This window comes from Nelumbo nucifera, chromosome 2 (genome assembly GCF_055504915.1).
Source record: "Nelumbo nucifera cultivar China Antique chromosome 2, China Antique-T2T, whole genome shotgun sequence".
Lineage (NCBI taxonomy): Eukaryota > Viridiplantae > Streptophyta > Magnoliopsida > Proteales > Nelumbonaceae > Nelumbo > Nelumbo nucifera.
The window spans coordinates 30650221-30722309 of record NC_142650.1 but is presented as its reverse complement, the minus strand read 5'-3'; the positions used below and the strand labels follow the sequence as shown (position 1 = coordinate 30722309).

General features: G+C 37.8%; 2 protein-coding genes, 1 long non-coding RNA gene and 1 other non-coding gene across 6 annotated transcripts in view; 2 read left to right on the top strand and 2 right to left on the bottom strand.

Annotated features, from left to right (window-relative positions):
* Positions 1 to 22106: 22106 nt before the first annotated feature.
* Positions 22107 to 45635, bottom strand: LOC104603361 (uncharacterized). 3 transcript variants are annotated; one of them, XM_088898622.1, is made up of 11 exons: positions 45294 to 45630; positions 32376 to 32460; positions 27181 to 27255; positions 27055 to 27091; positions 26454 to 26537; positions 26316 to 26376; positions 26103 to 26209; positions 25823 to 25888; positions 23708 to 23861; positions 23353 to 23569; positions 22107 to 22578 (listed from the first exon to the last, which is right to left on the bottom strand). In XM_088898622.1, the coding sequence occupies exons 1-9, from the start codon at positions 45376 to 45378 to the stop codon at positions 23766 to 23768; spliced, it is 696 nt and encodes a 231-aa protein (XP_088754748.1). In that variant the 5' UTR covers positions 45379 to 45630; the 3' UTR covers positions 22107 to 22578; positions 23353 to 23569; positions 23708 to 23765. The 3 variants fall into 3 exon arrangements, with proteins under 3 accessions (XP_088754748.1, XP_088754747.1, XP_010265676.1); XM_088898621.1 differs by having other exon boundaries at positions 22107 to 22483; XM_010267374.2 differs by lacking the exon at positions 22107 to 22578 and having other exon boundaries at positions 23295 to 23569; positions 45294 to 45635.
* A 2445-nt stretch (positions 45636 to 48080) lies between these two features.
* LOC148802069 (uncharacterized) lies at positions 48081 to 56919 on the top strand. The gene is made up of 3 exons (XR_016082180.1): positions 48081 to 48324; positions 48456 to 48582; positions 56777 to 56919. It is a non-coding gene; the product is annotated as an uncharacterized LOC148802069 (long non-coding RNA).
* A 252-nt stretch (positions 56920 to 57171) lies between these two features.
* Positions 57172 to 57243, bottom strand: TRNAG-UCC (transfer RNA glycine (anticodon UCC)). The gene has a single exon. It is a non-coding gene; the product is annotated as a tRNA-Gly (tRNA).
* Positions 57244 to 62780: 5537 nt separating this feature from the next.
* LOC104603362 (gamma carbonic anhydrase 1, mitochondrial) overlaps positions 62781 to 72089 on the top strand; it is an 11461-nt gene continuing 2152 nt past the window's right edge. The window contains exons 1-4 of the mRNA XM_010267376.2: positions 62781 to 63042; positions 69055 to 69198; positions 69906 to 70031; positions 70150 to 70301. Of these exons, the coding sequence (XP_010265678.1) occupies positions 62928 to 63042; positions 69055 to 69198; positions 69906 to 70031; positions 70150 to 70301 (537 nt within the window). The 5' untranslated portion in view covers positions 62781 to 62927. The remainder of the gene's footprint in view (positions 63043 to 69054; positions 69199 to 69905; positions 70032 to 70149; positions 70302 to 72089) is intronic.

Below are 72089 nucleotides of genomic sequence, written 5' to 3'. Positions count from 1 at the left end.
AACAAATTATAATCAATAGAGGGATTAACAAGTTAATTGGATTCAGATGGTAAATCTCCAATAAAATGCAAATGTACCCCCATATGGCCTTGTCTAAGGGCCTCATGGTTGAATCTGAAACCTCCTTAGACAGCCCATATGGCAAAGGAGTATATATAACCGACCTTTAGCTTTAAATTGACTACTTCTGCATTGGCTACATTCTACACATGTGGACACCATTGGATCCCCTACGTACAGTGCAATCTCAGCCTCACATCTCTCTGACATGTAGCAAAAAGAGAGACAGTCCATTGCACCTTTCCCTTTCAATACATAATCTCTTTTTGCTAGATTTGGCTTCATTGCAGAAGGCCTTCTAGTTCTGAGATGTATATAGTGGTTGTATATATATATATATATATATAAATATATAAGCATTTTGTACATAAAGACATCTGATAAAGGCCATTACCCAATTTTGGTCCCATCTATCTCAGGTCTTGGGAGGGATAGACTAGGTAGAGTTCTAAACTTTGGTGTTTTTTTTTTTTTCAAAATGCTTGTTATCTCGAGATTCTACCCTTACACCAAGAAATGGCCCTTAATATGTGTTCTATCCTAATCTTCACCAATAATTTGAATCTTCAAGTGGTAACAATTAAAACCATAAAAAATGGGGATCCAGATAGCTGTCAGAGTCACTGGTTCAGCCGTTCAAATGTTTTAGTCAATGACAGTTTAAAAACATTGCTTCTAAATATTAAAATAAAAAAGAAAAATATATACCCAGCCCTTAGATACTTAGTTTTATCAATGTATGTATGATAATAAGACTATAAGAAGAAGAGATAGAGAAGGGATTAGATTGTTCCTTCTATCTCTTAGTTGACTAAGTGGCGTGGCCTTATATAAGGAAGTACAAAAATGCCCTTACAGGGGTGATCATACATATTGATAAATACAAATAAAAGTATTGCATTTATACTGTACATATTTGTATTTACACTCTTCTCATCAAACTGAACATTGCACAAATTTTCACCTTTTTTTCTTTTAGTCTAAGGACAAGATCCTTTTGTTACATTGACAAGTTAGGACAAAGGCTATCATCCCTAGCCTATTTGTAGGGTGAAGTCTCTAACAGTTGCATAAACACAATGTTTACCAGAATTCCAAGGCCTTTTTTGTCTGAAGTGCAAATTGCATTTGTATCGGTATAATAAATGTATCATGTATGGGACTGGAAATTCTGGTTTTATTTCATTTCACTTTGACTTTGCTTTGCTTGTTTTGGAGGAGTGAAAGTGGGAGCAAAAATTATGTGGTCTTGATTTCATATGAGAATACAAAAAGGAGGATAATTGTTTGGGAGTAAAATGATAAGTTACCAACTTCATATGTGTGAATGATGTAGGAAGAAACAGGTGCAAATTATGTATAAGTTTTTGTGATGAAAAGTTTGCACTTCCAATGAGTGCAAGTGAGACAAGGTGTGAAAATTGTGCATCAGATGGAGGTGCAAATCATAATTACAAACACACATAAATCTGGATGGGGTGCAATATATATTGCATCTGGTTTGGATATGCCTCACAAATAAACTGAGTGAGAGACAGAGGGCTTGAACTATTAGAATATTTTCATGCATTTCTATTAGTAAGTACTGAGTAGTGAGGTTGGCTAACCATGAAATTGGAATCAGGAATACGATTCCGAGTTAAACGAGGCATCAAGGAAATTAGGAATATGATTTATTTTCCTATTGATTATCAATTTTCAAGCAACCAAACACAACTTATAGACATGTGAAACAAATACAAGAGGGAGGGTTTGTGAAGCACACAATTTGCTGAGTTGGAAGAGTTTTCAACATCAAAGTAGCTTCAACAGTGTCATGTTTTGGATTTTATGGAACATCAGGTTGATTGGGCCCCCACAATGTGTACATGCCCAATAAATGGTGCAGGAAACTGTGGAAGTAGAAATTGAGAAGAGGAACCCAAATTTTTCATAGAAGGTGTAAATGGGGGAAAGTATGAGAAGATACAAATGAGAAAACCCAAAAAAGAAAAAGAAGAATTTGCTCAGAGAAACAGTTGGAAAATGACATGAACTGTATTAAGATGCAAACTCCATCAAAACAGCTATGTTTTGTAGGTAAATACTAAGCACATTGAAGGGCTTCTTTATGTGATTCCCTAATACTTTCCATATATTTTCTCAATGTTTCTTTGAATGTTTCCCATTTTATGGCAAATCATGTCATTTTCATTAAGAAAGGCATTTTCAAGGGAAATTTGAAGGGTTCTTCATGTGGAGAATTCTTTTAATCACGTGAACAAGTTACTTTATCCATGACACATAACTAAGGTTGTAATTGGGTCGGATTTAGATCAGATCTAGTCACATCTGAATCAAATCCGATCCGATTTAAGGGTCTCGGATAGAAGTACGGATGTCAAAGGATCAGTTTTGGTTTGGATCCAATCTAATCAAAACCTTATTAAATTGGATTTGGACGGTCCATTATAATTATTGGATTGGTCTAATCCAAAATAAATTGGTCCATATTCTTATTGGTTTGAATTGGACTTAAACCAAATTTCCAATAATTCGGTCATGAGGCCAGACCCTTGTCCAAGTTGAAATCAATCAAAACTGAAGCCAACATAACATCACTTTTATGAAAGTACTTTTACGAAATCACTTTTACGAAAACACTTTTACAAAAGCACTTTTATAAAAGTAATTTTATAAAAAGTATTTTTACGAAAGCACTTTTATAAAAATACTTTTACGAAAGCATTGTTACCAAAGTACTTTTATGAAAGCACTTTTACAGAAGCAATTTTATAAAAGCATTTTTACAAAAGTACATTTACATGAAAACACTTGTATAAAATCACTTTTACAGAAAACTTTTACGGTACTTTTATAAGAGTACATTTACTAAAGCATTTTTATGGAAGTAATTTTATAAAAACACTTTTATGAAAGCACTTTTACAAAAGTACTATATGACAGCAGTTTTATAAAAACATTTCTACAAATGTACTTTTATAAAAGTATTTTTATGAAAGTATTTTTACAAAAACACTTTTATGAAAGCACTTTTATGGAAATACTTTTATAAAAGCACTTCTACAAAAATACTTTTATAAAAGTCTATGAAAGTGCTTTTGTAAAAGCATTTTTACAAAAAAAGTACTTTAATGCCAAAAGTACTTTTATATAATTTTTGATATTTCATTCAGTTTGGATTGAATTCAATCCAATCCATTTACATTTTAATGGATTGGATTGGATTGGATTTGGTCTGAATTAAATCCAGTCCATTTGTAAGTGGACTCATTGGATTGGATCGGATTGAACCAAATCCAGTCCAATTGACACCTCTAGATAGAAGGGCTGATCCACTTTAAAAAACCATGTAACGTCTTTTAATCCCAAATTAGCTAAATAGTCACCACATTTTTTTCGTTCACAGAGAGAATGAACAACCCCAATCTACATATTACTAATACTATAAGTATATATTATTATATGTGATTATATAATATAATTAACACACACATATATATATATATGTTAATTATATTATATATAATATAATATAACACTACTACACATTCTATATTATAAAACTACCAATGAATAATACGAAAAAAAGTATTTATTTAAAAAAAATCGAATTGAACCCAAAGTAGATGACTTTTATTAAGCTTAATGTCACACAAACTTTCATAAGGATAAGATTTCATCAATCCATCAACATCTTAGCAAAAAGGGGGAAAAAAGAAAAGAGGTACCCATGCCCACATGATACAAAGAGAAGATCACAAGGCCTCTATTCAAGGTTTAAAATCACATGCAATTGATGAAGAAAATGATAGCTAGGAAGCTAGAAGGCAACATCTGGATGATGCCTAGCATTTCATCTCACTTCAATTTTAACCATTGATTGTGGGACCCTTTGTCTCAATTTCAATAAAAACATTGGGAAACAACTCAATTGATGGAGCCAAATGAACTGAACTGTGTTATCAAATGTAAGCATTTGGAGATTACTGAATAACAAACCAACACCAGTAACTTAGCTGCTATCAGACACTCAAGAACACACACACCCCACCATCTGTTGTCCCCCTGAAAGACTTTTAAAAATACAAATTTTTATGAGACACTTTGTCCCATTAATTTTGAAGCTGAACCACATGTACATGAATCTTAACATGACTATTTTTATAAGATTTGGTTGGCAGAAAGGGCTAGAAGGGTCAAGGCCAAATCAAAAAAATGGCATGGGTTGAAGTGGTAAGAAATGATTTAAGTGATTATAGTTAAATAATGGATACAGTGATTTTACATATAACAGAATAACGAAATAGGATTTGTGTAACCAATAAGTCCATATAAATGGGATAAGGCTTAGATGACAATGACGGACGATTATAGTGATTGGCAGTAGTGCTTGCAATTGGGCGGGTTGAGTTTGGGTTGGATTGAGCTTCAAATTAATTCATCTAATCCGCTAACTCATTAGTGACCTAGTTATATAAAATTAAATTGATTGGATTCAACTCAAATCCGTCTTGACCTAATCCAATCTGCCTAGACCCATTAATCTTATATTTATGTAAAATTAAATAAGTTGGTCATAGCTTGGTGGTAATAGTAATTGTTATTTACACAAGCGATAAAAGTTCAAATCACATTACATGCATGTAATTTTTACACAAGTGGTGAAGCCATTTGACTATGGGTTTTGAGTTTTATCAAACTACTTAGGTTCAAAACGGTCATACCAACTTAAATTATCTAATTGGATAGTCTTCGAACTAATCACATCAAGAGTGGTTGAATCGTTTGGATTCGGATCAATTTGGTCAGATCAAACCGGGCCGATCAGTCAATGACAAATTGACTTTGATTGACCCGTATCAAGTTGTGCACGGGTTTGGGACCAAACCAATTGGCCCCAAGTGGGTCAATGGAAGCAAATTGGGATGGTCCAAATTCGGGTCAAATCACGTCGGACCTGGGTCGAACCAATATGTCCAGAATCATTTTGGATTTGGGTTGACCCAGATTGACCTGATCTGAATTGGGTTCAGACTGGGCTAATCGGCCCAAACTAACTGAATCAAGGTGATTGCGTCTGTTCATATTTAAATTGAGTTTAACTAGCTCGGACTTGGGTCGAGCTGATTTGGATTTATGTTGATTTGGGTGAAGTGTGTTGATTCAGGGTAAAACTAATTTTAATCGATAATTAATAGAAAATTTATACATTAATTATAAATTATTTCACTCAAACGAAGAAAATAAAAAAAAAATACTAAGGAATTAATACTTATATCTTTAGTGGTTAATATAATAGTTATCCATAACTCAACCCGACACAGCCCATTTAAATTGACCCAATGGTGATCAACCCATTTTCAACCTGCTATGGATGGATTAGATACTGTGTGGGTTCAACGGAATGGGTGATAAATTGCCACCCCTATCATATCGTACTTTTGGATATATATATATATATAAAACTGAAATTTGAAAAAAAAAAGACGCATGATTTAAAGTACTGATACACCCTTCCAATACGCAAAGATGTATCAATAACATGAAATTGGTGGATTATGGGTATGCTTTGATCAAATACACGGTTTTCCGGTCATAACTAGCATTTATACAGTTTCTTTTATATTGACCAAAATAAGTTCGAAGTTCCAAACTCTCTATCAATCTTAATCTCATACTCCATGTTGCTCAATCAATATGAAGACACATATTAATCAAAATTCTCATTAGAATTTGTGCCTAAATCAACCGTACGGTTTTTTAAATTTCGACAGAATTTGGATTGAAATTCATGTAAGAGTTTCATCTGCTCTTCTTTTTCTCAAGTTTTCTGCAAGTCAGAATTGTAGAATGTCTGGTCATAATTGTGAGAGACCTCAACAAGGGCTATTATAATTTTGGTTGCTTTCGATTTTCCTTTTTTCATTTTGGATGCCACATAGAATTTTGATTGGATTCACTGTGATTTTTCACTGCATTTAGAAACAAATTCATGAATTCATGAAAAATTAGCATGAAATGGTTTATCTAAATTTGTGAATAATAAAGAGAAATAATTTAGCAAATAAGTAACCATGTCTGTTCCAAAGAACACCAGTATAAAGCTGTGAAACAGGATTAATCTCCTTAAACTCAATTCAATTCAGAATTAAGCACCTACATATTATCTTATTTCGACTATTTGAGATCAGCTAACAGCAAATCTACTATTCCACCCTATCTGTGTCCAAATTTCAGATTAACGTGGGTGCCCTCATGCCGTGTCATTTAATCTGGTTGATTTGATCTTTTTCCTGAAGTATTGTTTGTTTATTTCTTGATTTTTGGCAGTCGACCTCCTCAAGTCTTTCAGGGAAGGTGCAAGCAGAAAGGCAGAGTAATATAAGAAGTCATCAGGTCAAAGTAAACTCACAATGAAAGAAACCAACAGACTCGGAGGCTGACTTAGAAACCTGACCGAGTCAAACTCGGTTTATACGCAGTGGAGACATGTCTACATCCATCATCAATTTGAGGAAGGCTAAATTCAGGAATCAAATTGAGTGGGTTCAACCGTTCAAAGCAGTTGGTTGGTCTTTTCAATCAATTTGTGAAACAAATAGCAATATGACCCTCCAGTTCTTTGATCAGAAGCCCTCCAGTTTGGTTTCTTTCTAGACCATCTCCTTAATGGGAAGAGACCTAAACGCAGTACAAATAAAACTGGTCTGATCTAAACTCATTTGCTTATGAAATCTGGAGCTCATGGGAAGCCAGGGTTTACCTTGTCTCCCTATTGAATGGGCGGGCCCCACTTAATAAATAGTACCATGATCCACGTGGAAAGGCTTGGGTGCCAGATATCTGATTTTCTTCCCTCCATTTCTAGTGGGCTGTGGCATTGACTGCATCATAGTGATTCCTCACTGTAGTCTACAGCTATATAGGAGTTTAGCTTCGATCAGTGCAAGCCTGTAGCTCATACCGTTTCAATATCTTTTTGCAACTTTGTATTGGAAATATTTGCTTATGTTGCATTTGGAAACGATGTAAATGGAGTGTAAATTTCGGTTCAGGATAAATTTGCACTCTGGTTCATTTTTGCTTATATTTGGTAATATTACATGTATGCATGGACAAATGACAGACTAATATATATTTACATTTACAATAAGATGTAAAAGTACATCAATAGAAAAAGCATATGTTTTATTGAAATTCATGTTTGCATCCATTACAGATAAAAGTCTGTTTGATAAGAAGGTAAATTTGTCAGTGCAAAATTAACCCAACTTTATAATTTATATGAACTGTTTTACACTCTATATATTTGCACTCACACTTATTTGCATCGTTTTGCAGCCTGATGAAATAAAACACACAAGTACGGAGATATTCTTAATGCAAGACTGTAAGAGCTGTTTGCACGTGTGATGCACTGACCCAAGCTAATCTCTCCAAATAGTGGGGTCAATGGACTCCGACTGATTACTCAGATCATGGTTTTCAAAACCGGATCGGACCGGATGGTCGGACCAGAAAAACTGGGAATCGGTCTCTTATCGGTTCCGTTTTACCCCAGAATCATTTTTTTGACAAAAAACTATTGATTTAATCAACAAACTGCTAACTCAAGCGGTCAAACCATTTGAACCATCCAACAGTTTTTATCCATTTTTAATTTGGTTCGAACGATCAGATCATTTGACCCAAGAACCAAACCCTGAACAATTCATTGTCTAATTCGGATTTAAAAACCTTGACTCAGATGTTAAAATCTGCATCCATTTAATGATATAATTGGGTGTGGGTTTGATCTAATAATGATATGATTAGATGTGGGCTTGATATACTGGTCGGATAAAAATGTGATATGACATATCTGTATAGTAAATAAAAAGTTTGGATTCGGTTTTCATAGAACTGTCTTCACAGCCTTTTACAGTCATGTATTGGAAACATCTCCATAATTATAAGTTTATTTCATAATTAGGGGGTGGATCTAGAAATTTTTATGAGGGGTCAGAACGTAATCTGGATTGAGGAGAGGTGAGGGAGGGAATAAATATAGATGGGCTGTGGAGGGGAGATAGGCTTAGTCAGTGCAAGGCCCATTTGAACATTGTTCGAACATCTGTTACAGCATTGGGAATATCTCCGTACTTCTATACTTTATTTCATGGGGAGATACTCCCAATGCAAGGCTATGATGGTTGATTTCTGGGGGGGGGGGGGGGGGGGGGGTGGCTCCACCTTTGTCCTCAATGCATGGTTGCAAAGGACTATGTATTCACTGTGAGCAAGATTCAAAGTATCGACACGTATCGGCTGATACGTATCATTCTGGGACCCCTTATAGTGGGTGTATCGGGGGTCTGATCGGTTCAGAGTGTAAAGGAGACCTAAACCGACCCCCTAGACCTGTTTCAAACAAAAAAAAAAATAGCGTATCAGGCATATCAATATTTTGAACCTTGACTGTGAACTTATCATGACCAAATTACATTTCCTGTAGAAAAGAGACACTTGACTTGGGTTTTGTCCTTGTCATAAAAATTAAATCTAAACAACATATATCATGTAGTTAGTACCAATTGCATATCTGCATAACACATGATTTATATTGATATATATATATATATATATTGTAAATACTTGTGTTGGGTTCTGATGAGGGCGGATTTGGCCCTTCAGTAAAATTGTGATATCTGGCACCTCATGCAAACCAAGTGCAGCCTCTTGACAACTGAGCAGCTCAGGCAGCTCGGCATAGCTCGGGGAGCTCGGTATAGCTAGGGGCAGCTCGGCATAGGCAGCTCGCCACTCCGCAGGCAGCCTGGCGTCTTACGAAGAGCTCGCCACTTAGGGGCAGCTCAGCACTTACAGGTAGCTCGGCATAGGTAGTTCGGAACTTAGGGGTAGCTCGGCATATCGCAGGAAGATCTCCTACCTAACAACCGTACCTGACAGATCCGGAGGCCTGCGCCCACGTCTCTCGCTAGGCGGCGCCGTGCCTGCCAGTCCTGAGAGCTGTCCCTAGACTGGCAGAGCCGTACTCTGCAGCAGTCACCTGCACCCGCCACCTCAGCTCTGGCAGTAACGGCTGCGGCAGAGAGACAGAGGCAGTTACACCTGACTTGACAGAGGCTGTTACGCCTGATTTGACAGGACACCACTATATAAGGACTTCGACCCCCAAAGACAAGGGGGGAGAATGAAAAAATGGAGGTAATCCTTGCTCTCTAGCTCTCACATTTCTCTCCAAGCTCCCTACAATCAGAATGCTAACTTAGGCATCGAAGAGTCCCCGCCGGGAAAATACCCCCGGGTCCTCTGATTCAGTTCTCGCAGGTTCCTTAGTTCCCACCGCCTACAAAGAGGAGGAAAAGATGGAGTTCTCACAGGTCCCTCAGCTCTCGCCGCCTACAAAGGAGAAGAGATCACCTCATGCAAATGGCAGCTGGGTTGCGCTACACCAGGGAGTTCCACCATCCTCTGAGTTACAGGCCGCCTAGGAGCAGGTCAAATGACGAGTCCACCAAGGTAGTTCACCACCAGGGAGCTCGTCACCAAGTATCTCTCCACCAGGGAGCTCGTCACCAAATAGCTCTCCACCAGGGAGCTCGTCACCAGGTAGCTCACCACCAGGGAGTTCACCACCAAGTAGCTCATCACCAGGCAGTTCGCCACTAGGGAGCTCCACCATCCTCTGAGTCACAGGCCACCTGGGAGCAGGCCAAATGACGAGGTACTTAGCCAAAAAATTGGTACATCACAAAAAAATTGGTACGTGACCAGAAACAATTACATCATTTGGCGCCGTCTGTGAGAACACGCTACAAAAAGCTAAGTTCTCATCCTACAAAAGCTAAGTCCTCTTCTCCTAGAAAGCTAAGTCCTCACTTTTTAGAAATTGAATCTCCCGCTTTATAGTTTACATTTTTATGAACTCAAAGACTACGTAGGGAGCTAACAGACTAAGTTTACTTTCAATTCAGTTAAAGCCTCATCAGTCCTCTTCGCAAGGTCCCCCCTACAAAGATGAGCTCTTCGTGGCTTCCGCGGGAGTTGGCGGCCAACAGACTACATAGGCGCCCTTACCGGTCGAGCCTTCCAAGGCTCCCGTGTGAGCTGGCGACCTAAAGTTAGTAGTGCTACCCCCGAAGGTCGAGCTCCTAGTAGCTTCTTGTAGGAGTGGTTGACCGGCATTACGAAGCTGATGTAGCGCAATCATAGATCTAAGGCACCCACCTGGTCAGCTCGGCACCTTACAGGTAGCTCGACACCTAGTCAGCTCGGCACCTCGCAGGCAGCACAACACCTGGTCAGCTCGGCACCTCACTGGTAGCTCAGCGCCTGGTCAGTTCGGCACCTCACAAGCAAAGCCTACGGGCCACATTACTGCTTAAGACCCAGTCGCCTCTTCGGCATGGACAAAGTCAAAAAAGAGTGGACTGCGAGTCACTCCCAAAGCCTACGGGCCACATTACTGCTTAAGACCCAATCGCCTCTTCGGCATGGGCAAAGTCAAAAAAGAGTGGACTGTGAGTCACTCCCAAAGCCTACGGGCCACATTACTGCTTAAGACCCAGTCGCATCTTCAGCATGGGCAAAGTCAAGAAGAGTGGACTACGAGTCGCTTCCAAAGCCTACGGGCCACACTCTTGCTAAATACCCAGTCGCTTCCTCAGCATGAGCAAAATCAGCAAAAGTGAACTATAAGTTGCCCCCAGAGCCTAAGGGCTACACTACTGAACTGGCGGAGACCTCCTCACCTTACAAGCAGCTCGCCATTGGCAGGCAGCTCGCCACATACAGGCAGCTCCCAAAGCCTAAGGAATTGGATCAGCACTTACTAGCTCATCGGTTTACGGGCCAAAAGAAGAAATCTACTCCCTTCGCTGAGTTACTCTCAGCTTAGGAGTGGGGGGGCAAATGATGAGGGCGGATTTGGCCCTCCAGTGAAATTGTGACACCCGGCACCTCATGCAAACCAAGTGCAGCCTCTTGACAACTAAGCAGCTCGGCATAGCTCGGGGAGCTCGGTATAGCTAGGGGCAGCTTGCCACAGGCAACTGGCCACTCCACAGGCAGCCTGGCGTCTTACGAAGAGCTCGCCACTTAGGGGCAGCTCGGCACTTACAGGTAGTTCGACACTTAGGGGCAGCTCGGCGTATCACAGGAAGATCTCCTACCAGACAACCGTACCTGACAAATCCGGAAGCCTGCGCCCACATCTCTCGCTAGGCGGTGTCGTGCCTGCCAGTCCTGAGAACTGTCCCTTGACTGGCAGAGCCGTACTCTACAACAGTCACCTGCACCCGCCACCTCAGCTCTGGCAGTAACAGCTGCGGCAGAGAGACAGAGGTAGTTACGCCTGACTTGACAGAGGCTGTTACACCTGATTTGATAGGACACAACTATATAAGGACTTCGACCCCCAAAGACAAGTGGGGAGAATGAAAAAATGGAAGTAATCCTTGCTCTCTAGCTCTCTCATTTCTCTCCAAGCTCCCTACAATCAGAATGCTAACTTAGGCATCGGAGAGTCCCCGCCGGGAAAATACCCCCGGGTCCTCTGATTCAGTTCTCGCAGGTTCCTCAGCTCCCGCCGCCTACAAAGAGGAGGAAAAGATGGGGTTCTCACAAGTCCCTCAGCTCTCACCGCCTACAAAGGAGAAGAGATCACCTCATGCAGATGGCAGTTGGGTTGCGCTACACCAGGGAGTTCCACCATCCTCTGAGTTACAGGCCGCCTAGGAGCAGGTCAAATGACGAGTCCACCAAGGTAGTTCACCACTAGGGAGCTCGTCACCAAGTATCTCTCCACCAGGGAGCTCGTCACCAAGTAGCTCTCCACCAGGGAGATCGTCACCAAGTAGCTCTCCACCAGGTAGCTCACCACCAGGGAGTTCGCCACCAAGTAGCTCATCACCAGGCAGTTCGCCACTAGGGAGCTCCACCATCCTCTGAGTCACAGGCCACCTGGGAGCAAGTCAAATGACAAGGTACTTAGCCAAAAAATTAGTACATCACAAAAAAATCGGTACGTGACCGAAAACAATTACATCAGGTTCCTAAAAGTTAAATGCAAATATCATTTAATGATTAGTCAAACACGTGCACATCACATGGTACATACTAAAAAATATATTAATTAATTTTTATATTTGTATACATTTTTTATATGTAAGAAAAATATTAATTAATTTTTAAGTTTCTTTTTTTTTATTTTAATAACAATAGAGTGGAATGAATTATATCCAAATTCGAAATATTGGATAATTGGGATTCTCTCAAATTCGGATTTGGAATTTAAATCGGATTGGAGTCGGATGCATCTGGTTCCGACTTCCGATTTACAGCCCTATCTCCAAATTTAATAGTTGGAGCTGAAGGGCCAACAAATTAGCCCAACCCAGCCCGAAAATCAATACTGGAGTGTTGAACCAGTCCAAATTAATCAAACCAACTTCTTTTTGGGTCGGGCTATATCAGATTGGGTTTAAAACCAAACTACAAAAGAGCTTGTAATATGTATATACAGAAGCAAAACTTAGATACATTATTTATTTATTTATTTATTCTCTTTTCTTCTCAAACAAAAGTGCATGATTAAGCAATTCAGTCCAACTTAATAAAGCCTTAATCTAACTATGTTAAATCTGCTACAATGGGTTTGGCTGGCCTCAATTAACCCAACTAGAAGGAGGCTACCTAGGTTTTCTTTTCTTTTTTTTTTTTCTTCTTTGATTGGCAATTAGGGCATTTGACTGTATTAACCTCTTCCTACTACAACTCTAAACAATAATTGTTTAACAGAGTGGCCTTGATTGATGAATTCAATTTTCAATTCGAAATTCAAAAGTAAGAGCAGGCTTGCTTTTAATTTTTATTTTATTTTAAGCTCCAAACAGGACAAACAATGGACCCCCACCATGTGCAAGGATTCCATCACACTCCAACAACACTCTTGCCTAATTCCTTCTTTCTTTTTCTCAAGTCATCTCCAACCCTTCTGGCCAGCTGAACCAACAAACAAAATTCCACTTAATTTAATCCAACAGCACCCATGAATCAACTCCAACTTTTCCATCCACTAGGTTGTTAATTCATCCCAACCAGTCAATCCATCTTGTCCTTTGTACAATGATTAGAGCTTCTTCAATTGATTAGAGAAACTTAATACACAAATGGTCTTTTGACGACTTCAAAAACCCCACCCATCAAGCACAAGGAGATACTTTTCACTGGCTTTCTCTTGACACTTAAAGTTGTTGCTCAATTAAATTAGTTCAGCTCTGCCCCAGAAATCCTGATTATGATCTGCGAATCTAGATTTTATATTGCAGAGCTATTCCTTAACACAAAAGCTAGATGATATCATAGTTGGGCTAAATGACACAGAGAAGCTCAAAATCCTAAATTCAATCATGTATGTCAGAACAATAGGATGCAAGTCTGAACTCAACCAACAAATCCTAGAAATCCTTCCTGATTTTCTGCTTCATTAAACCCTAATTTGATTGATTAGTAGACAGTTTCATAACCTAGATTTATTAAATCATATAATCAAACAGACAAAACCATTTAATAAACACATGTATATGGCATTTAAACCTACTAAAACTCACATGTTAGGCTCCAGCTCTTGCTTTAGGAAGTATCATTGAGACTGAACATTTAAATTTGTAGGTTTCCAAATTAAAATTTTTTACTGCATTTTGGCCTAGGTGTGAACTGTGAACCCAAGACCAAATGCTGATGCCCTTCAATGACTCCATTTTCCATATCTATTATGTTGGTGTCCATGGTGGTTCTCAGATACACATCTAAGAGTAGGTATTTTCCGGAAAAACAAAAGCTAATTTATTAATTATTATATCGATTCTACATAAACAAAAGCCATGGAAGGGGCCTCATTCAATATGTGTTCCAGGTAGAGAGAATCCTCTTGTTCAAAGGATTTCTTAAGGGGTTGAAAGAGCTGACCCAACTGTTGGAATATTTTCATATCGTCAATTATATATTCATTAGCCTTTACAGGTTTATCTAATATTTATTAATTTTTTTAATTGTTAAGTAGGAGAATGGGGCCCTATATTAATTTTATCAAAATTCTCAGTAAAAATTAATCAAAATTGTAGATGGGCTTATGGGTTATGACTTATGAGCCTTACAATGTGTTTGGTTGTAATGTAATTTTATTTGCACTAGTACAAATGTATGGGAGTGCAAATGAAAAAAAATATATAAATTCTCCTTTAATTTTATTTTGGATTTTACTTTATTTTGCTTCATGTCTTAATTTATTTTATTTATACTACAATCAAACAAAATAAGCTAAAATTTGAAACAAAAATAAGTTAAAATTTACATTCAAATCATTTGCACAGCCATAATTTCATATCACTACAAATTTATTTGCATTGCAACCAAACACAGGCTTACGTTTTATCAAAATTTTGCATTCCTTTTCAAATGTATTGAGATCTGTTTCGTATACGTCTTGGTTTGCCCGCACAAATGTAGTGCATGCTGAAATTGGCCCAGATAACTTCCCGTTGGGCCTCATAAATGGTAGGTCCTGAACTCCTGATGTCTAAACTAAAACATTTGACACAAAAGAAATTGGGAAGGAATTTATGATTCTATAGTCTATACTATATAAATTTGTATTATATAAAGTGAATCTTTGTCTTAAGTTTTTCATAAAAGTTAAAACCAAATATCATATATATATATACATATATAATATGTTAGATATTTATTTTTTGCATGTGCATAGCATTTATTCTTATATTAGTCTAAAAATCAAGCAAAAAAGTACATCTCTTTCAAAAAAAATGACGTTGTATTGTTGGGATTTGTACCCGGGTCTCTCACATGAGATCCAATTATCCTAACCAATTTTTTTTGGTATTAATTATTCGCCTTTGCCCCACAAGGGCCATAATTCAATTCCCCTTGGCATAGTACAGCATTTTTCTAGCAACATTAATACTCTTCTCAAGGGTGGTGAGAGCTGATAGCAGGGCTCCAAACTGCATACCGTCTGGGGTTGCTTAATTTATGTGTCAACCGAGCCACCACTCTATTGGCTATAATGATATGCCGCTTACAAATAAGGTTCAAAATTTTGTCACTTATCAGGACATATTGGATGGATCGCACATTGTATCGGCCTGATCCCGATAAATATTAAGTTTTTTTAAATTTTAATATTTTCAGGGGGGTAGGCCTTGCTAAGACTGCCCCCTGTAAAATTTTGAATAAAAATAAAACTAAGAAAAAGGTTTTGTATTGTTTAAACTCCCTATAAATACCTTCTGATGGAGCTCAGAGACTCTTCGCACATGCCTAACCACATTGACAATACAGCCACACATTGGGAATATCTATCTTATCATCCAAGGGGACAAAGGGGAGATGTTCCCAACACATTGGTTATATCCTGTTGGTAGATGTGTGAGAAAAGTTGTTAGTAGGAGGTCCGGAGTCGAGTGTATCAATATTTTGATCAATAATCATGGCGGAAAGAAAGACCGAGTTCCAAAAATTCATTGTTATCTGGCATTGACCGTAATGCTAGCTAGGCCCATGTAATGGTGGGTCCTAATCTTTAAGAAATGCAACACGTGGTAAGTTATGACCTAATAGGGACCAAGATCCATCTAATGTAGGGCTACAAATGGATGGGATCGAATTAGGGTAATACCTAGATCCGAATTAGATCCCTTTCTAACGAAATCTTATCCATTGGATTCGGATCAGACTTGGACTGAGTTTGAATATTTGGATAAGGGTTCGACTATGATGCCAGAAAGACATGATACCGGAAATACTTATAATCAATCAATTGGTATCATATAAGTGATAACCAATCAATTCAATTCTATTTAGAATTCATAGAGGTTTTGATTGGTCAAAACCTTTCTGATATCATATATTTTTGACATCATAGATTTTCTCAAAAGTCGTTAACTAAGATGAGAAAAATCTGTTATGCTGGAAAGACATGATACCAGAAGTAGGGGTACTTCGGACTTAATCTCATTTTAATACCTAAATTTCAAAATGTGCCATTGTAATACTTGAATTTCTGAAAACTGCCAATTTAATCCATAATTGTTAACTATCGTTAAGCGGCCTGTAAAAGGGCAGAAGTATCATCTAATTTTCATTATCAACAAACCATGTTGAACTCAATTTATCCTAAATCTTTTCTTTCTCTCCCATACAAAGAACAACAACAACATTTTTGCCTTTATTTTTCTTATTTTTTCTATTTCAATGGCCTTTCTGATTAGTGAATAAATTCAGTTTTTTTTTAATAAGATTATCTGTTTGAGAATGACAAGAACTACAAAAAGCAAATTAAAATCCATTGGGGAAACATTTTTCAGATTCTGGTTGTAAACAATGGTGGATTTGGGACTCTATTCACTGCTACCCTGGTTTGGTCTCAAGTCTTCTAAAAGGTACATTTAGAATTTTGAAATGTTACAAATTGTGTGTGACATCATGTGCATCAAATAACTGATAGGCTGCTAAAAATGAGTACTAAATTGATAGTTTCGGGAGTTCAGGTACTGCATTAGCATATTTTAAAATTCGGACACTAAAGTGAGACTAGCTCCAAAGATACAAGATACTAATCTACAATTGCCCTTTTAATAAATACTACCTATTTTGGGCTCAGATCTTTGGGCTGGACCCATTTAAAATTTAACAAAAGTCTAACCTGAGTCCAACCAAGTTGCACCCCTAACTGGAAGAGCTTTGGCCAATCAAAACCCTCCATGGTTTTAATAAATTGCTTATCCCTCACATGATACCGATCCATTGGTTAAAACCTGTTTTGATATAGTACATCATGCAAAAATAAATAAATAAATAAAATAAAGACTTGAAAATAACTTCAATGAAATTTGAATGGATGAACCTACGACCAATGTTAGAAGTATCACATGATGGTGTCAGTGCATATCATACGATAAGTTTTGGTTTTTAAACCCACCTGATGATGTGCATTTTGGTAGCTCCTCGGCTAGTAGGTGACTTGGATGCCTGCCTAAATAATTCCTACCTAAAAGGTGGCTTAGACGCCTAGCTGAATGGTGACAAGCTGGAGAAGTGGCTCTGATGCCTAGCTAAATGGTGATGAGCTGGAGAAGCGCCTTTGATGCCTAACTGAATGGCAACGAGCTGGAGAGATGGCTCTATTGCCTAGCTAAATGGTAACGAGCTGGAGAGGTGGCTCTAATGCGACCTGCAAGGAAATAATGTCAGAGTAATCGGGTTGCTTTACCTGAGGTGGGCACTCCGCTGCTTAAGTTAGCAAATCAGAGATTTTAAGATAGTTAAATGTGAGAGAGCTAGAGAGCTGCGATAACTAACTTACACATCTCCCCTGGAGTTGGAGGTAAGGCCTTTATATAGGCATTGTTTGGTGTAAGCATCACGCAACACGTCCAAAATCTCCGGGAGGACGTGCCTAACTACTCCGAAGTCCTCGGAGGTAGTTGTGCATGTAGGCCAATCTTTGCGCCTTACTCGATTTCTCCCAAAACATTCGGTGTGAGAGCTGACTTCCGAGAGAGACCCGGGAGTGATGGGATGCATGCAGAAATCCACGGCAAGCATGTCTCGTAGATCGCCAGGTCAGCGCTAGTGGCAGGTTGCCAGTTTGGCGGTGGAGGCAGGTCGCCAGGTCGGCTGTGAAGGCAGGTCGCTAGGTCGATGACAGTTCCAGGTCGCTAGCTGGGACTCTATCATCTTGGCTAAGGCAAGTTGTCGCCTAGGTGGTTCTGGGTGTCACCCAGTTGTTCCGAGATGCCATGTGTCATGATGTTAGTGGAGGGGCAAATCTGCCCTCATCAATTGCCCCCCACTCCCGAGCTGAGATCAGCTCAACGAAGGGAGTAGATTTGTACTTCGTTGTAGGTCCCTAGGCCTGTTACCAACATATTTTGAGGTCGGCTTAGGGGTCCTTGATGCTGAAGGCAGTTTGGCTTCCCCTTGTGATATGTGCGTCAATGTTGGAATTTAAATAGCGGGTCGGTGTTACGACTGCACTGTGTCATTCCTCTAAGGTGCTGGTCATCTACCCCTACGATAAGCCACAAGGAGCTCAACCAACGAGTGCAGATTTACTAACTGCAGGTTGCCAGCTCGCATGGGAACCTTGAAAGGTTCAACCCGCAAGGGTGACTACAGTCCGTTGGCCGCTGACTCCGTGGGAGCCACGGAGGGCTCGACCTGTAGGGGAACCTCGCGAACAGGGCTGACAAGGCTCGTCCGGGCTGATTACATGTGTCGCCAAGTTGGCGGAAGCAGGTCGCCAGTTCGGAGGCAGGTCTCTAGGTCACTAGGTCGTCAGAATTTTGGCAGTCTAGTTTTTCTCTCAGCACCTCAGCCTATAGACACCTCATCACCTCGACAAGACTGTCCTGCGAGGGCGACTCCACAACCTGCTAGCCATCAACTCCCACGTAAAGCATGGAGGGCTTGATCTGCGCCGCGACCTCACAGTTTGTTGGCTATCAACTCCTACGGGAACTACAAAGGGCTCAACCTGTGGGGTGGCCTCACATTCTATTGGTCGTCAACTCTCTCAAAAAATACATAGAGCTCGACATATGGAGGTGGCCTCACATTTAGGGAGATTCTGTCAGGGCAAGACTACGAGAACTCGTCTAGGCTAATCATTTTGCTTCTAACTCCCCTAGGGGGTTCTTTCGATCGAGCACTGTTGTTGTTGCTTGAAGATGTCATTACTTGAGGCTCAGAGAATCAGGTGAGAAAATAGCCTTTTGTAGCGTTTCCCACAGACAACGCCAATTGATGATGCGCATTTTGGCAGCTCCCAGGCTAGCAGGTGACTCGAATGCCTTGCTGAATAATTCCTACCTGGAATGTGGCTTGGATGCCTAGCTGAATGGTTCCTACTTGGAAGGTGTCTTAGAGGCCTAGCTGAATGGTGACGAGCTGGAGAGGTGGCTCTGATGCCTAAATAAATGGTGACAAGCTGGAGAAGTGGCTCTGATGCCTAAATGAATGGTGACGAGTTGGAGAGATGGCTTTGTTGCCTACTTGAATGGTGACGAGCTGGAGAGGTGGCTCTAATGCGACCTGCAAGGAAACAATGTCAGAGTGCTCGGGTTGCTTTACCCGGGGTGGGCACTCTGATGCTTAAGTTAGCGAATAAGATATTTTAAGATAGCTAAACGTGAGAGAGCTAGAGAGCTGCGAGAACTAACTTACGCATCTCCCCTGGAGTTGGAGGTAAGGCCTTTATATAGGCATTGTTTGGCGTGAGCATCACGCAACACGTCCGGGATCTCTGGGAGGACGTGCCTAACTGCTCCAAAGTCCTCGGAGGTAGTCGTGCACGTAGGCCAATTTTTGCACCTTACTCGGTTTCTCTCAAAACATTTGGTGTGAGAACTGACTTCCGAGAGACCCGGGAGTGATGGGATGCATGCAGAAATCCACGGCAAGCACGTCTCGTAGATCGCCAGGTCGGCGCTAGAGGCAGGTTGCCAAGTCGGCACAAGGGGCAGGTCGCTAGGTCGGCACTAGGGGCAGGTTGCCAGGTCGGCACCAGGGGCAAGTCGCCAGGTCGGCAACAATGCCAGGTCGCTAGCTGATACTCCATCATTTTGGATAAGACAAGTTGTCGCCTAAATGATTCTGGGTGTCACCCATTTGTTCCGATATGTCATGTGTCATGATGTTAGTGGAGGGGCAAACCTGCCCTCATCACAACCTATATAGTAAACATCAAGGATTAGATGGACACTGAATGCTAATACCCTTCCTAAAAATGTTTGGCTCAATTCTTGAAATAAAAAAAAAAAAACGGTATATTACAGATTACCGCCTTGTACTTTGAGGGTAGTGAAATAGTCCCTGAATTTTCATTTGTCACAAAATACTACTAAACTTTCAAATTCCAACATCTTGCCCTCTCCATTAGTATTCTATCAAATTAACTTCAAAACAGGTTATCATTTGACTTATATGTTTGTTAAACATTTCTAAATGGCTAAACTATCCTTAATTTATGAGGCCATTTTGTCCTTTCTTTTACATACTTGTAAAAACCACATTTTCTTTTTTTTTTCTCTCTCGTCCAAAGTGGACAAAAAAAAAGAAAGAAATAGCTGCTTTGACCTCCTAAAAGAGCGTTTTAATAAATTAACCTTTTCCATCAATCCAGTTAACGGAGAAGTGAAAATGTGTTGGAATTGTCATTACTCCAAAGTATAGGGTGATAATATGCAATCTACGAGTATGATTTCCATTTTGGGAGAAGTTCCATTTTGCGACAATTTTCCATTTTCCTGATTGCAGGTCAGTGGTTCGACCATACAGGTTGAATAGGTCAAATTGTGTCACATCAGCAAATTTAATGTTATCAATAATTAACGTATAATTATATTCTACAAGCAACATATGCATTATTTTATATTTAATTTATAGGTTTGACTGTGATGTCGAAAAGACATGATAGTCTAAAGACTTTCTGATCAATCAACCACTATCATAAACGTGATAACCAATACCATGTCTTTTATTTATCAAAATTGATGAATGGATTTTGATTGGTCAAAACTTTTCCAATACCATGTCTTTTAGACATCGTAGATTTTCTCTAATTTATATTTTTAATTTTTATTTGTAAACAAATGCTAAAAGTTACAATTTGAGGCCAAAAAAAGGTTGTTTTGGAAAAAATAACAAGGCAAAAAAAAATCACCACAACTAGACATCCAATCACAAATTTATGGCCTCCTAAAGTTTGCACATGCATTGAATGTGAAACCCATGATGTGGTGACTAAGTTGAATGGATCAACAGTTCAAATACCTAGCTCATTTGTTTTTTACTAAGTCAATTGGTTTTGACCAAATCTCAAGTTCAAAAATGGACTTGGAATTGTGACTGAGTGATGATTCGAATAGTTCAATCGTCCAAATCAATGACAAGTTAAAAACACTTCTTTGCATATCACATGTATTGATACTTTGAACTTTGCCCACGAACCAAGAGTTCACAACTCTTTATGTGAGTGTAGACCTGTTCATGGGCCGGTAGCCCGACGGGCCGACCCGATCTAAGTTAGGCATGGACAAGATTTGAGATTCGTGGGCTCGAGCTCAGGCTTGACTTTTTTTTGGGCCAGACTCGGGCTTTCTCGAAAAAGCCCGGCCTAATCCTAAGCCCGACTTGATAATGTATTACATTAATAAAAATATATTTTATATAATAAAAAGCATGTATATAATATATTTTTCTTTGTTTTTCTTCTCTTTTTTCAAGTAATAATGAGACTTTTCATAATTTTTTAGGTTTTGAGGTCTTTTAGTATAAATAAAATAGCTTTTAATTGAATTAAAAAGGAAAAAAAAATCTGTTTTTTTTCAAATGTCTAACTAGGCTCGGGTTTGGGCCCCGAGCTTCAAGCTTTATATGAGGGTCAGGCTCGAACTCAAGACCTAGGCTTGATGGTCGGGCTGGGCTCAGGCTCGGGCCTGAACATATTTTGTTAATGTAGAGGCAAAACCCAGCCCGAACCCGGCCCATGAACAGGTCTATGTGGGTGTTAGCCAATATGTTTGAATAGATTATCGATGAACTAGGAAAATAATTTTCAACAAAAAGTACGTCCCCATTCAACTTTTGGGAAATAAGTGGAAGGAAAGTTGGTCAATGAAAAAATGGTTCTCGTTGATCAACTTTCCCATATTCACTTTTTTGTAAGTTGTGGGCCCCTACAATAAAGTTTTTTTTTCTTGTATATCACTTATAGGGGTGGATAAGTAACTAGTAAGTGAATTTATCCATTCTAATAATGATATTTTATGATTTAAAAAAGGTCATTGTATTACTTATCTAAGAATCAAAATAACACTAGTAAGTGAATTTATCCAAATAAATAACTTTGAAAAATGAATGAGGCCTAAGGTCTCTCTCTCTCTTCCCCACCCCCCACCCCCCAAATTGAGAAAATTGAAATACCGAATCAAGCCAAATCACCTTAACGATCAACATTCTAAGTCAAATCAACCTTAATTTGAGATCAATAGTTAAATGAAGGATAGTGGGATACACTATGATGCTAGAAAAACTAGCAACCAATCAACGGTATCATAAAAATGATAACCAATCAGATAGTTTTTAATCAAATTCGCTCAAAGCCCTTTTGGTGGAGTTCGGCTTCTGTGAGATCAACTCGATGCTCACACTTTTCGAGCAGCCCCTTGAACCTTGCATTGGAAATATCTCGCTGAAACCTGAGAATATTTCTCATGAAATAAATCACACAAATAGGGAGATATTCCCGACGTAAAGCTGTAAAGGCTGTTGGAACGGACTTTGCCCTGACCGAAGCCAGACTCCTTTCTGTCATATCTTTCCAGCGGCATAGATTTTCCTAGAAACAAATAATCTCTATTAGTGAGAAAACTTTGGCCGTCACAGCCAATTCTGAACAAAGGCTCTTTCTGAAGACGGAGATGCGGAATGAAGCTGTTTGGGTAAGAGGCAAAAATAACCCTCAATGTGTAATTTTTCTGATAAACTTGTTCAGAATTTTTTTACTGAAAAAAAAAAAACTTGCTGACTAACTAATAGTTTAAATGATGGTGATGATAATGGTAGAATTTTGCAATTACTAATTAATAGTTTAAATAAATAACAACACAAAATAGTTTGTAAAATAGTCTAGCGTATGTTTGATGTCCTAACTACTAATGGATTCATTATCTGAATACATATACAAATACATATATACATATATACATAACACACGCACACACACACATATATATATATCTTATTCATAATTATTTTAAACTCTTGTTCAGTATTATGCATATATTTGTTGGATTTGTGGAATTTGTCAGTGTACCCATGCGTATCCAAGTATCAATTTCCAAGATTTAACGATAGAAACACTTGATACCCATAGTTTGATTGGTGAATCTCTCTCTTTTTACCCTTTTTTTTTTGTATGCTTAAAACAGAAATCTGTAGTCTACATATTCTAAATTAAGTCTACTCTCAAGTGGCTGAACTGAATTGACGTATTGCTTTGTCTTTTGGTAAGTAATCAAGGAGGTTGTGAACTTCCTTAATGGCTGCAGCTGAGATTGGGTTAGTCACTATACCTCAAATGTTTTATTGTTTAATGTTATCCACTAAAAAACACAAAAAGCAAAACATTTAAAAAGAGTTCCTAAATTTGAAGGCAATAGAATGGATGACTTTGTATTTAATCGATTCTCAATTAAAGGATTGTACCTTTTTGAATTCCAACAACAAATGGATTTTGCTAAACCAGTCAATCAAGTGGCAGGTAAACAATTGGAAAGTGTAGCATCAGAGCTCATGGGTAAATGTACCAAAACTCTCTCAAGCGTGTCCATACCACAAAGGTTTTAACTTCTGCAGAAATGGCGCCCTGATGAATATTTAGAAGGTGAGAAGACGTTCCATGTGTTAAATTTGACAAAGTGTCCTGCAGACAAGGCCCATCCATTCAAAAATTTAGGGTTAGCTACCTAGCATTAATATTCAACAGACTGAACTGAAACACTGAGGGAAATACTTTGTATGTGGTATATAGCCGCAAAGAGCAAACAAAACTAAACATTACCTTTTCTAACGACTCTGTAATTTGGGGCGGAAAATCAATATCGCCAAAAATGCATAACCTAGCTTTGCATAGCTCTCATCCATTCAACAAAATTATCCAGGATCAAGGGCCAAGCAAGGTCTGGATCGTAGTTGCTAAGGTCTGGGAAACTGATCTGTTAACAACGCAAAACTAGTTAGTGGAAAGCTTGCATAGAGCATTTTGTTGTGTGTATTACAACTTGTCTATAGACTTCAAACTAGTTATACATAGAACTCAAACACAAACTTCTAGTACCTACCACAAAGAAGACACGTTACTTCTACAGAGAATGATTGCATGAGGATGTAAAACGAAAGATGCCATCATCCCTCTTTGGTATGTATTACATAAATGCAAAATGCAAGAATTTTAAGGACATCCTACTAGTTGAAATCCACCGAATAGATCCCATTAGGGTAAAAATCCATTCACTATAATATTCAACCTTAGAAATTTCATTTTCCTTGCTTCTTTCATTTTATTTTCAAAAGGAATCATGGGAAATTATCAGAATCACCGAACAATGGCTAAACAGCACAAGTCTAGTTTACTTTTAATCAGCAACAATAATGAACATTGATATGAATAATAACCCTAATGCCTAGACGAGTGGATTGCAGAGCACAAAGAGAACAGTAAAAATGCTGTTCACACCATATTCAATATGAAAGATTTTTACTTCTCTCCACCTTTGATGTACCCCAAACAAGATTGTCCTTAGTGAACTATATTCATACTAGAGAATCTACTTAAAATAGGGGCTAGTAGAAGGCAATGTTGATGGGTACCCTTGCTATAAAAGCCAACAAAATATACTCTGAACCCAAGAGAAAATCAAGAGAAAAGTTGCATTTTTTTCTCGTAGTAGTAGAAAAACCGCTATAAATTAATGAAGAGATAAAAAGAAATAAGGGTCCGTTTGGTTCGCAGTTGGAATTGGAATCATAGTAAGAATCAAAATCCCTGAGATCTGAATTGGAATAATCTATTCCCCCACCTGTTTGGTTCAGATAGGAATCAGAACCGGAATTCGATGGAATGGGATTCTAGTTCTGAAGGAAGGGGAGGGAATGGCCATTCGCGCAAAGGGAGGAATGCCATTCCACTAGGAATGGAAATCGGATTCTGCTTCTGCCCAACCAAACAGATGGAATCCGAATGGGCCATTCTGATACCAGCTCATTCCAGTTCCGGACCCCTATTCCTGTGAATCAAATGGAGACTAACATTTTTCTCCAATACTGATTTTCAAGAGAAAAAAGAAAGAACCATAGAGAAGAATATAAATTCACAAAATAGAAACTCAGAGAAAAAAGGTAGTTGACTTACTAATAATTTCCTAAACAAAATAGGAAAATAAACCAACAATTCTGATTTATAGCAAGCCTCTTGCTTCTCTAACCACATATCTTAGTAAACACGGTGTTTCTTCCCCTGATATCATCCAATTTACAGTCCCCTTCAATTTGGAAATCTGTCCAGCCTGTAGCTGTGGCAAATCTTAGTTCTTGTAATAGGCCTAATAGTTCTACGCTTAAACAGTTTCCAATACCAACGGGCCCTAAGAATCAAAGTAAGATATTTCCTCTGTTATCTCTAACCACACCTCCTACCCGAAGCCTCCTGTTTACCAAGCTCCACCCAACAAAATTTAAATTTTCTCCTTCCTTACTCAAGGCCCTCCATTTTAGTCATTATTTTCTGCCTTCTATTTGAAAATCCAGCTACAATCTGTCAACACAACTCATTGATTCATCCATAGCAATACTTTTTAAGGGATCATATGACAATATTCATCATTTGCATTTCTTTGGCTCTACAATGGTGTACTTCTTTTGCAATCCCACTTTAATTTTTGCCTTTTGTATGACAAGAAAATAGATAAGATGAAAATAACTCCTCAATGCTTTTTAGTGGAATCCAAGATGACCCAAAACATAGCACAAAATTTATTCAACTTAGAAAGTATGTTATCTGGAAATGAAAATGTTGGATCAGATGCCAGTTTCCATAAATTAAAAGGAAAAATGAAAGAGCATACTCATAAGCTATAGAAAACATTCGAAAAAGCAATGGCAAGACCATTAGGCATACCTCATTGCAAAATCGGAGAAAGCCCATCCACTGATCCATGTTTATCACCTTGTAATCATTCTGGGTCTGTATACAGTTGGTGAAAAACATATATATATTTTAGTAAATCAAGTTTAGAAATTTTAGCAATGTCATAAATGGGAAAAAATAAGACAGGAAACTTTTGCCCGATATACAGGTAAAGATCTTGTAAAATTAACCTGGCAGTTAAGACAAATCAGAAAAACTTCACCCAAAGTTACGAACTCAAGAAGCTATGTGAAACTGATTGCCCACTCACCTTTAGATACTCAATGAGCATGTCTACTTGGGGACGAAAGTGTGAACCTAACACAAGATCCAGCAATTGACAGATGCTCTCAATGTCTATACTCTTTTGCTTCTCCTCTAAGACATTAAATAGCAAGTCAAAACTAGTGGTTGTGGTAGAAAATTTGATTTTTTTTTTTCATTCAGTAGGTGTTAAGCCACATGCCAGAAAAGAATTATCCACCTGTTAGGCAGTATCGAAATGCATAAGCATAGAAATCCACAAAGTTTGGTGACCTCTTGACCTGTTTATGAATGTAAGAACATCAGCACAGATACAAAGTTATCTTCTTATAAGAGAGTTCTTTTCCAGTCTAAATACCTCTTTCTCCAGCTCAGGGAGTGCCTTCTTTAATTTGCTAATAGTGTCAGCTCGCAATGCTTTTAGACCCCTTCGCCACTCATCCTATTAAGAGAAGGATTGATTCCCTTGATATCAAACAATGACACAAGGGGAAGGGAAATTCAAGGTAATGTAGATTATGTACTATCAGAATACCACATTAATTAGCACAAATGCCAAAGGGTATGGGCCCACCATTCAGTAGGTTCCAACTTGAATGTATGAAACCATGAATATCAAAATGAGTTGGATCAGGTAACCGTAATATACATAGCATTAGCATTCACCTATCCTACCAAACTGATCTTTGACATAAAACATCAAGTAGATTGGAACCATCAATGTTGAACTTGGATTCCCACCATGGACACCATAATATAATGTTTTACTGTTGATAAACAGCATAAACAATCTAAGAACAGATAGCCCAAATTGGTAATGACAAATAACTACGGAGTAGACAACAGATAAACAGAAGGCTATATTAGATAGATAATCATCAAGATAATAAATGATAATACTAGCATTCAAACCACCAAGGAAACTAAGAACTATTACATAAGAGAATTATGTGGCATACCAGGGTAAAATATCCTTGCTTCTCAGCTTTCATTTTCCTAATGGATGCAGTTTATTAGTTTTACAACACATTCTTGGGAAAACTGAAAAGAACCCTGCAGAAATATATCCATAACAGATAACTCACCAAGCCAACATCAGGATTCTCACATCAGTATGGTCCACTTCTATATCTGAACAAAGTGCCTCTATTCCTTCTGGGCTGTTCAAGTAAATTCATGCATGTGAGAAACATGTAATGGGCTTCATGGAATAAAAAAGCATCATGTAAATGGAAGGGAAGTATATAAAAAAAAAACATTTAACGAAGATTACATGCGACATCATCAGTAATAAATACAATCAGGTTTTATAAAGCAAACGAATAATATCCTAGAAACCGTGTAATACTATAAAGTTGTAGTCTATTCTTCAAGTGGTTGAGTAGGGTTGTTCATCAAACCGATGAAACCAACCAACTCGACCCAAGTTGGTCGGTTTTCTAGTATTTTCGGTCAGCTTCAGTTCAGCAATTTCCCAACCTGACCAGGTTGAGTTCGTTTCAGTTTGGCCATTTGTAAACCAACCAAAACCGAACTGACCAACCACAGATATATATATATATATATATTATATAAATTTATTTTTTATTTATTTTTAACAATACTGCTGTAATTTTTAAAATTTAAATTTAATTTTTTAAGTTTAAATCTTTTGAACCAACCAACCAAACCGAAAACTGACCCAAACCGATACAATCGGAGTTGGCTGGTTTTCACTAATGGTCACTTGATTTCGGATGACCAATTCCCCAATCCAACCAGGTCAGTTCAGTTAGCAAAACAACCTAAAACTGAACCGAACCGACCCATGAACATCCCTATGGTTGAGTGGCAGAGTTGGGATTAAGGACTCTCTCTCTAAGGTATAACATTGTGGGGATCCATATGAGGATTGCACTAGGAGTTAGGGTTTAGAAGGGAACATTGGGTCTATTTCTTTTTTCCGCATATGATGATAAAAGATATCTGAAGAATGTTAAAAAGAACTACCTCTCTTTGAGGTAGGGTTACACTTATCAAATATATATATATATATATACACACTAATCTCCTGGATTATTTCTTTTTTTCTCCTCTTTATTGCTTTTATGCCCCCCACCCCCTAAATCAAAATCATTAAGAAAAAAGAGAAGACTATTAAAGGAACTACTTTGAGAGAGTAAAACTCTAAAAGGACTACTACATATATTGGAGTACTATGTCTGAATAGTGGTTTGAACTTAGGAGATCGAAAGATGAAAATGTGTCATTTTGGGAATTGGCTTTTTTTTTTGGTAACAGACAAAAGGAAAGTATTATTAAGATAGAGAAAGACTACATAACCTTCATGAGATTAAGGGTGGCAAGGCATCACCCTGGTACAGAAAAAACAACAAAAATTATAGCTAATATATTGCTCCTCAGAAACAGAAAAAGAAAACAGAACCAAAATACCTAATACATCAACCTTCTATTAAGGTAAACGGACTCAAACCAATTTTAAAGTAGACAAGAAGTTTGACCCAAAGTGTTTCTTGATACTCCCGAAAATATGGGCATATGGCCACCAATTCCCAAGTCAACTCTTTGGTACTCCACTATCAAAAACAAATATGGCCACCACTGGAATGGTTAGGACTCCTGTTACACTTCTCAACCAACCAATGTCTGGCCAGACTATGTTTTGGAGAAAAGGGCTTTTTGTTTATTAGTGTAATGAATGTGGTGAAGTGATGACATTGTTTGGCCTCTCTAGTTGATGCAATGACCAAAAAAAAATGAAACGATATATCTTCTGAGCTTAAAATATTGATGCAAATAAGTCAATGCAGACTAAAATCATGAAATAAAAGAATGATATTGAACATTCAGTTCACAATCTTTGTTTAATGACCAAAAAATAGGGAACTGCCTTTGTTTCCTAGAGAAAGCAAGCCTTGACTATCTAATATGCCCTTTATTTGTGGCAGCTTCATAGCAACACACCACTCATCCATTATTTTTTACCTTCTATTTCATATATGAGGCCTCGGAGCTTTTTGGGGCTTGCCTCACCCAAATGACATGCCATTTATATATTAACTCTTCAAGTTTTATAGCGTTGATTATATTTGTTTATATTTTGAGCTTATAATATTAAAATAAGTATATACACAATCGTTCTTCTTATTTCTTTCATAAAATAATATATTTTTTATTAATTTCTTATTTCATTATGGTTCTGATGGCTATTCGAAGACTGAATAAACAAGGATAGTTATTCAAAGTCTTTGAAGAAACAAGGAAAATCAACAATCATTGAAGGCATGTTTTACCCCTTCTTCCACTTCTCTTTTGGAGCAAAAACATGGGCTCCGCCCCTTCTTCTTTTTCTATTTTTTTTTTTTTGGAACAAAAACAGGGGCTCCGCCCTTTCTTTTCTTCTGGAGCAAAAACAGAGGCTTGTCTCCACCACTCCACCCCTGGAACAAAAACAGGGTCTCCACCCCTTGAACAAAAACAGGGTCTCCACCCCTTTTTTTTGGAAAACAAAAATAGGGAACTACCCTTTCTTCTTCATCATTTCTAAGGATTTTATTCATGCTTTCTTTTTTTCTATGACAAGAATAGGGGCTAGACCCCTACTTTTACTCATATTTCTACCAAGGTTCAAAATATCTATACGGCCGATACGCCGGTATGGGCATATCGGGCGAATCGATACTATTTTTTTAGTTTTTTTTTTCTGAAACCGGTTCAGAGGGGCTGGTTTAGGTCTCCTCCATCCCCTGAACCGGTCAACCCCCAATACACCCACTATAGGGGCGTATCAGTGGGGTCCCAGAACGATACGTATCGGACAAGTCGATACTTTGAACCTTGATTTCTACAACAAAAAACAGGGGCGTAGGCGGGCACCTAGGTGACTAGGCGACTATGCGCTTTCTTGTTGCCTAGGTTCACCTTGGCGCCTTGAAAACTATGCCATCAGCCAATCATTTTCCGTCACAAAATTTTAAGCAACAGCATTCATATAAATAAAAGCATATTTCTATATTATTCAAAGAAACACAAACAAATAAAGCTTTAAAATAACTTTGTAGTTGACTAGGTTGACTAGTCGTTAATTGACTAGTCTACCTAGTTGTTGCATAGTCATCCTAGGAGCCACATCATGAGTATCAATCAACTAGTTAATGATGCAGCAGGCCTGGCCCTCAACTAACCAGTCAACACTTTGATAGCACTAGTATTTGTTGTGTTTCTTTTTTATGAATGTATATATTGTGTTTCTTCATTCATTTTTAATTTTTATTTTGAAAACGATAGCAGATGGTCCATAAAATGGTTTTTGGGTTTTTATCAATTCAGTTTGTTTACTGGATCAAACCAAATTATGACTGGTTCAGGTCAGCAATAGTTCGAAAGCTTCAGTCCAGTCTGGTTTTAAAGCAATTGCTTTATCCTAGAAAGTTAAAAGCCAGTGAAAGTTTCAAAGCTTTTCCAACACCTTAGTATTATTACTATAATGATGACAATTAGTAGGTTATCTATACTGTTAGAAAGATCCTGGTGGGTTACAAAACCAATAAAAAATCAACATATTCATGAAAAAAATGAAAGAAAAAAAAAAGAAACTTCAGAAAATACAGAGGAGTAGAGCCACTATTATTGTCCTAGGAAAAGAAGAATTGGATAAAATTTTGAGTTGTTCCATGCTTAGTTTAAGTTTTGAAGTCTTTTGAGTGTTCAAGGTAGGAACCTTAACAATTGAGAAAAATAATAAAAAGAAACTAGTATTTTAACTTAAACTGAATAATTTAGTGTAAAAATGTCTATTTATTATTATAATATCAAAAAGTTAAGAATATAAAAGTATCCAAGAGCACTGTGTAAAAATTATCTTGGTGAGTAAGCAAGATGGCCCTCCATGAGCGCCTTATTGCCTAGGCTTCGCCTTGACAAATATGTTTATAATGTCATATACTTAATTTTCAGCTTTCCTTACCCCAATGTTTTGTATCTGAATACTTTCAGTACTTGGAAAAGTAGGACAGAGGACTACAAAGGATCCATAGAGAGCAGGAAAGAGAATATTGACTTCATGGAGGCAAGCTATATTGAAGAAGAAATTGAAAGATTTGGTGTCAAGAACAGAAAGAAATATATGGAAAGTGATATGGCAGAGGTATAGATACCAGAGGAAAAGGGAGAGGTCCAATATGCAGGAAGGCTCCAATCTACCATGTGTTAGTTTGAGCTAAGTATTAAGTGGTAGATTGAATTTGTTGGGATCTTTGTTGGTGCTTGGTTGGGATGATGGAAAAGAAGATGTGTTTGTTCATTTTTGTGGTGGCTGTTGTATTTTCAGGTTGCTTATACCTGAGGCTTCAAGGCATTTGTTAGTTGCTTGGATGTCATCATTGTTTTGAATTTTTCCTCCTCTCCCTGAATCCTATTCCTTCAACATCAGTGCTTCTGGCGAAAATAACCAAAACATGGCTGAAGAATGAACATTGATAAAGAAGGGAAGGAGGAGAGACATTCTAATTGGTGATTAGAAGCAAGATGGCAGAAACTTACTAATGATGAAATAAAGAGAGAAACTATTCTTTTCTGTTGGTGTGCATCAAAAAGTAGATTATGAGATTTGGAGGGACCAGATTATTCATGGAGAGAACATAGAAGAGACACAAAAATTGGCTGAGGCATTAGATTTCTCCTCTACAACTTTTCATTATAACAGAAGATTAGGTAAGAGTGTTTTTTTTTCTGGAGATTCAGAAGAAAAGGTAACTTTTATTCAAAACAAAACGTAAGGATGTACGTGAGGATATGTATAAACAGGTACTTCACATACCAAAAAACCAAAAGCCAAAGATAGTTGATAGGAATTTGCACTATACAAAAATCCCTTCCCACTCCAGCTTTGGCTGAAGTAACTGCCAAACAGTTTAAGTTTCAGGGAATCCATCTAAAGTCATATTGAATGGATGCTAAAATATCATGAATATCTTGCAAGAAATGAAGAATCCTCCAAGGTAAGGTTTACTTTGTCTCATTTAAGTAATGAGGGACACTCTTATCTCATTAGCAGGTTATCATTTCCATTACTGAAGTTAATAACTACCACCGTGATTGATGTGTCCATCAGCCATCTCTGAGTGGAAGACCATAAAAGTTGGTGACCATATGTAGTCACATTGAATTTAATCACTAATACAAAGAAACACAATGAATACATGATTTTCTATAAGTATAACTGAACTATGTTAAATCAAATGCAAGTCAAAGATCAAATATTCAGATGGAATGTACTTACTCAATCATGCCAGAGGACTTATTTGCATATGAGTGAAAGAGGTTATCAATCCTTTCCAACTCCTTGATAATAGCTTTACTTGAGGCTGAGCAACATAATTCATATAGTCAGAGTAACATTTCCGCTATATCTCCAAATAAAACTAAGGGACAATATGAATCTGATGTAACATACAAAATCAAAAACTAAAACCATATGAATGTCTTAAAATTGAAAAATGAATCTGACGCAGAAAACTAACAAAGAAGTCATCGTCTATGAGTAAGATGAGATTTTAGTGGTGACTGTTTTTTAATCAGTAACAGTCAAGTTTTATTAATTTGGATATAAAGAATGCTATACAAGTAAAATAAGCCAAAGCTATCCTAACAATGGGCCAGCACCAGCTAACCATCCTTGCATTTCCTTTCTTAAAGTACAAATTTCCCTCTTGTGGGATCAATCCCCAATACAATTCATTCCTTACCTGCTTCTTGTCTTGCAAGTGCATCAACCATACATTTTCTGTGTAAGCCAATAGGGATAAGGATGGACTTAAGAGTCTTGGAAGCAGGAAGGAAGATGTCACCGAAGAGAATAAGGGCCCGTTTGGCACGTCTTTCTGCACGGTCTTTCAGCTGTTTACAAGCCAGGAAGACAAACTTTCGGTCTATTTCCGTTTGGCACGCAGAAGATTTAGCTGCCAAAAGACGAAACGCCGAAAAGACGCAAAAAGCCCATTTTGGGCTGATTTCAGGAAGCTCCAAATGAAGCTTCTCGCGTCTTTCAGGTTTTATTCTCGTGCGGAAAGATGCAGGAAGATGCACGGAAAGACGCGCATCTGCCAAACGTGCTTTGGGCTACTCAGATCTTCATGCAAAATCTCAATGCGTCTTTTGACTGTCAGAGCAACCAAAAGATCTTCCCAAAAAGACGCGCCAAACGAGCCCTAAGAGATGGGACTTAGCTCTAAGCGGAATGAATATCCGATCCCTTTCATAGAAGACAGTCTCCCTATTCATAGAAGTGAGGTGACAAAACTTCGTTGCATGGATCTAGAATTCCAGAATATTTCTCAACTTGGGCAATGCCTAGAGGCAAATCCCATTTGTTTCTCCCTTTGGGACACGTGTCCCTCAAGACCACAAGGTTGTTAGAGCACGATCTTGAGCCTTCTCAAAGAGTGGTGTGTGTCAATATGACACTCAGGTATAACCAATTGTGGTTTCCCTAGGGTACTGATCACGCGTCTGACACCCTCAACATGATCCTTACTATATCTTACTCTAGCCTCATGGCATTTGTTCAATCGGCATTTGACTTGCCTCACAAGACATATAATTTGATTTTCAGTGCCTCATGTGGCTAGCTAATTGCAGCCATGTGAGGTGAAGTAGTTTAATCTTACAAGGAGAAATTAATAAGGTCTTTATGAGGCAACTCATAAGGCTAAGGTACTATGACTTCGTGAGGTAATAACGTAATACTGAAAAACGACTCATGACGTTAAGATAATGTGGCTTCGCAAGGTGACCCGTGAGGCGACCTCACATGGTGATTCATAAAGTGGGCTTGACCTTGGCCTTCTAAGGCTAAATTAACTCGAGCTTGAATACTTCGGGCTCAAGATTCAAGTTTGATTCTAATCGAGGTCGAATCAAGTTTAAACCTCAGGGTAAGATCAATTAGTTATTCAAACTTGAGCTCAACCAATAAAAAGCTTGGCTTGAAAGCTTGCGAGCTTTCATACATACATACATAAATGCAAAAATAATATATATTATGAAAATATTTTTATATTCAATATATAATATAAGAACCTATATATTATAAAAAATATATCATATATAATAAATATATTCATTTTTAAGCATTCAAGCCGAACTCAAGCTCATCAAATATTTAAACGAATCGAGCAAACTCGAACATAGTAGTATTATAGTCGAATCAACGAGGTTTTACTTTATATATATATTCATTGTCTTACAAGCTGATCTTGGTATCCATATGCAATTGATTCCAATCTCCCTATCCATCACTTTAATGTCTCAATGTCATGTCTATACTACCATGAACCCCCATTTCCACTTGTGAGCCAGCCAACAACTACATAAGAGTCACTTTCCACCAATACATCTCTAAAGCTTAGGTTTATCCAACATAAATTCATATTGGACTGCCAAGTTCCACACTTCTGAAGTCATCAAGCCCAATTGGGGCCAAAGAATACTGTCAATATGCCCTTCATGGTTTCTAAACACACCTTCCACTCGAATCCCCTGGGTTACCAAGACTAGAGCCATCAAAATTCATCTTGAGTATATAGAGAAGGGGCATAGTCCATAATATGTTCTTGTTATTGATCAAAAAAAAAAATAGTCCATAATATGTTTGATGATCTCCCAAGAGAGGACTTAATCATGTCAGTCACAATATTCCAATTCTAGATGATGTCATGAGTAGTGAAATGAGAGAAGGCGTCAAATAAATTTACCCAATAGGCCACTTTAACTGGCATGCTTTCAATGATAGTTTCTTTCAATTGTATCTTCTCTTTCAATTCAAATTAGCTGAACATGATGACTAAAACAATATTTTAAAATATGTATGTAATGTTTATTATACGGAAATATCTATAATGCTGGAAGAACTTTGACCAATCTGAAACCTCCCATGAATTTTGATGAATACCAGCTGATTTTTTTTTTTTTATAAATGAGTTCAAATTTTATTAAGTCTAAAAGTATAAGCATTACAAGTGTCCCTTAGAGAGGCACGATTTGCTACCTCTTTGTAAATAAAACATAAGAATTACAAGTGAGACCAAAACATAGACTGTTTATTCACCCCTTGCTTGGCCAAAGCATTCAATAACCCATTAGCTGATCTCCTCATCCATTGTATCCTCAAGTTCATATCTTAGATGTCGTTTGGCAAGTCTGTTTTGAAAGATCTTTCGGTAGACCTGACAGCCAAAAGACGATGTGAGCTTTTGCATTAAGATCTTGGCAGCCTAAAGACCGTTTGGTTAAGGCACGTCTTCCCTCGTGAAGACACGATGAAAACAGCCCAAACGGGATTCCGCATCTTTTTGGGGTGACATCTTTTGGAAGCTAGATCTTTTCCCAACCAAACAGTAAAAGACCAAAACGTGGGCTGTCGGGCTTCTAAACAACGGGCAGCCCACGCGGAAAGACGCGCCAAAACGGGGCCTTAGTGATCCACAAGAATTTTTTTTATCTCACCCCCATGGCACCATATTACAAATTTTGAATCTCTTTCAATCACCAAGTTGGTTATATTTAGTTATTTCTTAAACTACCCCTAAGGTTTAGGAAATTGACTAACTCTACCCCTATTGTTTTAGTATTATCTTAGAGTACCCCTATTGTATCTGACAAATGACTAAATCCTCCTTGCCATTAACGGGAAAATGAAGAAGGCTATTTTACCCATTATTCTCCTTCAAATTTTCAAAATGAGAGAGACCAGATTTTCTACCTGAGCTGCTTGGATTTTAGATTGGGGTTTCTGTCTGATTTTTTAAGAAGGAAAAGGGCAACTAGATCTTGATTTTGAAAATAATAATAATTTAGAATAAATAAAGAAAATAAATGGATTAAAGCCCAAGTTGCAGTGGCAGAGAAAGAGAAAACGAGAGAGAGAGAGAGAAGGGGATCGAGAGAGGGAGAGAAGAGGCAACCGACGAGATCAGCAGTGATGGCCCCGACGAGGTTAGACTCTTGAAGGCCTATGACGAGTTGCCTGAGAATACCAGGCTCAATGAAGGCATTATTGCTGGTCTCAATGAGGAAGATGAGGGAGCCACCGATGATAACATCAAGTTTGAGGACGAGGCCATTGATAAGATCTAGTCCCTCCCACCACTAGTCACACCAGGGTTTGACATTTTTTCTCGATTTCTCTTGAAGGCCTATAACGAGTTGCCTAAGAATACCAGGCTCAATGAAGGCATTGTTGTTGGTCTCAATGAGGAAGATGAGGGAGCCACCGATGATTACATCAAGTTTGAGGACAAGGACATTGATAAGATCTAGTCCCTCCCACTACCAGTCACACCAGGGTTTGACATTTTTTCTCGATTTCTCTTTTTGATCCCATCTTTTGGATTCCAATTGAATGATTTTTTAATAAAATCTTCCCTATTTCCCCCTTAATTCTCCCTCCATCGTGTACTTGAAGTCGTAATGTTATTCAAAGATGTAATGGGCAAGCAGGCAAAGAAGAGGAGGATATTCCCTACTTCAAAGACAAACCGAATTTTGTGTTTCTGTATAATAAACCCTAAGATTAGTTTTGGAAGAGTGCTTGCACAGTCGCGGACTTCCTTGCCCGGCGAGAAATAGAGAGAGATAGAGAGAGGGGGGGAGAACTAGAGCTAGAGATGAGAGAGAGAAATCACTACATAAGGTTGCAGCAGCATGTGACAGGAAAAAAAAAGAAAGAAAGAAAGAAAGATTTCAAAGGGTATTTTTGGGATTTTTGAAAAAAAAATCTGTCACGTGATGTCATATGCAATCGGGTGTGACGGAAAGTTAATAGTAGGGGAGGATTTAGTCAATTGTCAGAAATAATAGGGGTATTTTAAGACAATATTAAAACAGTAGGGATAGAGTTAGTTAATTTCCTTAAACCTTAGGGGTAGTTTAAGAAATTTGCCCTTAGCAATTTGTGCACCTTATAAGGCCGCAAACAATTCTGCCTTGAGAGATTCCCCAATCCCCATTTGGCCAGAAACAAAGCTCTCAGTTTAACTTCCAAGTCTCTCACAACCCTTCCTATACCAACAGGTCCTGGATTTCCCCTACTAGTCCCATCAAAATTCAAGGATTTGATCCAATGGATTTCTCCATATATCATCAGGAGAAAATTGAGAGAACAAGTGTAAGGATTTGATCCAATGGATCACCCTACACATCACACAATCCGTTATCTCTTCCTTGCTTCTTTCGTTCTCAAAGAAAATTCTTGCATTCCTCTCTTCCCAAATTGTCCAAGCCAAGGCTGCTCTAACACACCTCCACATTATCCTCCCCCTCTTTTTTGGACAAGAAAAGAGAGAAGATCAAATAGTAGATTAGCCTCCACTGGTAAAGACCACTTGCACCCAAACAAGGAAAAGAACCAATTCTAGATATCAGCAACGAAGGAGCAGGAAATCAGTAAGTGAGAGCAACTCTCATTATCAGATCTGCACAAAACACACCAGTTTGGGGAGAGGCATAAATTGGGTCTCCTTTTCTGTAGCACTTCCAAAGTATTAATTTTTACATGAATCACTTCCCAACAAAAGGCTCTTATTTTAGGCACCAGAACTCTTTAAAGGGAAAAGAAGAAGAGGGCATAGAGTTACAAAGAAACTTGAAGAAGGAAGCACATGAAGACCAACCCTTAGGGTGAGGGGTCCAAATACACTGACTTATTAGGATTAAGACATACACTTTGAAGAGTTTGAAGCAAATCTAGACAGGCCCTTAATTCATCTCTTAACCCTCTGCGAAAGCCAAAGTCCTAATTATGATCCATTGGGAGAACGAGGGAGGGGGGACAATGAATTTTGAAATTGCACAAAGAGATTGAATATAAGGATGGGAAGAGATCCTTTAGAGGGTAAGAACCAACCTAGACATCCTCCTAAAATTTGATACAATCCCCTGAATAAGCATCATACCTGAGGAACTAGAAGAGAGTGGGAATTGCCTTCCATGGAGATGATAACATAGCCCAGTTAGAAACACATGCATCCTAGCCATTCCCCAACCTACCGTGTATACTGGCTATTACATTATGCCACAGTCTATCTCGTTCCCATGGCCATCTCCATAATAACTTTCCTAGCAATGCCAAGTTCTTTTTATCCACATTCCCAACTCCCAAGCATCCTTCTTCTAAGTTTCTACTCATAGTCTCCCAATTAACCAAGTGATCTTTTCTGCCTTCTCCCAGCTCCCAAAAGAAGTCCATCAGTTTCTCAATCTTTTTTATCTCCTTTTTAGGGATCCTAAAGACTAACAAGTAGTAGATTGGTAGATAGCAAGCATGAACTTAATCAAAGTAATCCTACACCAAGTGAGATATAATTTCTTTTCCAAGTTGCTAGTCTCCTGATGCACCTCTCAATGATTGGACTCCAAAATCTACTCTCTTAGGTTTGCACCTAGGAGAAGCCCTAAGTAAGTCAAAGGCCAACTAGATATGGAACATTCTAGGATTTTTGCAACAATTGTAAGGTCTCTCTCTTCCATGTTAAGTCCCACAATACAACTTTTCTCAAGATTAATTTTAAGATTGGAGACAAGTTCAAATTTTCTCACCAAATCTTTCAGGTTCATCACCAAAAAGTTGCTCTTCCCCTTCACAGAAGATTATAATATCATCTGCAAACTGTAAATGAGTAATCGATAATCTATCCCTTCCAACCTTCCATCCATTAAATCCATTCTCCCTTTCAGCCTTATAAATCATTCTACTTAAAACATCCACTACAAGGGTGAAAAGGAAAGGTGAAAGGGGGTCTCCCTACCTCAAACCCATTGACCAAAATCGAGTAATGATAAGAATTAACACATCCAAACCCACTGACCAAAATCGAGTAATGATAAGAATTAACACATCCAAAGATACAATTACACCATCTCTCCCCAAATCCACATGATTTCATTACTTCAATTAAGAACGTTCAGTCCAACAAATCATAAGCTTTCTCGAGGTCCAATTTACACATCCTTTTTTCCTTGATCTTTTCACTTCCACACATTCATTTGCAATGATGACTTGGTCAGCTATTTGTCTCCCCTTTACAAAGGCCCCTTGTTGCTGGCTGGTTAGGCTGGGAAAGTTGTTTTTAGCCTTGCAGAGAGGACCTTAGCAATAATCTTATACAAGTTGGTCACTAGATGATCGGTCTAAAATCCTTTGGATGGCAAGCATCAGGCTTCTTTGGGATAAGAGTTAGAAAAGTTGCATTTATCCCCAAACTGATGAAGCCCCTATCCGCAAATTCATTGAATACCTCAACTAGATCATGTTTAACAACTTCCCAAAAATCCTGATAGAAGGCCATAGTGAAACCGTCTAGCCCCAGGGCTTTGAATCTGTTCATTGAGAAGATTCCCTTTTCTTACCTCTTCTTCAAAATTCCTTCCCAACCAGCAGACTTTTTCAGATTGCAAGCAAGTCAAATCAACATCCTCCATTTCCATTCTGTCATTCAGGTGTATGTTGGAACTGTATGGACTTTGTCTTGGATAAGATGAATTTTGGGTAGAAATGGAGAAATTGGATCGAAGTCTGTATATCTTCTCCTAAATTTCCAGTTCTCCTTAATGGCCAATCAGTGGGTTTCTTCAAAAGTTCTAAGGGGATTCCAGGAGAGGAAAGTGCCCGGCTGTTACAATTTGTAGATGACACTTTGTGCTTTGTGGAGGCTAAAGAGGATCAACTTGACTTGTTTGTAGGGGTGCTTATTTGGTTTGAGGTAGTATCGGGGCTGAAAATAAATTGGAAAATGTGTTTTTTTTATTCTTGTGGGTAATGTGGGAAGCATCAAGGAGTTGGCAGAAAGGTTCTCTTGTCAGGTGGGTTTTTTACCAACAAAATACTTAGGACTCCCATGATTCCTGCGGGTAATGTGGGAAGCATCAAGGAGTTGGCAGAAAGGTTCTCTTGTCAGGTGGGTTTTTTACCAACAAAATACTTGGGACTCCCATTAGGGATAAATGCACTTCAAGTCTGATATGGGAACCTGCACTCTGAAGTAAAGCTGTTGTCCACTCCGGCTGCTCTTGGGAGATTGACAAAAAGAAAGTAGCTAATGTGGAAATGTATCAGAGCCGCCACCTTGTGGATTTTATGGGAGGAGAGAAACGCTAGAATATTTCAAGAAAAGGAAAGAAGTCTTGCTGAAGTCAAGGAATGCATATTGACAAAGACAATTTCATGGCTGAAATCTTCACAATTGTTGACAGATTTCTCCTTTGATGACTTAAGGAGAAATTGGGAAGCAGTGGCTTCTACAGTCTCCACCAAGAACAAATTACAAGTTGATTGGAAACCCCCACCAGATGGAGTGGTAAAATTGAATTTTGATGGCAGCTGTCAAGGTAACCCAGGGCCATCCGGAATTGGTGGGATTCTGAGAGATAAAGACAGCAATATGTTGTCTCTTTTCTCAGGACCAGTGGGTGAAGGTGATTCTGTAAGGGCAGAGCTACTAGCATCGGTACAAGGTATACAGATGGCTAGTCAAATAGGAGTTAACAATTTGTTAGTAGAAGAGGATTCCAAGGTAGTAGTGGGATTCTGAGAGATAAAGACAGCAATATGTTGTCTCTTTTCTCAGGACCAGTGGGTGAAGGTGATTCTGTAAGGGCAGAGCTACTAGCAGCGGTACAAGGTATACAGATGGCTAGTCAAATAGGAGTTAACAATTTGTTAGTAGAAGGGGATTCCAAGGTAGTAGTGGGCTGGCTGAATATCCCAGACACAGTTTGTTGGGGCTACAGGGATCTGTTAAAGAAAGTTAAATGGATGACAAGAAATATGACTGTTAGGTTTCAATGGGTCAGCAGATCAGCAAATGCAATGACTGATTCTCTGGCCAAGCAAGGGGTGTGTCAAGGGCAGATCTGTTTTGGGCTACTTTGTAATTTGTGTCTCAGGTTTGGGCATGTTTAGTGTTTATGATTTAGTCCTCAGGGGAGGTAACATCTCGTGCCTCTTCCTAGGCTGTTTGTATTTCTGATATTTTTTTTAATAAAATTACTCTCATTTATCAAAAAAAAAAGTCTGATATGGGAACCTGTCCTGGAAAGATTGGAGAAAAAATTGGCTGCATGGAAGGCTAAGTATTTGTCCTTGGGAGGTAGAATTACCTTGCTGGAAAGCTCATTATCTAACCTGCCAGCTTTCTATCTATCCATATTTCCGATTCCGGGGAAAGTAGCTCAGAGAATTGAAAACTGCAGAGGAATTTCCTATGGAGAGGATGGGAGGAAGATGAGAAGAAATTTCATTTGGTGAAGTGGGAACAGGTGTGCTCCCCTAAGGAACAAGGAGGCCTAGGTATTAGACACTTGAGGGCTCTTTTAGGGAAATGGATTTGGAGATTTGGTCTGGAAAGGACAATGGGTGGAGGAAGTTAGTTGCAGCCAAATATAATGCAGATAGAGGAGATTGGATTACCACCTCTTCTTTCATGTCTTTGGGTTGCTCAATTTGGAAGAAAATTATGGAAATCCGTCCTACCTTCAGAAGAGGACTAAGTCCAAAGCTGGGCAAGGGTGATAGGCTGGCCCTTTGGAACAACCCTTGGTGTGGCAGCTCTCCTCTCTCGAATCTGTTCCCACAGCTATTCCTTTTATCTGAGTCTCAAGAGGCAACTATATCTGAATGCTATGAATTGAATGATAACTCAATGGTAATGGTATCCTATGTTTAGAAGAAATTTTCAGGACTGGGAGATTAAGAAATTTTCAGAGCTACTTGAGCTGCTAGCCCTTCAGCACCTGAACATGCAAATTGCAATCTGAGGATAGCTGGACATGGAACTGGAGTTCAGATGGCTAGTTCTCAGTCAAATCCTTTGCCTACTACCTATCTGATAACACCCTGGAAGAGATGTCTGCATCTATAATCTGGAACTCAATCTCTCCTTCAAAGATTAATGCTTTGGTTTGGGCTGCAACTCTAGAGAGGTGTTTAACTAAGGTCCATCTCTCAAAAAAAGGTTTTCAGCTTCAACACTTCTTATATGTGTGCTTTGCGGCCAAGATTTGGAGGATGGTAATCATCTTTTTCTTCACTTCCCTATCTCAGCTAAGATCTGGAATCACTACTTTTCTGCCCTGGAACGCGACTGGGTCAAGCCTAGGTCTGTAAAGGAGCTGCTGAGATGTTGGAAGCTGCAAGGTCTGTCAAAGCTAGCAAAAAGTCTGTGGAGGTTCATGTTCATTCCAGAGGCTGTAATCAGAACTGTTTGAGCAGAAAGAAATAAAAGACTTTTTCAAAATCTGTCCAAAGAACCAGAAGATCTGATTGCATTTTCATTTGGAAAATTGCTTTCTTGCATTTCAGCTGTAAAGGGGTTTCGGGTCCCTATGGGGGCTAGATTGTCCTCTGAGAATTTGTGGAATTTGTAATGTTCTATGATCTGTTTGATCTTTCCCCAAAATCTGGTTTTTGGAGGGATCATCTTGTACTGTTATCTCATCTTTAATAAAACTACCTTACCTTTTTTCAAAAAAAAAATATATATGGACTTGAAGTGGTCTACAAATCTCCTAGCAATCTCACTTTAATTAGTTATCTCCTGCCCTTCTATCTCCAATTTACCCACATAATTCTTTCTCCTCCCATTTGCCAAAACATGAAAAATATTGTGTTACCATCCCCTTCTTTTAACCATTTGCACCTAGATTTTTGTCTCTAGCTGGTCCCCTCCCTTAGTAAGGTATCTTCCAATGCTCTCTTTAATTTGCACCTCATAGCTCTTTCCTCAGCACCAATAGTCCCATGCGCTTCCTTGTCTAATTCCTCTATGTTGGAAACAAAATTTCATTCATTAATTAGAAAAGGTACATCAAGAGGCTGTGAGTACAAACAAAGAGAAAAAGAAACAATTACAGGAAGCATTAGCTTTCCTACCCACCCAAACACAAAGCCCAAAAAAGTTGTTGTCGATTAACTCCCTGCTTTACCAGGCTATCAGCCAAGCCATTTACTGATCTTTGTACCCATTTAACTTCCATCTGCATGTCCATTGAGAACCATTTAAAGTTTTAAACCCCCTGTTTTTGTTCCTATAGCACCAAGCAGTGTTTTTCCTCTTTCAAAAACCAACTGATAACCACTTTAGAGTCACCTTCAACGATCAATCTTACAGCTCCCAATTGCTTGGCTTTCTGTACACCTAAACTTGCTGCCATCATTTTTACCCTCACTGAGTCATCTTCCCCTATTGGACCTGAGTACAATCAGCCTTATAGCCTGCCATCACTTACCAGGCTATCATCCAAGTCACCTTCACCTCCAACAATCTCCCATGTGTGCTTCTTACAAAACAATAATGGAGAACCCATACATTACCATTTATATCTTGTTCTCGCATTTATGTTATTTGGACACTTTTTCTCCCTCAGTTGGATGCCAGGCAGATGCCACCTAGTGAGACCTGCAGAATCTTTAATCCAGCTTTCTTACCAGTCAGGACTGAAACAAGACAGGAATTCTGGAAATGTGCAAACTTTTACATGGGCCAGTGGGAAGAGGAGGGTGGAGGAAGGGATTTTAGGATCTTCTCCAAAGTCCAATTTATATTCAGAGTGGAGACTGATTCAAAGGAACTAATTACTTCTCGTAGATTTGAAGCAAGTTCAAGGTTGCTTTCCTCACAAAATAAAACAGTATCATCAGCAAACTGAAAATGAGTTACAGCAACCTCCAAGCTTCCTACCCTCAAGCCTTTAAACAGATTATTCTGATCTGCCTTCAAAATCATCCTGCTTAGGACATCTGCAATTTATGTGAAAAGAAAAGGAGAAAGGGGGTCCCCTTGCTTCATTCTCTTTCTTTACTTTGATTGTTAACAAAATGTCTCTCTTAGAAATCAAAAAAATAGAAAGGTTACAAATATAAGCAATAGGTAATCAAAATTTCAGTTTGTAGTATTTTTCTTCCTCTCACTAATTTTAGATCACCAGAAGAAAATGCTTCAGTCATCACAAATGATTGCTATCATGGAAAACCTCAGTCATGGAGATATGTTTCCTCTAATCAAGGAATTCATGGAGAGATGGCAGGTACCGCAGGACTTCTTATTTTGTAGCATGTTCAATAAACCAATTGATGTTTCCTGGTCTAAGCATGTTTTGTAAAAGAGAAAAGTACCTTAACCTTTTGTGCTTGAGAAGGTCAAGAGACATTATCAAAGGCATAAGTTAATTCTTCCACAGAAAAGTAAGCCAGTATTCATAGTCATCCTTCAAACCCTAAAATACGATAGCTTCCTACCCCTAACACAATCCAGCCCCAATGTTTTAAGCATATGTTAACATGACAACCGCCAGATAGTTAACCTTACAGAAGTGAACAGAACAATAAATGTCATAAACTAGTTCTTTCCAAGGACAGCGGAAACCCTTAAAGTCTTTTCTCTTTTATTTTGTGATAATTAACAGAAACTTTTATTAACAATGAGGGGTAAAATCTAAGTCTTCCCCTTTTCCTTTTGATAATAAAAAGAAAAACTTCATAACCTTTCCTACCCTGAAAAATTGTTCCCAAATACTTCTGCAGTAAAATATACCAAACAAGGAGCCTAATAAAGTAGAGCAAGGAGACAAGTAAAACGAGTAAGCCCTTCATTCAAGTTGTATCACGATCAAAAGAAACATCTTACTACTAAATAGCTGATAGGTCAATATTTATGATCAAAGAAGAACCTGTTATTATCCTCTCTTCAGATTGATCGCAACAACTAGATTTTTTTAACAACTGTGGTCAGTAAAAACCGAAGAGGCGTCAATTAATAAAGTAATTAAAAGGACAATATCAGGATACATAATTTCCTTAGTCGCCCAAACTACTGAATTTGCAGAGGTACGTATTAGATAACATCAACAAAAACTTACACTAAGTGATCCACTATCTGAAACACCAATTGATCCCTAGTGAAAAAGAGAGGAAAAACTCTATTTTAGCCTTCGGTTAACTAAACCGCCAATTTAACCCTCTGAAGGTAAACTAGATTAAATTGTTGCAACGAGAAACCGCTTTACATCAAACAAAGATCATTCGTTGCAAACGATTTAAGTCATCAAATTGAACACAGAAACAAGTAGATACAACTGAATTGCCAGAGCGATTAACATAGGAAGACATAAACCGCTGGAAATAAAAGAAAAGAGAGAGATCGATTACCAGAGCGAAAGATATCAACCGCTGAGGAATTCACGGACGATGCGTGATTCGCAGGCCCGCTTTTCCTGGTGGATGACCGTCTCATCTTGCTGAATTCAATAACCAGAAACAAATTGAAGGAATAGTATTAAAATTTCAGGTGGAAAAACCCTCGAGCAAGCGAACAAGCAAGCTAAGCTTTGTTGTTTTCGTCGCCCGAAATCTTTCACGGAGCGCCAAACGAGATTTCGTTTTTTTCTTTTTTTCAGATATATAAAGATAAATAAGACAGACAAAGAGAGGGAGAGGGAGGTGGTGCCACCGACTTCCCTTCGTGTTCAGACCTTCTTCGCCGAAAGAACGAAGATGGAGCCATCCATGGTCCATGGAGGTAATAAATTGTGCCCGTTCCGCAACTCACACTTTAGACCTGGACCCGGTCCCAAAACCCGATTGGCAAGGGTTAGAACAGGTATTTGATTGCCCGAATTCGTATTCGACCCATTAACGATGGCTCGAATTCGATCCGTTTATAATTACATCGGACATGGGCTTTTTCACGCCTCTCTCTCCATATAATTAGATTTATATCATATCTAATTTTAATACAGAAAAGTACGGACAGGCTCAATATAGATTTCTGATTTCCACTGTAAAGCCACAAACATGTAAAATGTCTATAACCCACATTCTATTCACCAATGTCCTCTCATGAATTTGCATCAATTCTGAGCTGGCACCTATTCCCATTGCAATCTGAATTTTAGTCAAATCCAACATAAATCCGATGGATAAGATTCGATTTGAATTCAAATATAAATTAATCAAATTTGAATCTACTAATATCGGATTTCATTCTAACCATTGGTAATTCTAATCTAAAAAGGATCTGAGCCTACAAGTTTACCAACCTTGGACTTCAAAGTCCATAAGGTTACATTTAATTTGAAAGAAAAGTTAAGGTAGGAAAATTTGTACAAGGTTTATATAGATTTTTCTTTCTCTTTCTTTTCCTATCTTTTCTCTTAAACCAAACACAGCCTACATCTATCATTCATATCTTTTAATTGTATGCATATTTGATATTGCCAATTTCTATGTAGCAAAAGAGCTATGTTTGATTTGAAGGAAAATGTAGGAAAACCTATACAAACCGCCTTAATGAACCCAAATTTGTAACCACTCATCTAAATATCCATGAACCAAACCCCATCAACACCACAATTTATAAGATCTCACATTTTGTGGTCACAATCAGGAGACCCCAATGAAATGGGAACCTAAACATAGCAGCGTTTTGCAATAAAGATGATTGCAACACATCAATTGATGCCTTAAATTTATGCTAGTGTGTGTTCACGTTTCATTGGGGGCCTAGATTGTGGTCAAAAGAAATGTAGTACAAATATTTTAACTTATTAGGCTGCGTTTGATTGCAATGCAAATAAATTTGTACTGATACAAAGCTATGACAGTGCAAATGATTTGAATGTAAATTCTAATCCATTTTTATTTCAAATTTTAGTTTATTTTGTTTGATTGCAGGTTTGTAGTACATATGAAGTAAATTAAGACATGAAACGGAATAAAGTAAAACCCAAAACAAGATTAATTGAGAACTTAAATTTTTTTTCATTTGCACTCCCACGCATTTATATTAATGCAAATAAAATTACACTGTAACCAAACACAGCCTTAGTTTTAGTTTGTAGTGCAAATTTCATTTGCATTGATGTAAATGCAAAGGAGTATGAATTGGCTATGGGGTCATTCGATAACAGCTGAAGTTTCCGAGCCTAAAGATTTATTGCTTTTCTCTTTCTCTTTTAGTTGATAAAATAATTAAATAGTATTGTGATCTACCCAATTTCAATTTCAGCCGTTTATTCCAGCATCTTCAGCTATTATCAATTTGCACCTTACTTTTGCTTCAGTTTAACTGTTTTTATTTGTGTGGTATATCATATTATCATGGGATGAGCCAAAATCAGCACCCTATTAGGGGTGTCAATTGAACTGGATTTGGTCCAATAAATCCAATCCAATGAATATTTTGAATCATTTTGGATCTATACAATTTAATGTTTGGACCGTCTAATCTATTCAAATTTGTTTTGATTGGATTAATTCTAACTCAAACCTGATTCATTGACACTTATATTATTATCTTCCATCAATGGATCAAATATTGGCTCAATCCAACCTAATCTAATATAAATTTATTACGGATGGACCAGGTTCAATCCAATCAATAAAAACTTTAGACCATTAAGTTTAGACTAGTCCAATTCAATTTGTCTTATTGATTTGTCCAATCCATCCAAATTGATTTTGGTTTGAATAGGTCCAATCCATTTGGCCATTGTAATGCTATCCACAGAAAGTGCCCATATGCACATTTCACCATGCATTAGGAACATCTCCGGAGCACATCCGAATTCCTATATGCGGGTTTGCCTGTGTCACACACCATATACCATTTGAAAAAACAAAATGAGGTTGGATCTAAATTGTTGAATCTTGCACATAATAGATGGCCTAGATTAATTGAATGGTCGGTTCATGGCACACCGTTTAGAATGTCTCGGATAAATGGTTGACTCTTGGCAAAATGATTTTAGATTTAGATCGATAGCTCAAACTCTCTAGCGTATCTAGAACTAGAACTAGAAGATTTCTTACAAGGTTCAAACGTTTTTGCTAAAACTCCCACGGCAAAGTAGAAAATGATCAAGTTCCATATCTATTCTTTTATGACCAATTGATGTCTTAGAGCTTGTTAACGTAAACTTCTAATCCGAGCGGGGGCATTGGTGTGGTCCAACATTGGATCAATTCCGACAAGTAGAGTGTCGTGTCGTGACTCTTAAAGCGGAGGGCACCGCGTCAGGCTGGTTTCACAGAGCAGCGACAACCTCCCGCTCCCGTCGGTGGAAAGGATGCTTCCCTGATCCACTCATGCCGTAGGAGTCGAGCTCAATTGGATGACTACCTTTATTTTTTTGCTCTTTGATCAACACCAACTCAACTCAGTCTAGCTTTTTCTGTCAAGGTCAAGGTTTCTCTGCTTTTGCTTCGTTGATTTTTCCGATTATGTTGTCTTTGTGTCGTAGCTAAAGTTTCTTGGTTCTATCTTTATTCAAATTTGTGTAGCATATTTTGAAATTGCAAATGAATCTGCAGAATTCCATTACAACACCTTTCTTAGCATTTGGGATAACCTATGTTTTTTGGAGTTTTCTGTGATCACAACTGAATCACCTCCGGCCCATGTGGCATATCTGGGTTGATCGTGGACATCTAGCTCCTGGTAGTTCAGCTATCTCCAATCTCAAATTCATGGCTTTGGTGATATAGGTTGATTGATAGCATAATTGTTTTGTCTAATTAATCATTCTGGTGGCTACGACACAATTTTTGGCTTGCGTGCTGTATGTTCTTCTTAGAATCAATTCCTTTTTTTCTCTTTTATTTTTTCTTAATCTGCCAATGTTGTTTCTCCTAACTGGGTTCTACTTAAACATATTATTATAGAGAAAGAACCATATGATCCATTACACATAAAGGGAACCAGAAAGAAAAACCTTCACTGAAAATGCCTTTGTTGGAATTGGTTTTGGTGTTGATGGTTTCCTTTGAAACTGTAGTCAAGATGTGGATATATGGTGGAATAGCATCTAACCATCCAGATTGTACATTTCATGTTTGAAAATATGTTTGGGTTTTCTACAGCTAGATTGCATTAAAGTGAAGGTGCTTGCAAGTTTTGAGATATGTAAATTCTGGGGTTTATAATATACTTCATATGAGTTGAGAATACACAGGCTTTGATGAGTGGAAAATTCCGGATTAGAATCCTCAACTTTGAGTCTAGTGCCATTTTGGTCTTTGAACTTTAAAATGCGACAGTTTAGTATCCGAATTTTCAAAACATGACAATCCAGTACTTGTTGTTAATTAGTTGTTAAGTGACATTTAAAAAGACACATATTTCCTTTGAGTGTCATCTAATTTTCTTTAACAACCATCCAAATATTGACAAAAATTTAACAGTCTCAAATCCTTGCCTCTTCTATTCAAGAAAGTTGGGGTCACCAGATTCCTAGAATGTCCATTCAAAGGTGACCCTAACTTTCTTGAATGGAAAAGGCAAAGATTTGGGACTGTTAATTTTTTGCCAACGTTTAGATGGTTGATAAAGAAAATTAGTTGACACTCGAAGGGCATTTATGTCTTTTTCAAATGCCACATAACGGCTGTTAAGTACTAGATTATCACATTTGAAAAGTTTGTATACTGAATTATTGCATTTTAAAGTTCGGAGACCAAAGTGGCACTAGGCCCAAAGTACAGAGTACTAATCAGGAATTTTCCCTAAGAAAAAGCCATATATTTGAGTTCTTTCTTCCCTTCTGGATAGAGTGCCTAGCATTCTGATATTGTGTTTTAAATGAAACTTGTCCTCAATTCCCCAGTTTAAAGTTGATCTGGGGATAGAATGTCCAGGGAAGATTTGTTGGGAAGAAACTAAGTTTATCCACAAACTATTTATCTCCCAAAAATAAAAACTTGCTATCACAATTCCAAACAAGATATCAACAAAAACAATCATAAGCCAAACAAAGAGAGACACACACGATATTTAACGTGGAAAACCCCTCCAATGTGAAGGGTAAAAACCACGGGGCCAAGGAGACCCAACAAAAAATCTCCACTAATAACTTGAGGTAACAATTACAGCAACTCAAACACCACAATATGCTCACAAACTTAGAGCAAATACAGATTCTCAAACATACAAACGAGAATACCAAAAGCGGTGAAAATAACAGTCAGAAAAACTCACAAACGCGGCTACTGTTCAGGCCACAACATGGAGACCTTCACTACTCTAAATCAGATCTCCACCGTTCCGACCGTAGGTCTGTGAGTTTTGAACAATCCCACCAAATTTCAACCAAATCGAACCACAAATGACCCTTGATCAGAATAATTGATGAAGATTGCCGCGAAATGTTTTCTTTTCCCGAACAATTACGAGTTGCTTCTGTTCGACTTCAAATAACCGGCGATTCGGAGCTCCGATCAAAGATCCGACCGTTCAGAATGAAGAAAAATGAGTTATTCACTTACTGTCCAAATTTCTGCTCGATCGGACGGTGGATCGGAAAGTTCCGGCCGTTTGATGAACTCTGCGCACTGAAAAATCTGCACAGTATTTCGATTTCTCTCTTTTCCTCTCTCTCTTCAACACGCCGCGCGCAAAAAAGATCTAACCCTAGTTTTTGTTTTTCTTTTTTTTTTGAAAAAAAAAACAGTTGGCTGAAGGAGAGTGGGCTATAATATGGGTCAATATCCCATAATGGGCTGGGCCCAACAATTCTCCCCCTCCAGCCCATGAGAGAAGGGAGACACTTCAAAAAAGGCAATTATGCAAATTTAAGGCCGACTGCTCTGGCACACAGTTCAAGCTTCTCTCGAGGCACCACTTTTGTCATCATGTCAGCAGCATTTTTGTCAGTGTGAATCTTTTCAAGTTCAATCAACTTGGAGTTCAAAACATCTCGAATCCAATGATATCTTATACATCAATATGCTTCGATCTATTATGAAATGTTGGATTCTTACCAAGATGAATAGCACTCTAACTATCACAATATAAGACATACCTCTTTTCAGTGAAACCAAGTTCATGCACAAACTTTTTCATCCACAGCAACTCCTTACATGCTTCAGTAATAGCGATGAACTCAGCCTCAGTCGTAGACAATGCAACACACTTCTGCAACCTAGACTGCCAGGCCACAACTCCCCCTACAAAGGTAATCAAATAACCAGAAGTAGACTTTCTAGAATCAACATCCTCAGCCATGTCTGAATCTGTAAAACTACAAAGAATATGTTTCCCAATTCCAAAACAGAGTTTTAAACTAGAAGTACCCCGGAGATATCTCAATATCCACTTCACAGCAGTCCAATGTTCTCTACCTGGATTGGATAGAAAACGACTAACAACACCAACTGCATGAGCTATATCAGGCCTTGTGCAAACCATTGCATATATTAAACTTCCTACTGCAGATGCATAAGGAATACGTTGCATTTCTCCTTTTTCTTTATCACTAGAAGGAGCTTGTTTAGTACTAAACTTAAAGTGTAAAGCAAGAGGTGTACTTACCACTTTAGCATTATCCATATGAAACCGCTGAAGTATTTTCTCAATATACTTCTCTTGAGATAACCACAACTTCTTGGCCTCTCTGTCACGAATAATCTGCATGCCAAGTATATGTCTTGCTGGTCCCAAGTCTTTCATTGCAAAAGACTTACTAAGCTCATTTTTCAACCTGTCAATTCTAGAACAGTTATGACCAACAATCAACATGTCATCGACATAGAGCAATAAAATGATGAAGTCATTATCATAAAACTTCTGCACAAAAACACAATGGTCTGAGGTTGTCTTCTTGAATCCTTGCTGGATCATAACAAACTCAAACTTCTTGTACCATTGTCTCGGGGCTTGTTTCAACCCATATAAACTTTTCTTCAATCTGTAGAGAGTCTTCTTTACCCTTCACCACGAAACCTTCTGGTTGCTCCATGTAAATTTCCTCCTCCAAACCACCGTGAAGGAAAGCAGTTTTTACATCCATCTGCTCAACCTCTAAATCAAGACTGGCTGCCAAACCAAGAACAACTCAGATAGAAGACATTTTGACAACAGGCGAGAAAATCTCCTCAAAGTCAATTCCCTTTTTCTGACAATAGCCTTTGACAACTAATCTACCTTTGTATCGTGGATTAGAAGTATTCTCCTCAGTCTTTAACCTGTAAACCCACCAATTTTGCAAAGCTTTCCTGTCCTTAGGCAACTTGACCAACTCAAAAGTATGGTTGTCAACCAAAGATTTCATCTCATCATTCATAGCGGCAACCCATTATTTCTTATGCTTAGACTCCATAGCCTCTTTGTAGCAATCAGGTTCTCCCCCATTAGTGAGAAGCACATATTCATTAGACGAATAGCGAGTAGAGGGAATATGCTATCTAGAAGACCTTCTAAGTGGGGCAACAGGTTCACCAATAGCACTACTGGTAGAAGCATCAATATCATCAGCAACATCATCATCATTATCTTCAATCAAATCATCATGAATATGATTCTGGCCATCATCATGATTACCAAACTCGGCTACACTGGGCGTATGTGTCTCAGGAACTGGATTAAGATCAACCAATTCATCAGTACTTGAAGACTCTGATTTCTCTGCCTTATCAATATCCTCAATGGTCTGATCCTCCATAAAAATAACATAACGACTTCTTACAAGCTTCTTTTCAACCGGATCGTACAATCTATAGCCAAATTCATCGTGACCATAACCAATGAAGATACATTGTCTTGTCTTGACATCTAACTTTGACCTTTCATCTTTTGGCACATGCACAAATGCTTTACAGCCAAAGACACGTAAGTGATCATAGGATACATCTTTTCCGTACCACACCCTATCAGGAACATCAGTTTGCAAAGCAACAACAGGAGATCATTTAATAACATGTGCAGCAGTATATAAAGCCTCACCCCAAAAAGATCTAGGCAACTTTGCTTCTGAAAGCAAACATCTAACTCTCTCCATCAACGTCCTGTTCATCCTCTCTGCCAGGCCATTAAGCTGAGGAGTCTTAGGGGGCGTCTTCTGGTGTCTAATGCCCTGCTGCTTGCAGTACTCATCAACTGGTCCACAATATTCACCACCATTATTAGTACGAATACATTTTAGTTTCTTTCCTGTTTTCCTCTCAACAGAAGCCTGAAACTACTTAAAGACACCAAGTACTTGGTCTTTACTCTTCAAGACATAAACCCAAAGTTTCCTTGAATGATCATCAATAAAAGTAACAAAATAAAGTGCACCACCAAATGTTTTTGTCTTCATCGGACCACAGAGATCTGAATGCACCAACTCAAGCAACTCTAATTTCCTAGAGGGAGGATGACTCTTGAAAGACTCTATTTTGTTTCCCAGCCAAGCAATGAGCACACTTTTCTAACCTTGCACCTTTCAAACCTGAAAGTAGATTCTTCCTCGCCAAACAATCAAGTCCCTTCTCATTGATGTGGCTTAGTCTTTTGTGCCATAACACTGATGAGTTATCACATTCAACTGCATTCACACCATCAATGGAAACTGAAATCTTGGTCCAGTATAGACCAGAACACTTCTTTCCACGTGCCACAACCAAAGAACCTTTCGAGAGTTTCCATTGTCCATTACCAAAGGTACTAACATAACCATCATCATCAAGAACACTGGTAGAAATCAGATGCAAACGAATGTCTGGTGCATGTCTGACATTTTTCAAAATCAATTCAGTCTCATTACTTGTTTTTAGACAAATAATGCCAATGCCAATCACCTTTGACAAACCATTATTACCCATCTTTAAAACCCCATAATCACCTGGAGTATAAGATGTGAAAAAATCCTTTCTCGATGTAACATGAAAACAGGCACCACTGTCAATAACCCAACTTGTCTCATCACAAGCAACATTAATCAAATTCTCATCACAAACAATCACAAGATCACCTATAGTGGTGGTGGCAACACGATCATCATTGTCATTATCTTTATTTTGTTGCTTACCATTGTTACCTTTATTGTCATTTTTCAGCTGAAAACAAAATCTTTTGATATGTCCATTTTTACCACAATAGTTGCATTCAAGGTTTTTGTAATTAGACCTTGATTTGCTTCTAGCCTTACTTTTACCTCTGTTACCTTGTCCTCGGTCTCTATCATTGCTTCTCCCCCTGTTTTTAATAATCAAAACCTCTGATTGAGAAGAGAATGCTTGCTGAGTTCGTCGTCTGACTTCTTCATTCAAAACAGCAGCTTTTACATATTCCAAGGTCACTACACCACTAGGAGCAGAACTGGACAAAGTCACGTGCAAATTTTCCCAAGAGTCAGGTAGAGTATTAAGCAACCAAAGTCCCAAAATTTCACCTTCAAATTTTATACCCATATCGGACAATTGATCAAAGCACTCCTGAAATTCACTTATGTGATCAGAAATAGGAGTACCTTCCTTGTACCTCAAATTCATAGCCTGTTTCAACAGAAATAATTTATTGTTCCCAGATTTAGAGGCATACAAAGTCTCAAGCTTATCCCACAAGGTTTTGGCATGTGAATCATTAGCAATATGATTCAAAACATTATCATCTACCCATTGTCGAATAAAGCCACAAACCATCTCATGCTCAAAAGCCCATTCTTCATCAAATTTATTTTCAGGTTTTTGAGTAGAAAAAACTGGTAAATGTAACTTTTTCACAAATAATAGATCATTCATTTTTCCTCCCCACTTGTGGTAATTGGTGCCATTCAAACTAATCATTCTACCATAATTAGGCTCCATCATGCAATCAAACAAATCCACAAACAAATAACCTGGCTCTGATACCATTTTATTGGGAAGAAACTAAGTTTATCCACAAACTATTTATCTCCCAAAAATAAAAACTTGCTATCACAATTCCAAACAAGATATCAACAAAAACAATCATAAGCCAAACAAAGAGAGACACACACGATATTTAACGTGGAAAACCCCTCCAATGTGAAGGGTAAAAACCACGGGGCCAAGGAGACCCAACAAAAAATCTCCACTAATAACTTGAGGTAACAATTACAGCAACTCAAACACCACAATATGCTCACAAACTTAGAGCAAATACAGATTCTCAAACATACAAACGAGAATACCAAAAGCGGTGAAAATAACAGTCAGAAAAACTCACAAACGCGGCTACTGTTCAGGCCACAACATGGAGACCTTCACTACTCTAAATCAGATCTCCACCGTTCCGACCGTAGGTCTGTGAGTTTTGAACAATCCCACCAAATTTCAACCAAATCGAACCACAAATGACCCTTGATCAGAATAATTGATGAAGATTGCCGCGAAATGTTTTCTTTTCCCGAACAATTACGAGTTGCTTCTGTTCGACTTCAAATAACCGGCGATTCGGAGCTCCGATCAAAGATCCGACCGTTCAGAATGAAGAAAAATGAGTTATTCACTTACTGTCCAAATTTCTGCTCGATCGGCGGTGGATCGGAAAGTTCCGGCCGTTTGATGAACTCTGCGCACTGAAAAATCTGCACAGTATTTCGATTTCTCTCTTTTCCTCTCTCTCTTCAACACGCCGCGCGCAAAAGAAATCTAACCCTAGTTTTTGTTTTTGTTTTTTTTTTTTTGAAAAAAAAAACAGTTGGCTGAAGGAGAATGAGCTATAATATGGGTCAATATCCTATAATGGGCTGGGCCCAATAAGATTACCATGAAAAACCTATTAGATTCTTCTGTTCTCTAGCACTTGTATGGTAGGTGTTCCTCTGCATAGCATCTGGGATTTATTCGGGCATCCAAGAATGATACTCATTTTGATTCTTGAATAAAGAATTGCATAAAATGATCCTTCCCTGTATGTCTTTAAACATATTGAACCAAGATAGTTTCGTTTTAAATAAAACTTCACTCTTGAGCACTCAGTTTTGGGGGCAGTTGCTTTCTGTTGAACCTCAAGATGTTCCTTAGCAGAAAGGGCAATTTCTTCATTTAAATATCCTCTGCGCAACTTCTTCAGTGACAAAATCACTAATTTTAGTATGAATTAGACGTGAAAAACTCAATGCTCAATATGTTTCATTCTCAAGTTTGGAAATTCAAGATATCTACAAATATATATATATATATATATATATATATATATATATATATATATCAGTTTGAAATTTCAATATCAACTATTTGAGAAACTAGCTACTTTTGAATACGCATCAGAGAAAGGCATAGATGTTCCAAAAGAAAAGAAAATAATATATAAATGCATGGATTACCAATAAGATGTTCATTGGATACACAAAAGGCGACCCTTCAAATATATTATATTGTCCAAACGAAAAGAAAGTTACCAAGGCAAATAGAAAGTAACTCTAACTTTTTCTTTTTGGAGCATAATGTTGTTCAAGCAATTTTTTGGATGGAAATAAGTCTGGTTTTCAACACTTACTGCCAAATGCTGTGATTTCATATGATGTATGATTGATTCATGGGGAAACTTCCTGATTATGATTCAATGGAAAGTTTTGTTTTCCCATTTCATTTACAAGTTTACAATTGGTATGTTTTACTTGGACTACATACAATTGTGTTAGTTTTCATCACATATCAAATTATTGAAGGTGCGTTTGCTTTCTTTAACCATTAATCCTAATTGGTGTTCTATTGCATACCTAATTTCTAGAATTTTGAGTTGGTTTTCAAACACCCATGTTGGTGGAAGAAAATGTCAATAGCAAATCCATGCATTTTTTCCTTTATGGGGATCTTTCTTGAAATCCTGAGGTGTAACTCTGATTTCTATTGTTGTGCATTTCTATTCTACTATTTAATGTTTCATTCCATTTCTCATGTTTGTATGTCAGATAACTATAGTGAATTAGAACATCCAACTGAAAGGGAAGGTGTTTTCAAAGTGATCAATGCACTAGCTGTGTATCAGCTCCCAGGCCCTGTACGATAATTTGCTCTTGAAAGGGAAGACTTCTGAGCAGTTTTTCTAACTGTCCATTTTATTATTTTATGAATCAAAATTGATGGGGGACGTAAATATATTGATAGGAAATTGTGATAGAAGCATTTTCTAATTTGTTTCGTTGCTGTTTTGTTAGATATCTCCACCTTTTTTAGGACTCTATCTGGGGTTAATGTTGGGAGCATTGGAACTTGGAAGTGGCAAAACAAGAGGCATGGAAGACTGCGTTCAGTCTTGAGTTATGGAACCACATAGATGTAGTAGTTGGAATAAAATAAAATCAAATGCGTTTGCCGGGAGTCGAACCCGGGTCTATTGCTTGGAAGGCAATTATCCTAACCGTTGGACTACAAACGCCTTCATTGAAATTGTCACAATAGATTCTATACTATCAATGCCTGTTTTTTTTTCATGGGGCTGAAATAACAACGGGGATAGCCCATCCCCATTCCCTTAACCCCCAAACTTGGTGTTAGCTAACAAGAATGGATGGGAGAGGGGGGGGGGGGGAGGCAAAAGGTAGTAAACATAGGTAGGGGCCAAAATCTAAGAGGGAATTAGATGAGTATTAAGGCATAGGGGAGCATGGCTCCCCTTTGTCAACCTAGGCCCCGACCCGACCTGCCCTAACTATATTTTATTATATATATATAATATAGTTCTAGGTAGGTTTAAAAAAATGCAAATATGCAAGTAGGAATGATTAGGATGGGGTGGAGAAAATTTGGGGATCCCCATTCTCCGTGGGGATAGGAATAAGGTTGAAATTTCTAGCCCCAATAGGGTTTGAGGCAAGGCATTTGAATTTGGGGTCAAGGATGGGGCATGCAAAACTCAGCCCCGCCCCACCCTGCCCTGTTGCCATTCCTATGAAAGAAATAAGAAAAGAAGAATAGGTAGTGGCAATGGTGACTTGCAGTAGCAACAACAACAGTGATGGTTACCTACAATGGCAATGGTGGAGATCTATGATCTCTCTCTCTCTCACACACACACATCTAAAAGATCTGAGATCTCTCACATCTCATTTCTCTTCCTCTTAGAGATTATGGATGATAGACCTGAGAGATCTTAGATCCCTCTCTGATCTCTCTCTTTGTCTCTCTATTAGCTTCTCCCTCTTTTTTGGTTATTTTAATTGTTTGAAAAAATTTAAATAAATTTTATTAAACCACACAAACCATTGTTTGGGTTGAATAGTTTAGTCGCCAAATTGTTGAGCAGTTCAATGTTTGTTTTTTTTTTTTTTGCAAAAGAATGGGCTAAGAGGAAAACAAAACTAGATAGGAAACCAATTTGTAGGCTGAGCGGTTTGACTTCTTGGGTCAACGATGGTTTTAAACCATGGTAGAAAGGCTAAATAGTCTGAATTTCGGTTTATAATCTCCAACAAAGGCATTGTTAGTTTAATGGTCAATACTTAATATACTTCAGTTGAAACTTGAAAGCTACTTAAAATAACGAATTTAAAGATTTGATTAGCTAAATGTTGATCTCTACTGTGGCAGAAAGCTCCACAAGAGCTTGCATTAACGGCTTGTGTCTTAAAAGATTTTTTGAACAACATAATCCCTAGGGGCGTGCATGTCGAGTGGGTTGGGTTGGGTTTAATTACAACCCAAGTCCAACCCTAAGAATTGGTCCTAAGGCCCAATCTCAACCCAAGTCTAAGGTCAAGTCAAAACTGTCTAACCTGGGCCTAACCTGTATTGAAATTTGATGCACTTGAGTTGGGACCAGGTTCGAGTTGTGTTTGGGTTGGTCAATTAGCCCATAGTAAAATTTGATATAAGGCTTTGTTTATTTTTTGGGAAGTAAGGACGAGTAAGTTGGTAAGTCCCATAGAAAAGAAATAAACTTGTATTCGTTTTTCGGTATTAGTGGGTCTCATGAAAAAGAATGATTCATGATCAACTCGTTTACTTGGGGAAGTAATACTCTCCTTAGATTTGTTTAAATTACTTACCCATGCATGCTGAAAATCACTAATACATGATGGGACAATATTGTCCCTTCAATAGTTACTTTTTTGGATAAATTGGTCATTGTATATGCTTTTAAATATGTGTTTATATATGCACATATGTATGTCTTTAAGAAAAATGAACATATGTAAATACATAGCTAGGGCGAGCTTGGGTTGGGATAAGTTGGGCTGGTCTTGGACTACTTAAGGGAACATACAAAACAAAAAACAAACAAACAAACAAACCTTTGGGCCTAGACCCAACCTGACCAAAATCTAAGGCCAACCCATGTAAAATTGTGGGTTGGGTTGGTCTAAGCTTGGATTGGGCCTGCCCAAGTTGCATCCCTAATAATCAATAAGAAATGTGGAGGAAGATTGTTAGAACTGTTATTAGAAATGATCACCCCTAGTCGTGGATTGTTGAAAGAATTTTTAGGGATTTTGGGTTCTCGAAAAGGATAGTTCAACACATTTCCTTTTAAAAACATTTAAATGTTTAGTATTGGAGAGGATATAGAAATGTTCTTTTGGGAAGAGTGCAAATAGCATGTATCTCTTGAATGGTCCAATCTCATTTTGTAATTAGAATTCCATTTTCTAAAGCTTTCCATGTATTCAAATCTAGCCTAGAAAGATTAAATCCTAATTTGAACCAATTTGCAATTTGATCTATTTTCGGCACTCTAAAGAAAGTCCCTATTCAACCCAAATAAGAAATTACTTACCAATTTTTGTTTTTTTTTTGTCCAAAAGTCACACAAGCAATTCTATTATTTCAACTAAGTTGGTTAACTGGTTCAATATAATAGATTTTACATCATTCCTACCAATACCAATAGGAATGATGATGAACTAACCATAAGTCATCTTCTAGTTCCAGGTTCAAGGAGCTATCTACTACATGGGAAACCACCAGAGGGATGATTGGATGAACAAATGGAGAGGAGGCTTCAGCAATATAAATCGAGAGTTCTGATGTGTTGTAGGGGGTTTCAAAGAATCATCCAAGGTTTTAAATATTGATACAATATGCCTCACATGGGGCATATCATATTGGTTTACATGGAGGCTAACATAGGATGTGGCACAAGTGGAATGGGGTTGTGTTGCATCCAAACCCACATCAATATATATAAATCAATATTGGCCACATGCTAGTGGAGTGATTTATCATTTATGTTTGTTGGATTCACTTTTCTAGCATATCTTAGTTCCAAGCTTTCCATCTTCATTTTCTATGCATGTGAGATACTTTCTATTTGCAAATACACTTGGGATCTCACACATTAAGAAGGAAGAAAATTCATTAGAATTAAAAATTTAGAAGGAGCTTTAGCAGCAACAACAACAGAAGGATATATTGATTCATTATTGTATATGTGATGTTTTAATTTGCCTGTGTTAGTAGATCCATGAATTTTCCCCAAAAAATTGGTCATCATCTTCTGTGCCTTATCTCAATTATATGAGTTCAGCTACATGAGTCCAGTTTTACCAATCTGTTCTATTTAAAGCCATATTAACTGTTATTTTAAATGGTTTTGACGGTAGAAAAAAAAAAAACTATAAGATGAATCTATGTATGATATATCAAATCTATTGATCTATCAACAATTGATGTCAACAAATGATTTTTTTTTAATCTGTTGGTAATTTATAAAATAAAGCAAGATTATGTACATTATAGTAAATTATTTATTTGTAGGTTAATTTAAATAAATGGTAATATTGTAGTAAATAAATGGCTGACTCGGGTTGGGTCGATCCGGGTTGGTCAATTTGGTCGGATTGGGCATTCTTATGAACAGCCCTACATTTTAGATACTTGTGATGAGTACTTGCTTGCAATCAACTAATTCAATTGTTGTTGCCTTACCATTCCTCCACCTCCACCATGAAAATTTTCCTTTAGGTGTCCTCCACCTCAAACTTTGTTTTAGTTGAATTATAAAATGAATCACAATTGTAATTCAAATTCAAGGCACCAACACACAAAAAAAAAGTTATTTTTCTAAGTGGTGAAACGTGAAATAGAATAACCTGGTTGAATGGTAGTAAAAGCACAACATTTAAACCAATTTTACTAATAAACAAAATAATAAAAACTAAGTATGTATGATCATATTCATCTAAATTAAATTAGATAGGGATATACCAAATTGGATAGGGGTTTTAGGTTTGCAAGAAGCTATTTTGAGCAAAAAGGTTGGTGACTTTCCAAACACTAAAAGAGCATTTTTTTTTTTCAAAAATCATATTTTAAAAAATGTTTTTTTTTTCATAAAACCATTTAAGCCAATAAGCACTCCTAGGCACAACCTAATTTTGGTTGTTTTTCTTTTTTTTCAATGCAAGCCTATGCTCCAAGTAGGGGTGGATTTGAGCCTAGTCGAGTTGAATATCTGGCTTTTTAAGTTCAGCTTGGTAGAAAAATAAGAGGCTTGAGTTAAATTCGAGCTCAAGTTGACTCAACCTAAAAGATCATATGCTTGAACTTGACAATGGGCCAAGCTTCATATAAAAATGATTTCTTATTATACATACATAAATTATTTATTATTATACATATAAAAATAAAATTATTATATATAATATAAGCTTGATTAGGCTTGCAAATTTAACGAGCTGAGCTTCATTAATCTCAAGCTAGATTCAATTAGAAAATTTAGCCTTTATATTGTGCTAGAGGCCTTAAGCTCAACTCGGAGCTTGGTTTAGGCCTAAAGATGCTTTGTTTCTTGGTTCGGGCTACTCTCGGGTCTCACCTATTTTTAACAACATGATGGTGAGTTACAACTAGGGGTCTAATTGAGCTGAGTAGAGTTGAGTTTTGGGTGGCTTGAGCTCAAACTTGACTCAAAAACTTGGAGCTTGAACCTTGACTTGAGCTCAATCGAGTTTTGAGTTTCATACTTGAACTTTACTTAAGTTAATGGAGTTGATACTTATGAGCTACTTGAGCTCGACTTGGCTCGAGCCTATTATAAATAAATCCCTATTAAAATACAAACAAATTAATATTTAAAATATTATAAATAAAAAATATATTAGAAAATTTTATTATATATTAAAAATTATAAATAAATTAATATTATAAATAAAAATATATATTATGAACTTGACTATAAATTTATTTATTTATATCATAAATTAATCAACATAAAAATTAATATTTATTTACATTATAAATAAAAAAATATTGAAATATAATAATTTATTAGAAGTTCGATTAAGCTCACGAGTTACTTGAATTGGACTTGAACTTGGCTTGACTAACTACTTGACTTCAAGCTCAACTTGACTCGATTGTCTTCAAGCCAAGTTCAAATATTTAGTGAGCCGAGCTTAAGTAGCTTGTGAGTTGGCTCGACTCGCTTACATTCCTAGTTACTACTTAACAGCTCCAAGAAATAGGGTCTTTTGTAAAATTACAAAGAAGAAGGGATCATTTTGGTAATATAACTAGAAAAGAGGCACTTCATTTTTTGCCACTACTTGGCCTTCAGGTGCTTCTCTCTAGGGGTGCAAGTCGGGCGGGTTAGGCGGGGTTTATGGTCAACCTAGACCCAACCCTAAGATTTGGGCTTAAGGCCTGAGATTGGATCAAGCCTGAAGTCAAGCTTGACCTTTCTAACCAAAACCCAGTCCGCATTATAATTTGATGCACTTGAGTTGGGCTTGGACACATGATGGGATTGGATTGATTAATAAACACATACTAAAATTATACATGTATATATATATGTGTTATGTATGCAAATATATATCTATATACGTATCATGTGTATGTTTATAATTGGACTGGGCTTGGGCTGGGTTTACGCTACTAAGGGCTAGGACGAAAATTCAAGCCCATCCCGTGTAAAGCTGAGGTTGGACCCGCGCATGTTGGACCCCTACTTCTGCCCTCTCTCTAATTCTTTCCTGTTGCTCGCCAGTTATCACTTACCACTCTCCCTTTTCTCCCCGTTCTCCCCTGTATGCTCTACTCTCACAGCTGAAAGAAACCCATCTCGTCTCATTTCCCACAATCAGGAAACGAGAAGCGAGGAAATCTTCTGACTAGAAGAGGATGGGTACATTAGGAAAGGCGATCTACACTGTTGGATTCTGGATTCGAGAGACTGGTCAAGCCCTTGATCGTCTCGGCTGCCGCCTGCAAGGCAACTATTACTTCCAGGAACAACGTAAGACCATCTTCTGGCGAGCCATAGATCTCATTTTGCTAACTTACTAATCCTTTAAATCCGTATTTATGTACTCATCCTTTCCACTCCACAGATTTCCGATTGCAAAAATCTAACATTTTGTAATGGTAATTCTTTAAGTTTCCAACTATTTCGTTTGTTGAATTGTTTTTTCCATCTTAATCAAATAGGGGTTGGGGTTCTGGAATGTTCTCTGATGTTATGGAAGGAAATTAGGTTTGCATTTCAAGTTATCCAATTCTGATCAGTGTAGATTCCTGTTGTTTAGGAGTTTGATTTAGGCCTATGATTTAAAAACATTCAGTTAAATATCTAGCTTAGATTGGTTATATTTTATGAAAGGAAAAGAAATATTTGATCATTTGGTGTCTGAAGAGTGTGGTACATGCGGCTGGGTCCTGCCTGTTGATTCCTCTAGTTAAAAAGTGTTTACTTTTTTTTTGATTGGAACTTTTTTCTTAATTTCTTTCTCAGAAAGTATAAAATACAATTTAATTCATAATATTATGTATAGATAGGCTAGGGTAAATGTATCGTTAAACACTTCTTAATTTCAAATGAGAACCATATACTTCATTTGGATGCATACTTGCTTCTAAGGATGCCGTTTTGAGTATTTTTTCTTGCACGATTGTGGATTCCCTGAATGGTAGCAGTAAAAGAGGTTTTATCAATAAGAAGGTGGTATGCAGTAGCATCTTTTGTCCACCCAAGGCACATGTCGTATGTCACAAAGGGAATCAGCTCCCCCACCTCATGATCAGGTGAAGCATACTTTTGATGGTTATTCTCTAGGGAAATATGGGACATTGGCTATAAGAGGAGAAATATTTGGGGGCCCCAATTATTGAGGGTAGAATGACACAGAAAACTTTTAAAAAGATAGAGGAAAATGTTGATAATAAACTTGCCGGATGGAAGAGAAGCACTCTTTCTTTAGCAAGAAGAGTCACTCTAATTAAGGCATCTATAAACATGATGCCTCAATACATTATGAAAATATTCAAATTCCCAAGATCAACAGTAGAGGAAGTGGGAAAGAAATGATGGTATTTTTTATGGAGGAAAAAAGATAAAAAATCAATAAATCTGGTTAAATGGGATACAATCTGTAAACCTAAAAATGAAGGTGGTTGGGGCCTAAAAAACCTTAAGTGGGTTAATGGAGTAAGTTTAGTGAAGCTGGGATGGAAAATATTGACCCAACCAAATAACCTCTGGGTCCAGGTGGTTAAGAATAAATATCTTGGAAACCTGAACCTTTGGGATGTTAAAGCCAAAAAATCTCTTGGGCGTGGAGGGGGATCCTTGAACATAGAGAGATTCTGGAAAAAGGGGTAGGTTGATTAGTAGGGAATGGTAGGAATATTCTTTTCTGGAATGACATATGGGTAGGAGAATCCTCCTTAAAAACAATTACAGACAGCAGCCATCTAGAGGATAATCTAATGGTTAGCGAGTTCATAACAATCTCAAGAGCGTGGGATAAAGAGAAAAGTCTTCAAAAAGTTTCTTCAGAAATATGGGACAGGATAAGGTCTATTCCAATTCCGTCAGTTGACAAAAGTGATACCACGATATGGAAACCAGATGGTAAAGGCCAGTTCTCAATTAAATCAGCATACAAAATGATTGAGAAGAACTCAAATGTTGGAGTTATGGAGTTAAACCTAAGGAAAGTATAGGATCCTAGGTGTTCTCCAAAGATCCAGTTTTTCATGTACCTAGTAATAAAAGGCAAGGTACTCACGAAAGCGAGACTTAGAAGCTGGGGTTTGGGTGATGATTCATGCTGCCCACACTGTGGAGAGGAGGATATTAATCATATGTTGTTACACTGTGAGGAGGTGAAACAAATCTGGAAGGGATTAAATATCAATGATATAAAACCTAGTATGGGTGAGTCCATAAAGGATTGGTGGGATAAAGTAATTAAATCTAAGGTAAATAATCTGTGGAATCCTGAAATCAGATGCATGGCCTTATGGAACATATGGAAGAAGAGAAATGTTAAACTCTTCCAAAATAAATACACGCCCAGTCGCCCAATCATCTCCTCTTGGAGAGGATAAAAATGAATGTTGAATTGGAATTAAAAAACCTCACTCCCCCATGGAAGGAGAATCAAGACATCTTAGTTCGATGGAAACTGCTGGACCGAGATTGTTTCAAAGTTAACGTTGATGCATCTAAAAGCCAAGATGGTAAGTGTGCGATTGGGGTCATTATGAGAGATGAATTGGGGAAAACGGTTTGGATTAGTTGTCGAGATGTTGGAGTTTGCACGCCTAACAAAGCCGAAGCTAGTGATTTAAAAGGCGTGCTTGAGGCGCATAGGCGAGGCACATTTTAGGGTAGGTACATGGCCCAGGTCCTAGGCACAACACTTTCAAAAGGCTCATGCCTGGTGTGCCTAGGCGTGCACTTGATGCGCCTTGCACCTTGGCCTAGGCCTGTGCCTTTTGAAAATTGTATGTTTTTATACTTTTTCGAACCTAGCGGCTGGGCAGGAGCTTTATCCCCGGACCCCCGACCACGCCCCTTGAGGCAAGCCCAAACAAGTCCATGTTTGGGCCTTAAATTCTTAATTCTCACACAAAAAATAATGATTTTATAATTTTAATTGCCTTTTAAGAAGATGTTTTATTAAGATGAATGAATGAACAACATTAGCAAATAGGGGGTTCTTGGAGCTTTGGTGAGTGAGCGAATATGTTTTACATCACATTAGCTACTTGAAGTAATGCAATTGAGGAAAAAAGAGATTGTGGGCTTTACATGCTTGAAAATGTTTTATATGTTTGATTTTATTTTTAAATTTTCATTTGAATATGCTTTACATGTTATGTTTATGTATTTTAATTTTAGAAAATAGGTTTTTTAAACCATTAATTTTAAAATTTAAGTTTATATTTCTTATTAATATTATGTATACTATTTTTTTTTATTTATTTTTGATTTTTTTGGCTTTTTTTTTGAATTTTCTAACATTTTTTTTTGTATTTTTGCGCCTTGCTTCAAAAAGGCACGCACCTCGCCTTGTGCCTCTTGCCTTAGGCGAAATTTGGCCCTTGCGCCTTTTTTGTGCCCTTGCACTTTTAAAACACTGGCCGAAGCATGGGCTGTCCTCAAGGTCCATGTTGCAGCTGCTGGATTTCCTCAGTGTAAAATCATCACTAAAGGAGACTCAAGTATTATCATCAATTGTCTTCCTGGTTGGATGAAATGCAACATCATTAACCTCATTGAAGAATGCTAGGAAGTTTGTACAAGACACAATCTCAGCATTTCTTGGTATTGGGGAACTTTGCAGCATATCACCTCACATTCCTTGGTCATGGTGTCTCATTATCCAGTTTGTGTATCTCGGATATGAAGTTATCTTTTATTTGCTATTTTGATGCTTGGGGGCATTACTCCAAATGTCATGATTGTAGAGGTGATAGCAGCATATTCTGGTTCCATTGGAGAAGCAACAACAATAAGGACAAAAATTCTATCTTTATTGCATGGTTTAAGGATAGTTACTCCCTAGGCATGGAAGGCACAGAGGTCAATGCAGATTCATTAGTTCTCATTATGCTGGGTGGGCTCTACATTATAAGCTCCTTTGGAAATACGATATCACATAAGAGAGGCGAGATTATTGGCATCCAATATGGTCATCTAGTTCAGGTAGATCCCAAGATTAACAAATGGGGTTGTTAGAGCTTCTTGGTATTGGGGAATGGGTTTACCAGTGCAAATATTGTACTTAGCTGAAATGTATTGGTCAGCCCTGCAAGTGGTTTGATATTGCAGAAAATATTTTGTTTCTGGTCCTTCCATTTAACTTTGGAGTAGGGAGGTTTTATACTATAGCCACCAAGGCCCCCTTCCAAACCCTTTATCCATCAGATGGCATTTGAAGGATCTTGGATCTCCTTCCCCTATAATTGAGGGTAGACTCAGAGACGTGGTACCTATTCGGCCTACAAGGATAGCAGTCACTTATGCTTCAGTGGCATTGACTTCACCCATGGAGCATCTATAACCCATACCACCTGCCCTTTCCTGTTTGAGATATATTCATCAGTTCTGGAGGCCCAGAGGGTTCCATGTGATATTCTCATATTCTGTCAAAATGAAATCTGATATCTTGGGAAAAAGGCTGCTCTTGGATTAACCTCTTCATGAATGTGTTGGTGGGAGCAGTGATGATTGGAGATATGCAAGGAAATTTCTGCATCTGCTGTTACATGAAGTGACTTGCTGGAGTGCAAAATCCTGCCACGCAGAGGACTCTACCTCACAAGGCCTTGAAAAGAGGGGGTTTATTTTCTAGCATAGTTTTCAAGGTGCCAAGGCGAGGCTAGGCGACCATGGGGCGCCCAGGCGCCTAGCCCTCACCTAGGCGATGGAATTTAAAAATAAGAAGCTGATGGATTTCTACCCCTTCTGTACTAGTTTTTTTAGTTTTATGTATTCTGCACTTACTTTTGTGCTTGTATTTCATGCAGTGTTGCTTAATGAGAACAATTACTAAAGTAAAAGAAGAAAATGAAGAAGAAAAGTAAGGGGCGGAGCCCCTGTTCTAGACCCAGAAAAAGAAGGTGAAAAAATATTAAAATAAAAGAAAACAATACGAAGAAGAATATAAGGGGCTCTGCCCCTGTTTCAGACACCAATGATGAGAACAAAAAAGGGCTGAAAAATGCAAGAAGCTAAGAACAAAAGAAGGGGGTGGAGCCCCTGTTCTAGACCCAGAATAGCTGGTGAAAAAAATACTAAAATAAAAGAAGACTATGAAGAATTTCAGACACCAATAATGAGGGAAAAGGAGCTGAAAACACACATGAAATTGCAGAACAAAAGAAGGGGACGGAGCCCCTGTTTTAGTCCAATGATATGATTCAAACCAGGAAAGAAGAATGGTTTTAGTCCAACAAGGAAGAGGAGAACAATAGGGCGTAACCACTGTTTTAAACCAGTGGAAAAAGAGAACAAAACGAAGGAGTAAACTGATTAACCCACCTTGACTTAGAGGATTGTGTCGGAACGATTGAGGGCTATTCTCTATTCTTCCTCATTCGATTCTTTTGTCAAAGTGAATGAAACCCTTGAGATTATTTTGTTTTTACTTTCCTCATAACAAAAACATGAGTTTCAGTCCCCACAGCTTCATATAAAAACTAAAACCAACCAATAAAATATTATATATTATATATTTATTTTTATTTAATAAAATATTGTATACTATATATGTGTTTCAGTCCCCACAGCATGCACCTAATACATTTTTTCTTGGTGTTTGGGTGAGGCGCTCCTTGTAAAGTGCCTAGTCGCCTTGACAACTATGTTTTCTAGTACTTTTTGATTCCTTTCCTCCCATATTTCCTATGTGATGGTGGCGTGTATTTTTCTTTTTGACCTTTTCTGCCTCACTCTGGTGACTTCTTTTTTGGTGGTTCTCTTCAAGATTCCTGTGAATGGGCAAAGTCATCACCTGAACAACTGAAATGGCATTACTTGTTTATATTGGCTGAAGTCACTTTGCAATTTTCCCTAGTTTGATTGCACCTTGAGATCCAATCCATATTTTCATTTCTCTAAAATATACTTATTTTTTCCCCATTAAAATGTGTCCTATGTCTTGAATTGTTTCTTATTTAAAATATATACATTAAAATACACACAGATATGCTACTTTTATGTTACAGGCTTACAGCGTAGATATATTTTCTGTCTGTGGTTGACTATCATTATTTAATACCATATACATTCAGTTCTGTTCTACATGTAAACAATCATCATCACCATCATCGTCCATGCCTTATCCCAACTATATGGGTTGGCTACATGAATCCTGTTTCGCCAATCCGTTCAGATGTAAATGATAATGTCATGCATATGTTCTTCAATAGTACGATAGTTGCCTAATTTAGGTTACATGTTTGTTATGGAACTCCGTTTGAGTATACCTAACAATTACCAATCTTCATGTTATTATAGTGTCTAGACATCGAACGCTTATGAACATTTTTGATAAAGCTCCTGTTGTTGATAAAGACACATTTGTGGCTCCAAGTGCATCCATCATTGGGGATGTTCAGGTGGGGCGAGGGTCCTCAATTTGGTATGGCTGTGTTTTGAGAGGTAAGTTACATAATAAACAAACATTTCGTTCCATGTACATTACTCTCTTTTAATTCCTTTTTTTTTTTTTAACATTTTCTCTAATGGTGGATTATAATAAGTGAAGCATTGCAAGCTCCCAACTTTGGAACCTTATAGTACATGTAACTTTTCAGAAAATCATATAATACATGTTAGAAGGCTTTACATCACTAAAGCTTGTCTGACATAGAGGATGAACATGTAAATAAAACTTTTGTATTTTATTAGAGATGCATTTTTACCTAATGTTATATTACCTTGTATTCATTACTAAGTATTTTCTCATAACTCAATGATCAAACCTGACATAAATTTTTTACGCTATTTCAGTAATCCTAGCAGAATTAGCACCCCACAGGCCACAGAAGAGCTAGGTTATAGATCAAAAGTTGAACAATATAGAGTAATGGGTGAGATGATTTAGTGACCATCTCTGATAAGGATGAATAGAAAGGTTTATAAGTGAGTCTCCTTGTCTTAATCCTGCTTGGTATTAATAAAAAGCAGTTAGAAATAGGATGATCAAAGGCTTTATGGTAAGAAGGATAGAGAAATCATTATGCAATTCAAGTTATACACACACACACACAAATACACAAGTATACATACATGTTCATGTTTACATACATAAATCTGTATATTCATTTTGTTGCTAATCTTTGTCATAAAATTATTTCCTTGCATAGGAGATGTGAACAGCATCAGTGTCGGGTCAGGAACTAATATACAAGACAACTCCCTTGTGCATGTTGCAAAATCTAATCTAAGTGGGAAAGTCTTACCAACTATTATTGGAGACAATGTTACTGTAGGTAGGTGGCATTCTATCAATTTTTAAATGATATGTCAGCATGTAAATTTTTTCTTCTATCAATTTTATCACAATTTTTTGCATTATGAATATTATGATATAAAATCTGTACCGGGCAGGTCACAGTGCTGTCCTTCATGGCTGTACTGTTGAGGATGAGGCATTTGTTGGTATGGGAGCAACTCTGCTTGATGGTGTGGTAGTTGAAAAACATGCTATGGTCGCTGCTGGAGCCCTTGTGAGGCAGAATACCAGGATTCCATGTGGAGAGGTTTGTTCATGAACACTTTTTCTTGTCAAGGACATCCTGATGCTTCTACTTCTGCTGATTGACAATATGATTATTTTATGCCTTTGCAGATTTTCTTTAGTTCTATGAAACTAAATTTCTATATTGAACTTCTATACGTTAGAACAAATTTGTGCTACCAAGTATTTGAGTTATTCTTGTAATGTATTTAAAAACTGCCTCGGCAAGGCTGGCAGTTATTTTTCAACTCTTCTGGTCGATGCTTGAAACTGATTTTCTAGCTTGAAGTTTTGTTGTTTGAAATTGTTCTCACATGTTGAATTTCAAATGAACAGTTTTGGAGGTTTATTAAGAAGAATATTTATGGATTCCAATTTCCAAATCAACTATCTGTCTAAGTTTGATTAAGAGGAATGGTTGAAGCTTGAAAGTGGAAAACTGGGACTATGGTGGCTTTTGCATCTTTCTCTACTGAGGCATAATTAGAGGCTAGAATATTGCTGCAAACTCCTCTTTGTCTTGGAACCTTGTGAGATCAGAATGGTCTACACTTGAAAAATGGTTTTATCAAATTAAATTTTGATGAATGCAACTTAGGAAATTCTGGGAACTCAGGAATTGGTAGTGTATTTAGAGATTGTCTTGGCTATGTCCAAGCTACTTATTGCAGGCTCATGGGACATGGTGAATCAACAAGGGCTCTGATAGCAGCTTTACAGGGTCTGGGAGACTCGGAGGTGGCGGTGGGATGGATTAAAACAAGAAGGAGGTCTCCTTGAAGTAAAGACACATCATCAGAGAGGTGAAACACTTGACTAGGGAGATAAAACCGATATTCAACTGGATTATAAAATCAGCAAATAGCCTAGCCTATGCATTGGCTAGACAAGGGGTTGATAGGTAGGGTTGCAAGTTTGGTAATTGGTACCCAACTTGAAGAATTTACACAGCATTGGGCCCAGGTCCTTAGGTCAAGCCCATTCAAATTTTAGCAAATTCTCTACCTGAGCCTGCCCAAGTTGCAACTCTATTAATAATGACTAGTTGTATTGAGGGTCTTGCGAAGAGACAGGTTGTAAATCAGAATATCAAGTATGGGAGGGTGGATAGCTAGCCTACGGAAGAGAGGTGCTAGGCATAGTTGTATAACTGCACTTGTTTTGTAATCTTAAATCAATAGAAATCAGGTTGTTATGGATCAGAAAAGATATTTTAAGGTGAAGCTGTACTTCTCACAGGCAATTAGCAGTCACAGGATGAGGGGATAATTGCTCCCCCAAGGAAAACTTCATCTATATACTGCTTGTAATATTTTCTCTGTAGAAGAATATAAAGATTGAAGTTGTAGTTACTGCCACTGCATAGTTAGGGGCAGAGTACACATGAGGCGCACTGGTAGGCATAATATTAGACATAATTTTTGGATGTATTGAAAGGTGAAATTGAACTTCTTCCCACTCTAAATAGTAGACTGCTTATCATTATTTTTTTTGTGTACTAGTACTAGAATATAAAACAAAACAAGACTTGAAATCTTCCAATCACAAGAGCTCTTCTTGAAGGAAATCCATCTAGTTTGTACAACTCGATCCTAAAAGGGTGGCACTTCCTATCTTTCACACTGAGCAAACTTGTTTGTCTTTCGCAAAAATGAACCCTGTTTGATTGTGGCTAGCATACATGGGCTGGATGAGAATGACTGGGATGATCCTGGAATTTTAGCAAGGACTACTGCCGCATCCTCGTGGAAAGCCATTCATGATCTGCTTCCAGTTTTCTCCCCTTGGATCAGGTACGATCTGAACTCCA

Excerpts from the sequence above, each read along its gene's own strand:
- LOC104603361 (XM_010267374.2), bottom strand. The coding sequence starts at position 45,378 with ATGAGACGGTCATCCACCAGGAAAAGCGGGCCTGCGAATCACGCATCG. Across the intron at positions 32,461-45,293 it reads GGTTGATATCTTTCGCTCTG|CCTCAAGTAAAGCTATTATC; the intron begins GTAATCGATCTC and ends TATGTTGCTCAG. Across the intron at positions 26,210-26,315 it reads ATTTCGATACTGCCTAACAG|AGGAGAAGCAAAAGAGTATA; the intron begins GTGGATAATTCT and ends TTAATGTCTTAG.